This window comes from Staurois parvus, unplaced genomic scaffold (genome assembly GCF_062004578.1).
Source record: "Staurois parvus isolate SC_StPar_1 unplaced genomic scaffold, SC_StPar_1.0 ptg000085l, whole genome shotgun sequence".
NCBI classification, from domain to species: domain Eukaryota; kingdom Metazoa; phylum Chordata; class Amphibia; order Anura; family Ranidae; genus Staurois; species Staurois parvus.
In genome coordinates this window covers 1,665,114-1,737,202 of record NW_028317881.1, presented here as the reverse complement: position 1 = coordinate 1,737,202, position 72,089 = coordinate 1,665,114, and the positions used below count along the sequence as shown (strand labels likewise).

The 72,089-nt window shown below is 41.9% G+C and overlaps 1 protein-coding gene across 1 annotated transcript; it reads left to right on the top strand.

Moving 5' to 3' along the window:
• The first annotated feature begins 14,597 nt into the window (after positions 1 to 14,597).
• Positions 14,598 to 61,914, top strand: UBE2B (ubiquitin conjugating enzyme E2 B). The gene is made up of 6 exons (XM_089669950.1): positions 14,598 to 14,774; positions 43,652 to 43,732; positions 45,741 to 45,766; positions 51,762 to 51,851; positions 55,387 to 55,475; positions 60,843 to 61,914. The coding sequence occupies exons 1-6, from the start codon at positions 14,731 to 14,733 to the stop codon at positions 60,969 to 60,971; spliced, it is 459 nt and encodes a 152-aa protein (XP_089526076.1). The 5' UTR covers positions 14,598 to 14,730; the 3' UTR covers positions 60,972 to 61,914.
• The last annotated feature ends 10,175 nt before the right edge of the window (positions 61,915 to 72,089 follow it).

Genomic DNA, 72,089 nt, shown 5'->3' with positions numbered 1-72,089 from the left:
TATGGTCTTTCCTGTATCCTGTGTTCCTGAAGATTAGATTGCTTTGTTGCTGACCCTGCCTGACCTTTGATGTGCTAATTGTCTCCTGCTCTGAACCTTGGCTTGCCTGACCATTCTCCTGTCTTATCCCACATGTTTTGATCTTCTGTTACCGAACCCGGCTTGTGACCCATTTATCCTTCTGTCTACTGTTTTGTACCGTGCTGCCTTCACCGCTACCGACCCAGCCTGCCCGACTCTGCTCTTTCTACCTCCTCACATCAGGCTCTCACCTGCTATACAGCTCCGGCAAGCGCTTCTACCACAGCTGGGTGCACCCAGGGGCCGCGACCTGGTTCTGGCCTGCTCCAAGTCCATCCCCACCATCAGGGGTCCTGGTGAACAAGCAAGTCAGAGCTTAGACTCCGCGCCGTGGGGAATTCCGGTCTGTGGTATGCTAGAGGCTACCGCTGGCAGGTCCCTAACACCTCCTCCCTTGGTCACTTGATAAACTCCCATGGCTTTAAGTACCATCTCTAAGCTGATAACACACAATTTTATCTTTCTACTCCTCACCTCACTACTTTTGCATTACTAACCTAGTAAGTGACATATCAGCATGGTTGTCACTCCACTTCCTCAAACTAAATCTTTCTAAAACAGAGCTCATACTATTCCCTCCAGCCTATGCCCCTCCCCTGACTTCTCCATCAAGATCAATAATACAACCATCATTCCCTCTCCTCATGCCAGGGTGCTAGGTGTAATCCTAGACTCCCATCTGTCCTTTTAGCCCCAAATCCAATCACTATCCAAATATTGTAGACTTCACCTCCACAACATTTCCAAGATACGTCCGTTTTTAACCTCTGAAACTATTAAGCAACTTATTCACTTATTTGTTATCTCTCGCCTTGACTGTAACTCCCTCCTCATTGGCCTACCTCATCGCAGGCTATCCCCGCTTCAGTCTATCATAAATGCTGCTGCCAGACTCCACCTTATCAACCGTTCCATATCTGCCATCCCTCTCTGCAAATCCCTCCACTGGCTTCCCATTGCCCAACAAATAAAATTCAAAACATTAATAACAACATATAAAGCCATTTATAACTCTTCCCCAAATTACATCACCAATCTTGTCTCCAAATATCACCCAAGCCGTCCTCTCCGTTCCTCCCACGTCCTCCTGCTCTCTTGTCTCCTCCTCCCATGCTCATCTCCAGGACTTCTCCAGAGCCTCCCCCATCCTCTAGAAATCTCTTCCCCAATCTATCCGACTATCACCTTCTTTGCCCACTTTTAGGCGATCTCTGAAAACCTCTCTCTTCAGGGAAGCCTATCCTGCCTTCATCTGATAACCAAATCTTCTATTTGTCCTATCAGTTCATCCCCCACACTTATTACCTTTTGTACCACCAGCCCCTCCCTCTTAGTTTGTAAGCTCCAAGGAGCAGTGCCCTCCTAATCCAGTTGTATTGAACTGTATCCTTGCTGTATTGTCTCCCTATATATTGTAAAGCGCTGAGCAAACTGTTGGTGCTATATAAATCCTGTATAATAATAATGTAGCCCAGTGCTAGCTAACATACCTGTGTCATCGCAAGACATTCATATATAAGAACTATGTTGAGCTAGCGGTTCCTCTAGTGTTTAGCTGCGACAGTGAAATATTGTTCAGAGGCACAAAAAAAGCAGAGGATTGTTGGACATGTAGTTCAGAAGCCTGGATTTGCAGAGGGACCAATACTGTTGTGAACTACAAGTTCCAGCTGGCTGGAAGAGGAAGTGGAATGCTGGGAGAGGATATATAAATCAAACCCCGAAAGAAGTGCTTCCTTTTGGGACTATGAGCAGAAGCTGAGAGGAGAGACCTGGCTGCCTGTGAGAGTTAAGTAGGCCGCATGATCTGCATGAGGTGAAAGATCTTCAGTGGGAGAGTTACATACCTACAAGCAGATCACCTATCCCGGCTTCCTGTCAGCAGAGTGACTGTCCAGAGTTGGTTAGCAGCATCACTGCCACAGTTACAGTGGAGTTCCAGTGTCGCATGGGGCTAGTTCTGACGCCTCCTAAGCTGGTGCAGATTCTGCAGGAGCCATTCTAGGATATCCTGAATCCCTTGAGCTGCAGTGTCGTTAGGATTGGTGAATGGGCTGAAGGCCACATTGTGTACACTCTTCACTAGGGACACTGCATGCAGACACCTTAACCATATTTCTGATGGTAAATTTGTTACCTTTACCTGGAGTCATTTACCTACATTATCAGGGATTGCTGGTCGCCATTGCACAGCATTCTCTTTGTGCTCTATTGAGCTAGCCGGATATTCAGGATACTTGTTTCTTCAAGACTCTCTTTCACTGCTCTTCAATCCAAGGACTCTGTGCTTCACAACAATGCTTATATTAAATATATGAATTTTATTTAGAAACTGTTTATAACATATATTATACGTCTAGCTCTCCCAAAGAGTGTTGATATTTTCATACTTGTGGCATCAGGATTCTAAGGAGCAGTCTGACACTAAGAAAAGTATTTCTTCTCCCTTTCATACCTAAGGTCAAAGGCTCGCTTTGAGTATATTTGAACTTGTGTTCACTAATGCAGCTACCTTTGTGATCCACTTTGAGATTAGCAATCAGGTTACTGTCTTAAGAAGTATTTGCTTTAACTGTCTGCAACTAAAGAACCATTAGTAAATACTCAGTTGTTTACTGCAATTTGGTGTCTTTGAAATCATGACTTCTTGTGCATTATGTCTGAACTCGAGGTGTCAGAAGGCTTGCAAGGTCAGGACAACCTTTGGGGACCGTTGTCTTATAGTGGCCCTCACAAGGGTAGTGCTACATTTAAAAAAAAAAACCTTTAGAATTTCTTTAAACCTGTATCCTTTACAGCTGAGGAGAGTGCCATCTTAGCCTCTGTTTACATCTGTAGTTACCATGGAGCTGCATTTATGACAACAGCCATTTGAGACAGAAAAACTGGGTTGAGAGCAGATATACCACACTGACACCAGATTCATACCTTGAGGATTGATTGACACCTGAACAGAGGTGGATTGACCATTTGGAAACTCGGGCACTGCCCGAGGGCTTAGGGTCAGTAGGGGGCCCCATGAGATGCCCCTGGTACCTTTTTCATAGTCTTTTTTGAGTTTGGGCAAGGACATAGGGGCCCCATGATCCCCTATTGCCTGGGGGCCCCATGAGTTGTCAGTCCGCCCCTGCACCTGAATTGTACAGGAACGTGGTCTGCTTTGCACTAGATTGGACCAAAATTAGTGCGTGCACTACTTCTCAAAAACACACTGCATTGGATTGCATGGTATTGTGGTGCAGGCAATAGCACTGCATTTGTGATCTGCATTTGGGTGTTGTTAAGATTATATTGCCACCTGCAGCAGATTGCACACTAACTAGTAGGCAAGCAAGCTATTGCTAATTTTTGAGTTTTAAGTGCTTCCCATCTGCCCTATAGTAGAAGTACTGCTACAGGGTGGCAAGGGTGTGCAAAATCACACGCACGCACGCACACACACACACACGATTTTGCATTGGCCGGTGATTACTGAGCTGTTTGTAAACAAAACAGTTTTCTCCCCTGTCAGCTCCTGCACACTGCTTTGCATGGCTGTGCACCGTGAAGCACACAGACACAGCCCCTAGTAAAACAGCACACAGCACACTGTAAACCCTTTGATTTCCCCACATATTAACCCCTTCCTGCCCAGTGCCATTAGTACAGTGTCAGTTAGTTCCCCCCAGTGTCAGAATGCTTGCCGCAGTCCCGCTATAAGTCTCTGATCACCATCATTACTAGTAAAAATTAAGAATAAAAAAAAAAATCCCAGAATATATACCCCCATTTGTAAACGCTATAACTCTCATGTAAACCAATTAATTTACCCAATAAATTGGGATTATTTTTAGCAAAAACATGTAGCAGAATACATTTTGGCCTAAATTTATGATGAAATTTGATTTTTTATTAAAATTTTACTGGACATGTTTAATAGCAAAAAAAAAATATATATATATATTTTTTTTTATAGCACAAAAAATAAAAAAACACACAGGCGATCAAATACCACAGAAAGAAAGCTCTATTCATGGGGAAAAAAGGATGTAAATTTAATTTGGGTGCAGCGCTGCATGACTGCGCAATTGTCAGGTAAGTTAACGTAGCGCCGTAACGCAAAAAATGGCCTGGTCAGGAAGTGGAGTAAATCTTCTGGAGGGCAAGTGGTTAACCAACCGGCTCCCCTTTGTTTATCCCACCCACCTGTTGGCTGATTGGTTGACAGAGTTTTCTTAACTGCATTGAATGCTGGGACTTTTAGAGCACAGGAGAGTAGTCCTCCACAGGAGGCTGAATGATTAGTTAGTGATTATGCCTCTATTTAGTTAATGAGGAACTTCACTCTTATCATAAAAATATACTACAAAGGCACCTTTGAAATGCTTAGTAATGGCAATCTACAAGCAGATACTTATAGATAATTGCAGGCTTTTTATTCTTTGCATGCCTTTTTTTTCCTCCCCCTACATATTCTTCCCATGGTGGCAATTTTCCACTAAGGCCCCGTTCACACCTGAGCGATTTTCTGCTTGTAGCTTTAAAACGCTCAACAAGCAAAATCCCAATCATTTCAATGGCCCCTGTACTCATGAGTGTTCTGTCTCCTGAAGCAAAACGCCTCCAAAAATTACACGAGCTTCTTTTGGCAGATTACAAGCGTTTTTGGCCCTATTGACTTCAGTAAAAATGCCTGTGTGACTTGAGCGTTTCGGAGCATTTTGTCACGCATTTTCTGTTCAAACAGCAGCTGTCCATCTCTAATTTTCTCTCCCTCTCCTCCCCCTAGTGCTTTCTGTTGGCTAACCAAAAAAGCCTGAAGCTGTAAAACACTTGTAATACGCTTCTAAAATGCTAGTAATACACTGCTAAAAAAGCTGAAAAACTCTCAAATAAAAATGCCAGTAAATCGCTATGCTCAGATGTGAATGCAGCCTAAGAGAAGATAAATTCATCTTCCTTTACTTCCTGGAATTCTAGAACACTGGATCTACCTCCTGGAACATGTGACAGAAACTTCCCAGGATGCTTCTGTGAGGTTCTGCTTACCTCACTAATGCCCCTACTCAACCAGGAAGTGAAAACACAGTAATTGTGAGCAAAAAATGTTGATGATTTTTTTACCAACTTGCAGAGCAAAGGCCTTCTTTAATCACTTGGCGACCCGCCACAGTACATATACTGTGGTGTGGAGGCACGTGCAGGCAAAATCACGTACATGTACATCATTTTGCCTGCCCTGGTGCCTACTACACTGGACACAGCGAATTGCAGATCCTGGTGATCATGTGATCGCTATCAGCACACATCAGTGCAGCTTCATCAGTGTCCATCAGCGAGTTTCAGTGAAGCCTCATCAGCATCCATCAGTGCATCCTCATAAGTGCCCATCAATGTAGCCTCATCAGTGCCCTGATCATACACATTAGTGCAGTCACATCATGTCTAAAACATTCTTTACCAACAAGGAGGCATTTAAAATCCTCATTTTTGCCCTTTATTCCTGGAAAGCTATAACAGTGGAGGAATTCAAAATCTATTTGGGCCTCATACTCACCACATGGCAGTTAGAAAAAAAAAAAAAGAAGTACACACTTACTAGTCCACCCACCTCAGGATTATGCCAAGAATGCAATATGAAATGATTATGGGGTTCCTCCATTCCACTGATAACACACAGTGCCCTCCCTGAAATGACCTTGGGTATGATAAACATTATAAAGTTTGGACACTACTTAATTTTTTTCTCCAAGACATTTTCGAATTGTATATCCCGGACAAAAACATTTGTGTGCATGAGTCGCTTGTCCATTTCACTGGCAGGCTGGGCATCAAGCAGTTCATCCCCAGTAAAAGGGCCAGATATGGGGTGAAGCTGTACAAGCTGTGACAGAGCCACGAGGTACACTTATGCCTTTTGTGTGTATGAAGGAAAGGACGCCCAGCTGCATCCCATTGACTGCCCAGACTATATTGGAACCAGTAGAAAAGTCATTGGGGATCTTGAATTCCCAGTCTTCAATAAGGGGTACCATCTGTACTTTGATAACTACTACACTAGCCTGCCCCTTTTCCGCAAGCTTTATGAGAAGCAAACACTAGTATATGGCACAGTGTAAGTTAATAGGAAAGGCTGATGAATAAAAAACTACAAAGAGGAGAGTCTGTGAGATTGCAGAACGAAGAAGTGTTGGCTGTGAAGTGGAGGGACAATCAATACACTATATTACGTACATATATACAGTACATTGCCATAAGTATTGGGGAGCCTGCCTTTACATGCACATGAACTTTAATGGCATCCCTGTCTTAGTTCGTAGTGTTTAATATTGAGTTGGCCCAACCTTTGCAGTTATAACAGCTTCGACTCTTCTGGGAAGGCTGCCCACTAGATTTAGGAGTGTGTCTATGGAAATGTTTGACCATTCTTCCAGAATCTCATTTGAGAGGTCAGGCACTGATGTTGAACAAGAAGGCCTGGCTTGCAGTCTCCACTCTAATCCATCCCAAAGGTGTTCTATTGGGTTTAGGTCAGGACTCTGCAGGCCAGTCAAGTTCCTCCACCCCATGTCTTTATGCACCTTTGTGCACTGGTGTGCAGTCATGTTGAAACAAGAAGGGGCCTTCCCCAAACTGTATTGAATAAGTGAAAAAACAACACATATGGTGTTATAGTGGCACTAAATTAATAGTGTTAAGGTGATATAGTAAGTACAACACAATGAAATGTGAATAAATCAATTTCATTTATTCACATTTCATTGTGTTGTGCTCACTATATCACGTTATCACTATTAATTTAGCGCCACTGTAACACTATATGTGTTGTTTTTTCACTCATTCAATATGGTTTATTTAAAGTGGAAGCTGTTTATTTGTAGAATATATTGGACACACTAAGCGCAATTTAATAGGTGTTGATAAACATCCCCAAACTGTTCCCACAAAGTTGGGAGCATGAAATTGCCCAAAATGTCTTGGTATGCTGACGCCTTAAGAGTTCCCTTCACTGGAACTAAGGGGCCAAGCTCAACCCCTGAAAAACAAACACACACCATAACCCTCCACCAAACTTTAGACTTGGCATAATGCAGTCAGGCAAGTACTGTTCTGGCAACCGCCAAACCCAGACACGTCCATCGCATTGCCAGACAGAGAAGTGCGATTCTTCACTCCAGAGAACAGGTCTCCACTGCTCTAAAGTCCAGTGGTAGCGTGCTTTACATCACTGCATCTGACGTTTTGCATTGCACTTGGTAATGTAAGACATGGATGCAGCTGCGCAGCCATGGAAACCCATTCCATGAAGCTCTCTACACACTGTTGTGCTAATCTGAAGGCCACATGAAGTTTGGAGGTCTTTAGCTATTGATTCTGCACACAATTGACAACTTCTGTGCACTGTGCGCTTCAGCATGTGCTGACCCAACCTGTCATTTTACGTGGCCTACCACTTTGTGGCTGTGTTGCTGTTTCCAATTGCTTCCACTTTGTTATAGTACTACTAACAGTTGACCGTGGAATATTTAGTACCAAGGAAATTTGTGGATGGATTTATTGCACAGGTGGCAACCTATCACTGTAATACGCTTGAGCTCACTGAGCTCCTGAGAGCAACCCATTCTTTCACAAATGTTTGTAGAAGCAGTCCGCATGCCTAGGTGCTTGATTTTATACATGTGTGGCCATGCAGGTGATTGGAACACCTGAATCCAATGATTTGGAAGGGTGCCCCGATACTTTTGGCAATATGGTGTATGTTCTAACATGGGATATAACCGATAATAACAATCAGATGATATATCCCTATCAAGCAACCACCATCCACCACTGGTACAAGAAAGTCTCATTTTTGTCTTCAGTTTGGCAATTTATAATTCCATTGTTATCTACCATAAATCCACTGAAAGACTCAAAACCTTTCTCAGATATCTGGAGAAAATAAAATCCCTCCCAGATAAACAGGCCAAAAATGGAAACAAAATGTTGGGTATGCTCCAGAGGGGGAGTTAGACACGACACAATTAATTATTGTCCCCAATGGCCTTCCCAACCAGGCCTACACACTGGAGTCTGCTTCCGCCATTACCATACTTCACTACAATATTAGTGAAGTATGGTGGACATAATTCTGACTTTGCCATTTCCCAATATCTAATGTCCATCTAATATGCTGACCATTTGCCTTCACACTGACCATGCCTCTGCCTGTACTTGAACTGACATTGGCCTGTTAATCGACCACGCCTCTGCCTGCCGCCTAAACTGATCATACCTCTGCCTGCCACCTAAACTGACCCTGGCCTGTTTATCGATGATTCTTCTGCTTGCCCCCTACATTGTTTATCAACCATGTGTCTGCCTTCCACCTGAATGGACCTCGGCCTGTTTATCAACCATGTTTTTTGTTTGACGCTTGGACTAATCTTTTGCTCTACTACTGTAGTAGTAGGATTCAAGATAACATGGGGGTCTCACGTATGTGAGGGGCTCCAGAGTAGTTATTTCAAGTGGAGAAAACTATGTTTTTGGGTTTTGAAATTCCTGGATTAGGGTATGGAGATCGGAGGCTTTGAAGAGATTTAGGTGGGAAGAAGCCTCTACCCCTGTGTCCAGGTCTTACATGACCAAGGCCCTAAGCCTGATGTTCCTACCTGCTGCCTGGACCAATACTTTGGCTGTGCTGACCATATCTATGCCTGTAATGACCCAATATTTTTATGGACCATGTTCTTGCCTGGCGTGTGGACAATTGCTTTAGATGTTGCTGAGCACATCTCTGCCTGCTGCCTAGACCAATGCTTTACCTGTTTGTAGCCTGCCTCTGCCAGGCATCAGTACTGATCCATCTACATGTTCCACTCATCCTCTGCAAACAAATGCACTACTAAAACCACAGGTAATCTTCTTTACCCTTTGTTCAGCCTCCTGTACTTCCTGACCAGTGAATATAGCATTGTGCTATGGGGGCAGCCACGTACTTGAAGGTTAGGCCTGCTTGACTTTTAGGAACTGCCGTAAGTAAAGGTACACTGTGGGTACATAATCAGTCTGGACATTGAAACGGTCTTACACATGTGGTATCCCCATACTCGGGAGGAGTAGGAGAATGTATTTTTGGGTGTAACTCTAAGTATGTCCATGTATTGTGTTAGAAATATTTTATAGACCAACAACTTTGTGTTAAAAAAAAAATTTGATTTTTCACATTTTCAAAAAACTTGTGGCAAAAAAATTACATGTTCAAAACACTTATTATGCTTCATATAAAATACGCTGGGGTGTTTGCTTTCCACAATTTGGTCATTTTGTAGCTGTTTCCATTGTCCTAGTGCTCCAGGGCCTCCAAAATTGTAATAGGTATTCAGGAAATTAGATGTGTAATTTATGCCCCTAGAATGCCTGAAGGTGTTCCTTGGATGTTGAGCCTCTGTATATGGCTGGGCTGTGAAAAATTCTTACATATGTGGTATTGCCATACTCAGGAAGAGTAACAGAATGTATTTTGGGGTGTAATTGTTGGTATATTCATGTTGTGTGTTAGGAATATCTTATACATTAACAACTTTGTATACATAAAACAAATTGTATTTACTGTCTTCATTTTTCAAAGAATTGTGGGAAAAAAATTACAACTTCAAAAAAATTCACATTGCCTCTTACTAAACCCCTTGGGTTGTCTACTTTCCAAAAAAAGGATCATTTGGGGAGTATGTGTACTGTCCTGGCCTCAAGAAATCAGATAGGCAGTTGGTACATCAGGATTGATCAATTTTCAGTGATACGTACCATAGCATGTGGACTCTATAACTTTCACACAGACTAAAAAATATACATTGATTTGAAAAAATTACTTATTTGCAAAACAGAAAAATGCGGATTTTCAAAATGTTTGGACTTTCTCTGCTTATATCGCAAAAAATAAAAACCCAGTAGTGATTAAATACTACAAGAAAGCTCTATCTGTCTAAATAAATAACAATTTTGTTTGGGTGCAGTGTTGCATGACTGAGTAATTCACAAGTCCTGACAAGACTGAGTGAAGTAACAAGTAACAAGACTGAGTAAAGTAACAAGTCCCTTTAATTGTTCATAATACCTCACATAAAAACAGCCAAAGCATTTTTAGACCCTCCCTTCATCAGCCCTAATGTCCTGCAGAGGTTGCTAGGGGTTCCTTCAACAAGGAGCAATTTCTACTTCTCAGATAAGTAACCACTGGTGTAAAAAAATTCTGTTTAGCTATCTGTAAATAGAGATTCTTCCTGCTGATTACACATGTAAGGAGCACCCTTTCACAGACCATCTTGCTAATGTAGCAGGGGTTCCCTGAGACCCTAAAGTTATTTTAAGGATTCAATAGTGATTAAAATATGAGAAAAGCTAATTAGAAAATCGATAGAGAAGTTTGGGTTTAGCAAACGGCAGTACCGTTAGAGTGTTCATACACTTTGAGTTCACAACATGCCCTGCAATTCACATGCAGTTCTGTGTAGTGTGATTTCAGCCCATTCATTTGGAATGGCCTAAAATTGCACTGCAATTCGGCATGTGCAAACACACTGCATTTGCAACCTGTGTTTGGCGTGGCAGTAACTTACTACTGACACTCGCTGCAGATCGCATTTTGAATGTGGTTCGGGAAACGTACATGGAATATGGGTTTTCTGCACCGTGATCTGGTGTGAACCTGCCCTAAGAGCTCATTCACACTTGTGGATGGCAGCTGAGCTGTGATTTTAAACATCCCCCCCTCACTTAAAGTGGTTGTAAACCCTCACACATGCCCAGTGAAGTGACTTGCCTCAGGTGATACACAGAGATTAAACAAATCCTCCTACTTATCTATAGCCGTCTTTCCCATATGTCCATTCAAAGTGCAGAATATACACAGGATCTATCAAGTCTGAAAAGCAGAAGGTGGAGAGCTGAAGTTACATTAGTGAAAAGAGCTCTGAGAGCTGATTGGAGGGAAGGAACACCCCCCCCTAAACACAGCTCACAGGAACAGAGCTAAGGCTGTCAATCTGCTGGAGTTCCCTCCTGTCACCATTTTTTTTCTTGGTGTCAGGAAAATATCAGAAGTGTTTCATGCTGATAGCAGGGGAATAGGACATAAATGACACTTAGTGCTCTTAATTGAGAGAAATACACACCATAAAGGGATATGCTTTTTTTTCATATTAAATGTCTGAGGTTTTCAACCACTTTAACTCAACACAGTGACTGGAGGATACTGTACAAAAATTATACCCCAACGTGTCCAGCAGGCAGTAATGCCACTGAATGCAATCCATTGAAAGCAGAACTACACCTAAACAGGGAAGTCCCACTTTTATACTCCTCCCCCTCCTCTACCACTTTTGGAAATTTGTATTTTTTCCTGGGAGTAGGTACCTAGTTTTGACAGGTACCGACTTCCACTTTTGCTCTGACTGCCTAGGCAATCGGAGTGGAAGATCTACCCCCAACCATCTCCCTGCAAGAGACATGCTATGTGTCTTCTGCATTAAAGTTACGTACCTGCTTGTCCACCCCTGTACAGAACTGCACACATGCAACTCATTGTACAGATTTGCCAATACTGAGCTGACTGAACTCTCACGCAAGCGTGAGACTGACGTCATCTTGTCCCGTCCAACGAAAGTGGCTGGTGATCAATACTCAACTTTAAAGCAGAGTTCCAGCTGAAAAAAAAATAAAAGTCAGCAGCTACAAAAACTGTAGATGCTGACTTTTAAAATACAGCCACTTACCCACGACCCGTCTTCTCTCCCTGGAGCCGGCATCTTTAGTGTGGGCACCTGGCTTTGACAGCTTGCGGCTTCACAGTCGGGTGCCCACTGTGCATGCACGAGAAACACTGCTCTTTGTGAATGGCCCTGTAGTCTTCTGGGACCTGTCATGTGTCCCAGAAGACTACGGGGAGGGAGGACAACTTCCACTTCCGATCGCCTTGGCGATCGCAGCGGAAGTGAGAGCGGGTACCTGTCAAATTCGGGTATCCGCTCCCCAAAGGTGCCAATCCTTAATGGGAAGCGGGGGACAAAGCATTAAAGGGGAACTTACCCTTTTGGGTGGAGCTCCACTTTAAAGGCTTGTTTACACTTGCTTCAAAATGTGGTATTGGACACACTTTTTTAAAGCATTCTGAATGCCAATCAAAGCATCTGTCGCTAAATAAACTGGAAAGTTTACAGTCCTGTTTATACGTTGTGTTTGCTTTGCATTGAGAATTATACCCCATGTTGCTTTGTTGGTGCTGCAAAGAATCTCCAAAGCCCCCATAGAAGTCTATGACAAAGCTCATTAACAGCACCTGCAGCTTTGGAGAGGCTTTTGTTCAACTTTAGCTTTGCTTTGTTTTGTAGGTATTGCAGTTAAGAGATATCCCACTATACACTGGGAAATCAACAAGCAAACCTTCTGGAAGTGTCTGGTTCAGATGTCACATGGTGTGACTGAAAGGGTTAATACCTCCTGTCCTCCTTACCAGCTACCTCAGGATCCTGGGAATAATGCAATTGACACACAGGTATCCTTCAAACAATTATTCAGCCTTTACTACAGTGAGTTTGTTCTTTAATACACAAACATAGAAAAAGGGTGGATCATCAAAGTAACCAATCACTATCTAACACAAAACAAATTATTCATATGTAAATGAGGGGTTACTGTATCAGCAGCTGTACCATACAAAACATTTCCCTTTACACAGAAATAAGAGGTCATTCTTGGGAAAATAAAACTAGATGCTCAACTTACACAGAAAAGGAAAAATCTGAATTGTAACTATTACATTTATACATGAAATGGAGACAGTATAACAAAATGAATACAACGTATGTACATATTTTTTCCTTCAGTGATGGTTTCATGCTTGTGTGCAGGAAGGTGAACAGGGTCCAGACTGGAGAGGAACAACTAGCAGACGGCACATGATGTGCAATATGGGAAAACTATAGCGGAAGGTGAGCAGGGACTAGAGAGGCAGAGGATCAGCAAATCTGGGGGATCAGAGCAGGAGAAACTAGAAATGTCACATGTGGTGCACAGTGTGGGAGCAATATACCAGAAGGCGAATGGGAACTGGAGAGAGAGGAGGATCAGCAAACCAGAAGATCAGCAAAGCTGAGAGATACTACTGAGTGGGGGATCAGCAGAGCTGATGGTTACTGTTGAGTGGGGGGATCAGCAGAGCTGGGGGTTACTGTTGAGTGGGGGATCAGCAGAGCCACCTCATCCCTTTAAAACCAAACACATTAATTACACATGTTCTGTTGCTGATTAAGGTGGTAACTCACTTAGTGCCTTATCTGCAATAAATTAGCCTCAGAACCTGTGTCATCAATATGTATTTGGTTTTAAAGGGATGAGGTGGGAACCCTAACTGGAGTCTTGGCTATCCCGGGAATCCCTCTCCTCATTGGCTGAGACTGGCTCCCAATGCTGTCAATCAGCCAATGAGAAGAGAGAGGGGGAGGGACAAGCCACGGCTCTGTGTGTGAATGGACACATGGCACAGCAGGCTTGGAGTGCCCATGCGCCTGCATAGTATGCTGCTTGCTGTGGGGTCACCCAACAGGAGCGCCGGCAGGGAACCTGAGAAGAGGAAGATCAGGGCTGCTCTGTGCAAAACCATTGCACACAGCAGGTAAGTATAACATGTTTTTTTTTTTTAATGTAAGCCTTTTGAATTACTTCAAAGTTGAAGCAAGTGTAAATGAGCCCTAAGTGAATGGGGCTGCACTGCAGGCTTTTCAGGTTTAAAACAGGTGTTGAGGAGGCAACGTATCACCTAACAGCCACCTGTAAACTGCCCTCTGAAAAGTGATTCACTACTGATCACTAATCAGAAGGGCGGCAAAGCCTGCCGCTAGGCTAACCATCAACTGCACCTGTTTTGAAAATAAACACAGTTGAGCACACTAATTAAATCAGTATAAACACTATACTATTAAACCATGTGTGCCATCAACATAATATTAGAACACTGTGTTCACCACATACAAGCAGGAATTTGTATGGACATTTTTGTTCACACACAACCTCAGCCTGCATTTTGAAGAAGTCTGGGGCACTACTGGCCTTACTACTCAGTAGCTGGAATCCGATACAAAACCGAGGTTACGTTTCTGCTGCACTGACCGTTGTGAACAATGGAGATGTAAAGGATCACCAGGTTTACATTGCTGTCCATACTTCTATTATGCTCTGACACACACACCAAACACGCTCTGTACACAGACTGAAGATCACATGATCTGACGCAACCTTTCTCCAGGAACTTTTCGGTTGTCACTCTTGGAATATTCCATTTCTCAGGCAGGAGTGGACGTAGTTTGGATGTGACGCTCTTCTTGGGTTTCACTAGCGATATATGTTGTTACCATACATGCTTTTGCTCCAATAACAATGTACTGTCCCTATGGGAATGATTTGAGTGACGTGTGGTGTAAGTGTACGGTTGTGTCCACCCCTCTGTTCGGGGGCGGTTGGTTGGGTCCGGTGGAACGTTCTGTTCTGCCCTTTTTGGGGCGCTGTGAAACGTCATCGCAGCTTGTTTGTGCCAAGGCTGCAGAGCGAGAAGCGGCAGCCGGGCCTTGGCTCCCGACAGCTGCCTTAGCCCGCCGCCCTTGTCCCTTTCTCCGTCCGCCTTGAACCAGGGCCATGTCCACTCCGGCCAGGAGGAGGCTTATGAGGGACTTCAAGAGGTGAGTGACCTCCAGCCTGCCCCCCCCCTCCATAGGACAGCAGGAAACTTTCATGGTGAGGTCTCCCCAGATCCATCATGGGTGACTGTCGACTTCCAGTGCCGATTAGTATTCATGTCGGAGTTCACAGCACCATCTGTCCTCTGCCACCATCCCCACCACACTATAGAACCCACGTCTGCCTTATGGGGCTGCCCGCATGGGCTTACCAAGAGTGCTCTGCATTCCCATTATATAGGTCAGAGCAGTCCCAGTAGTTTGGCTTGTTGGTTGCAGCTGAGATCTCTTTCAGGCTACATGTATGAGACTAATGGAGTTCAATATACAGGCTCTGGGCTATAATAGAGTTTTTTTTTGTTCTTTCTGTAAAAACAGTGGGCCGCAACACGACAGAGGGTCAATAAAGCATTTGTCGTGCAGTTTTTTGCGTTACTTTCCCTTCAGAACAACCTTCATGAAAGCCTTAAGTCAGTTTCAAAAAGTTCAGGAGCCTATGTCAGAGATAGCCACTGTACTCATTAACGGATGTGATTTGAGCTGCCATGAGATGGCACAGATTACAGACACACAATGCCTGATGAAGGGGTCCTGCGAGACTCCGAAATGTTGCCTTGCTGTAACTATGTAAGCCTTTATTAACGCCTTTTCGGACCCACATTGGAGATCCTTGGTGTGCTGGTGACATTTCTCTCCGGTGATCATCACAGCTATCACAATGTACAGAGCCGCTTGGACTGGCTCTGTACATTGTGATAGCCGTGATGACCACCGGAGAGAAATGTCAGCGGCACACCAAATATCTCCAATGTGGGTCCGAAAAGGCTTTAATGAAGGTTTACATAGTTACAGCAAGGCAATGTTTTGGAGCCTTGCAGGACCCCTTCATACAGCCATTTCGTGCAGGAAAGTGCGTTGGGATTGTGCATGTTCATTTGTGATGATCAGTCGCAAATGTAAACATTGTATTGTTTACATCTGAAATCCCTCTCCTTCCTCATAGAACCAGAAGAAGAGGAAGTGAGTATTTATCAATAGAGGTTTGTGAATAAAAGAATCATCATCAGCAGTTAATTCATGGTGAGGCCTTGTAATTGATTGAGGGTTTTTTTTAATAACTATTTCATCCCCCTCTTGCTTTGAAAAATGCATCTCCATGCATTCTCTATGTGATCTGTATATTTACTACCTACCACTTGACCTCTGGAAGGTTTTACCCCCTTCATTATCAGGACATTTTTTTGCTATTCAGCACTGTGATTCTTTAACTGGCAATTGCTCAGTCATGCAACACTGTACCCAAATGAAATTTTTATATTGTTTTTTTCACACAGATAGAGCTTTCTTTTGGTGGTATGTGATCACCACTGGGTTTTTTAGTTTTTATGATATAAATGGAAAAAGACCAAAAAGTTTTTCGAAAAAAATACCCACATTTTCTGTTATAAAACGCATCCAGTAATAAATCAGTTCTCTACTTTAAATATAGGCCTAAATGTATTCTTCTACATGCAGGTATGTTCAATTCGTAACGCCCGATGCCCAGGACATGCGGTTCCGGGCGCCAGGCAGGTTTTTTTTTTTTTTCTATATGTTTAGCCCTGCTGCGGGCAAGCAGCAGGGCTCACCTGTCAGGTAGAAGTACTCAGGCGGCAGTGCTGCCACCCTATTGCTTCCACACTGCCCACTATGATGCAAGCCTCCACCTGCCCACTATGTCTCCCAGGCTCTGCTTGCCCATCTGGGGCCCAGGACCAGTTCAGTGGCTACCAGCATGTATAGGGGAGAGAGGATAGTGGACACATCCGCTCCTCTCCCCTGCTTGTTTTGATCGGGAAGTGATGTGATGTCACTTCTAAGTCCCTGTTGACAGATTCCCAGCCATCGAGGCCAGAAAAGAATGTAATGCGGTGCGATGTGCACTACATTACATTCAGTGGAGCACAGGGGAGACATTCAGGGTCTTTGGACCATGCATGTCTCAAAAAAGAGAACCTGTCACCAAAAATCATCACATAGGGGACACTTTGTCCCCTATGTGATTAAAAAAAAAAAAAAGTTACATATCACCGCACACGCCAGAATGTTAGAAATAATGCTAGCACCATTCCTCCTCCGTAACGCTAAACTGCTGACCTATAAGGGGCTTTAAAAGCAGAAAATATAGGGTTACTAAAGTTTGTTGTCATTTCACGAGTGTGTGCAAATTTAAGGTTTGACAAGTTGGCTATCTACTCGATGCAACCTTTGTGATAATGCGGTGAAAGGGGGTCCCCCTCCTGCCATGGACTTTACCAGGCTCTCCCATCCAATCAGGGAGCCCGGTAAGTATGCATCCAGCTCTGGGCATACAGTGAGAGGAACTAATGTTGTTCTTCCCACTGTGTGATGTAAGAAACAGTAAGCGATGAGGATTTTGTCACTTCCGGTTTTGGTTTGTTGTTTACTGGCCAGTTATCAGCCAGTGTAGCAGCCAATCGGAGTGATCTGTGTCTAATCAGATGCATTGGAGGCCATCAGAGACCTGTTATGGCCCATGCTATCACAAGGGCTGTTGTTCATCCCTAGTGATAGCAGTAAAGTTGATTAAAAAAAAATTAAAGGTACAATGTTTTAAAAAAATTAAAGGATTTTTAAAGCACCCCTGTGCTCACGCTCAAAAGTAAATGTGCACATTGGTCCTGTAGGCATAGATTGTAAGCTCCAAGAAGCAGGGCCCTCCTATTCCTCTTGTATTGAACTGTATTGTTGCTGTATTGACTTCCAATATATTGTAAAGCGATGAGCAAACTGTTGGCGCTATATAAATCCTGAATAATAATATCTTGTGGCATAAAAAATTGGAACTACCGCTATTTTATTCTCTAGGGTCTCTGATTTCATAAAATATATAATGTTTTGGAGTTTTCTGTAATCTTCAGGCCTTTAAAAGATTTTTTAAAAGTGTGAAAAAAAATGAAAAAACGGCTCTGGCAGCAAAAGGGGTAAAGGATGAGCCGGACACTCCCCTTTCCTGATGAGCACCCAGTCAGTGCTCATTACAATGCAAGGTCTCTCCCCTCCCTCCTAGTCCCCGAGTGTGGTGCTGGAGACAGGCAGGGAGGGGAGGAGGAGATATACAGTGCAATGTTAAAAATATTAAATGATTAAGTCATCATAAAGCCCCTTTTGTTTTTAAAAGCCCCAGACATTACTTAACCACTTGCCCTCCTGAGGATTTACCCCCCTTCCTCACCAGGCCATCTTTTGCATTACGGCGCTTCGTTACTTTGACTGACAATTACGTGGTCATGCAACTCTGCTCCCAAATGAAATTTATGTCCTTTTTTTTTTTTCCCACAAATTGAGCTTTCTTTCGATGGCATTTGATCGCCTGTGCATTTTTTTTTATTTTTTGCGCTATATAAAAAAAAAAAATAGACCAACAATTTTGAGAAAAAAAAACTATTTTTGACTTTGATATTAACTGCTTCCCACCCGCCCGCAATGTATTGCCGGACGGCAGCTACAGGCAAAGCGACATACTGGTATGTCTCTCTGGCTGTACTAACACAGCTCGAGTGGGTGCGCAGTGCTCCGCCTCGCGACTGCTGTAGTACAATGTTACTATGGTAACATTGTACTAGTCCGATAAAAGTATTAAAAAATAATTTAAAAAAAAACATATTGAGAATTTTAATGTTTTTTTTTTTTAACTTCTTGCCAACCGCTTACCTGCATTTTGCGGGCGAGCAGCAGCTCTTGGCAAAGCGACATAATCTTGCGTCACTGTTTTGGGGTGTGAACGCACCTGCGTCCCCCCCTGCCCCCACCCGTTGGTCTAGGGAGAGCAGGGCGAATAGGGCACCAAGTTAAAGCACCACTACATTTTACATACACGTTAGATTAGCACATTTAACCCTTTGATTGCTCCGTCACCCAGCCAGTGCCATTAGCACAGTATCCGTATATAGAATTTTTCACTGATCACTGTATTACTGCCATTAGCGACATCAGATAGCGTCAGGATCAGTTAGCGCCCCTCCCAGTCAGGGTCAGCTAGCGTTAGATTGCCCACACACATCGCCATTACTAGTATAGTGTTTGTACGGATTAAGATATTGATCACCTACAGAACTTTATTAGTGCCTCCTTTGTATAGCGTCCCCAAAAACGCAGCGTTAGCAGGATCGGCACCATTCGCTGCCAGCACTAGCGTTTAGCCCCTTTGCTGTTTTTCACAGATTTGTCACCACCCACCCAAATTCAGCTCTTGCCCGACTATTTGCATGGAAACCTATCATGGTTTCTGAATTTAAAACTCTTTTGGGCCAAACCTCGACATTGGCATTACAAGAAAGAATGAATTGCTGTCATATTGATCCACAGAGCCAATTTATCATATGCCCATGTTCTCTGCTGTTACATATATGCCCAACATGGACCAGCAATGTACTTTGAGTGATTATACCGGGATAATGCCTGCAGCTACAGACATCATTCTGGTACCGTTTTTTTCAGCTGGCGGTCGGTTTTCATGTAAAAGTAATCCTAGTGGCCAATTAGCTGATGAATTGTTTTTACGAGCAGTGGGAAGGGACATTCCACCCCTCCTGCTGCCTTCCACAGTTTTCTTGGGCTCTCCTGTCCCACAGGGGAATCCGAGAATGCAGCCGGCAGTTCCGCTGGCTGACCATAGAGCTGGTCAGAGACCAGAATGGGTCCAATCATCTCTATAGTCTAAGAAATCGGAAGCTACGAGCATTTAATCACTTCAGTTTCACAGGATATAAACAGCGCCATTTGTAAGTTGGGAGAGCTTCTGATCACACTGATCTTGGTGAGATTAGATAATGTAAGGGCAGAGGAGATATATAGAGTCTGATAGACCCCAGATTTCTCAAAAAAATAATCTATGCCAATGCCAATTGAAGTTATAGGTGAAATTTGCATTCCCTGTGATAGCATAAAAAAAAAAATGAAAGGGATAGTGTAAAAATAATTTAAAAAATCAAAATAACATAAAAAAAAAACCACCCTCAACCCCCACCTACGTGCGCAAGTGTTGACCCTGTGTTGGTATGTAAACAGTGGTTGCACCATGCATGTGAGGTATCGCCGCGAACGTCAGATCGCGGGCAGTAATTCTAGCACTAGACCCCCTGTGTAAATACAAATTGGTGACCTGTAAAGGCTTTTAAAACATCACCTATCGATAATAAAAATGTATTAACTTTGTTGCCATTGCACGGGAATGCGCAATTTTAAAGCATGTCATGTTTGGTATCTGTTTACTCAGCATAACATCATATTTTATAGTTTATCAAACTATTGGGCAATATATTGTTTTTGTGCATTAAAATTCTAAAAAGTGTATTTTCCCCAAAAGATTTGTGTTTCAAAAATCACTGCGCAAATACTGTGTGACATGAAACATTTCAACACCCACTGTTTTATTCTCTAGGGCCTCTGCTTTAAAAAAATATATAATATTTGGGGGTTCTAAGTAATTTTCTAGCAAAAAATCTGTTTTTTTCATGTGAACAAAAAGTGTAAGAAAAGGCTTGGTCTTCAAGAGTGGGTGATGTGTGGCATAATGTTGGCCCTGAAATGCCAGGATAGTAGAAGCAACCCCTCCAAATGACCCCTTTTTGGAAAGTAGAGACTCCAAGGTATTTGCTGAGGCATGGTGAATGTTTTGCAGATCTCAATTGTTGCCACGTTTTTGGAAAACAAAGAAAAAAAGTGTTTTTTTTTTTTTCTTTTCTTTTTGAAAACCCTGTGACAAATATGACATCTGTAAAATACTCACCATGCCTCTTATAAAATTCCTTGGGGTGTTTACTTTCCAAAAAGGGCTCATTTGGGGGGGGGGGGGGGGTGTTTGTACTATCCTGGCATTTTAGAGCCTCCGAAACTGTGATAGGTAGCAGGGAAGTGATATGAGGAAATATGCCCTTTGAAAGCCTGGAGGTGGTCATTTGATTTTGTGGCTTGTATGTAGCTAGGCTGCTGAAGAGTCTCACATGTCGTATCCCCATACTCAGGAGAAGTAGTAGAATGTGTTTTGGGGTGTTATTCCACAGATACCCATGGCATGCATGAGCAATATATCATTAAGTGACAACTTTGTGTAAAAAAAAATAAAAAAAATTGTCATATTCATAAAAATTTGTGGTAAAAAATAAAATGTTCCATGGACTCAACATTGCCTCTCTGCAAAATCCTTGGGGTGTCTACTTTTCCAAAAGGGGTCATTTGGGGGGGGTTTGTACTGCCCTGACATTTTAGCACCTCAAGAAATGTGATGGGCAGTCAGAAAGTAAAAGCTACGTAAATTCCAATATATATATATATATATATATATATATATATATATATATATATCTCTATATATATATCTATATCATAGTTTGTAGACGCTATAACTTTCACACAAATCAATTAATATACATGTATTGAGATTTTTTTTTTACCAAAGACATGTAGCAGAATACATTTTAGCCTAAATTTATGACTAACTTTGAGTTAATTGGATATTTTTTATAACCAAAAGTGAAAAATATTGGGTTTTTTTTTCAAAATTTTTGGTCTTTTTTTGTTTATAGCGCAAAAAATAAAAACCGTAGAGGTGATCAAATACCACCAAAAAGAAAGCTCTATTTGTGTGAAAAAAGGACATAAATTTTGGGTACAGCATTATACGACCGTGCAATTACCAGTTGAAATAGTGCAGTGCCAAACAGCAAAAGGTGGTCTGGTCAGGAAGGGGGGTAAATCCTCTGGAGGGCAAGTGGTTAAACATGTCCAGAAAATTTTTTAAAAAAATCTAATTTTGTCATAAATTTAGGCCAAAATATATTCTGCTACATATCTTTGCTAAAAAAAAAATCCCAATATGTGTAAATTAATTGGTTCACATGAAAGTTATAGCGGGTCTGCGGTGGACATTCTGACACTGTACTAATGGCACTGGGCAGGAAGGGGTTAACATGAGGGGCAATCAAAGGGTTAACTGTGTGTTGGGAGTGTTTTACTGGTGGGTGGTGTTGGTGCTTCACTGTAAGGACACTGCTCTGGGTGGCTGTGCTGTGCACAGCCATCTAGAGCAGTGTGACCGGGCCAACAGGGAGGAGGACTGTTGATAAACAAAGCAGCCCTCCTCCCTGTCGGAGATCCTCGGCAATCACCGGCCGGGACATGGTGATTGACAGTGGTGCTCGCGAATGGCCGCGCAGGTAGGGCATGTGCCCCCTACCCAGAAATGCAAAATCATATGTGATTTTGCGCACCCCTGCTGCCCTCTAGCAGTATATCTGCTATAGGGTGGCAGGGAAGCAGTTAAAGCAGATTTAAATACGGTTTTGGTTAAAGGTTTTTATTTTTTTGTGTCATGAGGGACAAGTAGATTGGGACACAGATTTTGTCCCTGGACAAGTAGCTTTTTAAAAAATTTCCACACCCCTGTACACATCTTTGGTAAATAAAAAATCCCATTAAGTGTAAATTGGTTTGTGCAAAAGTTATTGCGTTTACAAACTATGGTGTGTGTATATATACAGGAATGTATGCAGCTATGATGCTATACTGGTAATGGCAGTGATCAGCGTCTTATAGTGGGACTGTGATAGTGTGGTGGGCAGTCTAGCACTAGCTGATGCTGACTGGGAGGTACACTAACTGCCTGACACTGACATAAATAGTAACACTAATACAGTGATCAGTGCTAATACTGTCACTGTACTAATGACACTTGCTGGGAAAGGGTTAACTGTGTGCCTAACAATGTATAATATGTGTTACTTCTTTTCTATCTGGCTGTTTTGTTTGTTTTTTTTCCTCCCTGCTTTTCAGGGAGAAGAAACAGCTAGATCACTTTTCACAGTACAAAGAGTTCTTGGTTTTTGTAAACACAGAACTCCTCCCTGTGTGATTGGACACCGCTGATCAGCAGATTTCAGCCTAAATCAGTGGCTGAAATCAGCTGCCAAACTCGTGCTGTGTCCAATTGAGTTGACACGTGCATGCCCCAGACTTGAAAGAAGGCCGATTAGGTTCATGAATGTGTCGCTCCTGTATGTGCCACCCGCACAGAGTATATTTACTGTGAGTGGTTGGCAGGTGGTTAACCACTTCCCGCCCGGCCTATAGCCAGATCGCGGCCAGGCGAGCAGTTCGTTCCTCCAGGTGGACGCCATATGGCGTCCTTTCAGGCATGCGCAGCTTGCCTCCTCGCAGAGCCGCGCAGTGGCGCAACCTGTCACCAGCCGTGTACCTCGGACATGGCCAATGACAGATCTGTGTACTGGCCCCGTTGCCAATACCATGTGACCTGCTGTGACCAATCACAGCAGGTCACATGACAGTTGTATACAATGGATGGCTTCCTGTCATGCCATTCATTGTATACAAGTGTCTCTAGCTGTGAATGGTCACAATGATCATATGCACAAGCTGGGCCAATCACAGCCCAGCTGTGTCATTTGATTAGCTAAGGCCAAATCACAGTTAAGCACAAAAAAAAAGAAACCCTGGAATGAATCGATTTCATTCAGGTAAATGCTTGCTTATAGCAAAGTAATTCTTTGCTATAAGCAAATTGTGTAAAAATACTGATCACTTCCCCAAAGTAGTACAATGTTACTATGGTAACATTATACTACTTTGGTCATAGTGAAATATGAAAGAAATCTTAAAAAAATAGGAAAAAAATGTAATAAAAATTTATTAATTTTTTTTTTTTTTTTTTTGTACTGTCACCAGTCAGTGTCCCTGATCACCGCCATGCCAGTTATATGATGACGCTCTACTAGACTGGTGACAGTATGTAAAAAAAAAAATAAATGGTGAAAATCATTGTTTTTATTTCTTCATTTCTGAAAAATTATGACAAAAAAATTACAACTTCAAAAAACTCGCCATGCCTGTTATGAAATACATCGGACTGTCTACTTTGCAAAAAGGGGTCATTTAGGGCATATCTGTACTGTTCTGACATTCTTGGACCTCAAGAAATTAGATTGGCTATCAGTACTTCAGGATTGATCAATATTCAGATATGTACCATAGTTTGTGAACTCTATAACTTTCCTACAGACTAACTAATACATCCTAATTTGGGTTATTTTCACCAAAGACATGTAGTAGAATACATTTTGGCCTAAATTTATGAAGAACAATTATTTGCAAACTTTTATAACAGAAACAAAGAAAAACGTGTTTTTTTTTTTTTTTTTTGTTTTGGTTTTAATTTTTGGTCTTTTTTTTGTTTTGTTCATTTAGCAAAAAAAAAAACCCCAGTGGTGATTAAATACCACCAAAAGAAAGCTCTAGTTGTGTGAAGAAAATGATAAAATTTTAGTTTGGATACAGTGTTGTATGACCGTGCAATTGTCATTCAGTCAAGTCTTCAAAAGCCAAGTGTAATCTAAAGCAAATCACTCCTGAATCCAGTCAAAAAAACTCCACTGTGTCGTCAGTTGCACTACCGCAGATGATGTAGACTTACCAAATGTTAGGACTACAAGATCATAAGAGGTCTGAGAGTGCTTATGGATATGCAGAGGAACAAGACAAAAATTTTTTTTATATACCTGGTTTAACACAGGGGTGTGGAAAGTTTTGAAAAAACTACTTGTCCAGGGAATAAATCGGTGTCCTAATCTACTTGTCCCTCAGGACAATCTACTTGTCCAGATGGAAAAAAATTTTTTTTTTTTTTTTTTAACCAAAACCTTAATTAAATCGGAGGTGATATTAGGAATGTTTTAAAAACAAAAGGGGGAGTGTGCATGCGCAGCCGGCCGGACGGTATGGTACGACGTTAGCTCCGCACATCCCTGGAGCCAGTGACAGCCCGTGCACAGGCACCGATCCCCCGCTGCTTCCGGGATTTTCCCCGGACGTTACCCGGACCTCAGAGCCTCCGCTCGATGCAGGGGCGGACGTCGGGGAGGAGCCGCGGAGGCTGACAATCAATACTCCCTGCGGGGAGGAGGGGACCTAAGATGGCGCCCGGTTTGGCATCTGCAGCTCCTGCCACCTCCTCTACTGCTGCCTGCAGAGCTGCACCTCTCCCACAGAGGGGGACACAGGACCCTGCGTCTCCCTCCATCATAGGCCTGGGACCGGACCGCTGGTGTTGCGCAGGATGGCGTGAGTGATTCTTGACAGCCCCCGCAGTCACCTTCCAGCCCTGCGGTACCCGAGTACCAGGCTTTGGCCTGTTCACTGGGCCTTGATTCCCCTGCTTCCTCGCCACTGGGAAGCGAGATAGCGGCCATCTTTTCTAGCCAGAATAGTGGCCCAGTACCCGAGGACAGCAGCCCCGCTCACTCGCCAGCAATCCATCTAGATCCACCACAATACTCGAGTGATGCAACCCTAATCGCTCGGTTTGCTGATTTATTGCAACTCGAACTGGAAATTCTACTTCAAAATTGGCGGCCGACCTCAAACAGGATTTTCAGGATTTGGGCCAACGCCTGGACAGTATTGAGGCTAAAGTTGATACGACAGTTCATAAGAGTTTCCCAAAATTCTAATATGATTACTGACTTGCAAGATCGCTTGGAGGAGGCTTACTCTAAAATTGATGATTTGGAGAATCGGGCTAGGCATTATAATTTCCGCATTCGAGGTCCCCCTGAATCGGTTAAAGATCTCACTAGCTGTGCACAAACCCTCATGCGGTCTGAAATACCCGATATTGATGATCTCCATACTGAAATCGATCGTATCCACAGAGCGCTGATTTCCACTAGACAAAGGCGGGCCTCCTAGGGATATCATCGTAAAGCCTCATATTTTTTTTTTTTCCAGGTCAAGGAAGCGGTAATGAAATATAGCAGAGAAACTCCGGATCTGGAAATTGAGGGACATAAGATACACATTTTCACTGATGTCTCTCCAACTACCATCCAGAAACTGCGATCCTTTAAGCCTCTACTTTCCCATTTCGTGCAGAAGGGTATTCGGTATCGCTGGGCCTTCCCTTTTCGCCTACAATTCATTCTTAATGGAAAGTCTTCTGGGTTCTCCACATTCCAGGATGATGAGCAATTATTACTTAAACTGGGCATTTTATCTCAGAGTCCTACATCTCACTCCCCACGGAAATCACCCAGGGAGACTTCTTAAGTTTTTATAGCCTTTCGTAGGATTCCTTGGGTGGTTTTTTTTTTTTTTTTTTTTTTTGTTCTTCCACTGTTAGGTGGTGGCCTCTCAGAGGTTCCTCGGGAACATTGGCCACTGCTTTTCTGCTGTTGTGGGAGGTTTGGTGGGGGGAGGGGCCTTGGGGTTATCAGAGGGTTCGGTTACATTTTTAACTACTAATTGTTATGTTATTGGTGGGTTGTTGTTGGTTCCGGGGAGTGTCTATGCGCCCTCCCTGATTGGAAGACTCTTCCCTGAGTTGTTTTCTCCGGGTAGATCCATTCCTTTGCAGGGCTATTGCTCTGCTATTACGGGTGTGACGTTTGATTTGCTTATATTACATAAGTCTGTATATCTCCCTCGGTTGCTTGACATGAGGATTTTTCTATTCCAAATGTCTCTTCTTCCTTCTTTTTTCTTTCCTCTCCTCTCTTTATTGTCCTCCCCCTTTTTTTTTTTTTTTTCCCCAGGGTCAGCCGTCAGCGTATCTGGATTCTTCGGACCATTTTTATGCTCCAGGTGTGGAGGGTTCCCATTCTATATAGTTCTTTAATTGCCGATGATGGCTTCCATACGGTCTCATAGCGGAACGATCCGTCTACTTTCTCATAACGTTCAGGGGCTCAACTCCCCCTCCAAACGCATAAAGGCCTTTAATTGATACCGCTCTTTTGGGGCGGACATAGTTGCCCTACAGGAGACACATTTCCCACCTTCATTTATTTCATGATATGTACATAAAGATTATCCTGTCTGTTATTTTGCTAATGCCTCAGAGAAGAAACGGGGGGTGCCCTTTGCTTATCTCGCCGTCTTTCCTTTACCGAATCTAAAGTTATCCGGGACAAGAAGGGATGGTATCTTCTTGTGAAAGGTCACCTGGAGGGACACTTGATTAGTTTTTTTAATTTACTACACTCCAAATACCAACCAGGTGGAATTTTTTAATTCCCTATTGAACTCTATGGCTAGCGAATTTGAGGGCGATGTCATTTTGGCTGGTGACTCTAACTTCGCTTTAGATCAGATTTTGGATCGTTCTCGAATGGTCGTGCTTCAGCCTCTTTCTAGACAGAGCCGTAAATTGGCACAGCTATTGTATCGGTTTGACTTTGTTGATGCTAACCCAACCTCTCGAGACTATTCCCATTACCCTAGGCCCATAATTGTTATTCTTGCATTGACCATATATTTCTTCTTACACATTCATTCTCTAGACTCCTCACTGCTAAAATCCTCTCCCTTGGTCCGACCATGACCCGATTTCTATAATATTGTCATCTGGGCTGCTTGGTAGAACTGCTTATTGTTGGTGTCTTAATGAATCTATTTTGGGTAATTCCTCCTATTGTCAGTATATCTCCTCTCACTTACAAACATACTTTGAACTTAATAAAGCAGAGGATATGAACCCGGCCATTAACTGGGCAGCCCATAAGGCCTCGGTTAGGGGGTTTATTATTCAACTCTCTTCATGAATTAAAAAAGCCCGAAATGACCTTCTAGCCACCAAAACTCAAGCATATTCTGACTTGGTTGCCTAACATAAGCAAAATCCCAGTCCGGACTTGTTGCTTAAATTGGATCAAGCCCGGCTGGAACTAAATCTTTGTCTTACTACCACGGCTGACAAACGACTACGATGCTCTAACCATAAATTTTTTACTTTGAGGGATAGACCTGGTACCATATTGGTCTGCAAGTTGACTCCCAGACATTCTCAAACGGCCCTCCCTAAGCTCCGATTAGATGATGGTACTTTATCCCAAGATCCGGGTAAGATTCTTTGGAAATTTCACTCTTTTTACACTGAACTTTATAGTACGCCCCGGGGAGGTGCTTCTTCGTCTTTCGACTCCTTTTTGAGCTCTGTTCCTCTTCCCTGTCTTCAGGAGGCTCATAGGGAGTCGATTGAATGGCCTATTTCGTGTGAAGAGATTAGGGATGCTTTGAAATCTCTTGCCCCTTATAAACCCCCAGGACCGGATGGTCTTCCTCACAATTATTACAAAGTTTTCCCTGATATCCTGGTTCCCCATATGGTTCAATATTTTAATTATCTACGGGATGGGGGACTGGTGCCCCCCGACGAAAATAAGGCATTCATTAGTGTCATCGCCAAACCCCTCAAAGATGTTTCTATAGTTTCCAATTACCGGCCCATCTCATTAATTAATTGTGATCTAAAGATTCTCACTAAAATTTTGGCCTTACGCCTCCATAAATTCCTAGCACTGTATGTTCATGATGATCAATCAGGATTTATTAGCGATCGACAAACGACAGACCAAATTCGTCGGACTTTAGCTCTGCTGTCAGCTGTACATTCTAATTGGCACAAATCCTCACAGAGGGAAATTTTATTGTTATCGTTGGATATTCATAAAGCGTTTGACAGTCTATCGTGGGACTACCTATTTCAGATGTTAGATAGGTTTGGCCCTTCTTTTACGACCTTGCTACGGGCCCTTTATTCTAATCCTTCAGCTCAAGTTTCCATTCGTGGTTATAAATCAGCCTCCCTGTCGATAGGGCGTGGCACTAGACAGGGATGTCCTCTCTCTCCACTATTATTCGCTCTGGCAATGGAACCGCTTGCGATCACCATTCGTCTGATCCCACTATTTTGGGCATCCGCTGCGGTCAGCGGGATCATAAATGCGCTCTATTTGCTGCTGATGTCCTTATGTACATATCTGATCCTCGCACTTCTTTACCCGGTCTCCTTCACTTGTTTCATCGTTTCTCAGAGGCCTCCAGTCTTACTCTTAATTCCTCTAAAACAATTGCCCTAAAAATTTTGTTGCCTAACTCGGAGGTTCGTCACCTTCAGGACAATTTCCAGTGGGCCCCTCGTTCTCTCCCCTCTCTGGGGATCCACCTCACGAAATCTTTTTCATCCTTCTACAAGACCAATTATCTTCCGCTCTTCAAACGACTTAAATCTGATTTACTAGAATGGCAGGATCTCCCACTTTCCTGGTGTGGTAGAATGCACTCTATTAAAATGACTTTTTTACCGCGACTACTGTACTACTTTAGGACGTTACTGATCATGGTTCCCAAACGGGAACTGATACTATTACAAGCTGCAGTCTCTAGATTTATCTGGAGGGGAAAGCGTCCTAGTCTCAACAAGTCAACTCTTTTTCCCTAAAGAAGCATGGCGGTTTGGGACTTCCTAATCTCCTCGCTTATTTTCATGCGGCTCAGATAGCACAGTTAACTTGTACTACAGCCAGGGGTTATGTCCCCCAGTGGGTTGGCATTGAGGCCTTAGCCTGCCATCCTTACACTATTGGTGCTCTTATGTGGCTCCCCAGTCGATTATGTCCTATTTTGTGTCCTACGTTGTCTTATTTGTTGATGGTTTGGGACAGAAGGCGGGCTCGCAAACCTTTCTTCTCCCCACATACTTTAATTAGCTCCAGTTTTTTATAATCCTGAGTTTATTTCTGATGTGTCACCGTCAGTATTTCAATGGTGGATGAATAAGGGTTTGCTGCGTATTGAAGACTACCTGGATGGATTTCGTCCTCGTTCTCTCCAGTGTTTTTTGACACAGTACCAGATGCCTCCCGGAGAATTGTTTCGCTATGGACTTATCTAATTTATCTCTAGCAAACTTAAATTAATAGCGGAACCTTGTACACTCACTCCTTTAGAAGTCTCCTGTGGGGCAACTGGGATGATAAGGGGTCGTTTGTCCATTGTCTATGCTTCGCTTGTCGATCCTCTCACTAAATTATCCTATATGACTCAATGGGAAAGGGATTTGAATAGCTCATTAGATCTGGAAACTTGGCAGACTGCAGCCCATTCTTTATCAAAGATATCGATTTTCTTATCTGCTCTTAATGAATCCAATTATAAAACGCTGCTTCGTTGGTACTTGGTTCCTACGCGCCTCGCTAAAATATACCCTTCAGTATCCCCTACCTGCTTCCGACACTACAGACAAGAGGGAACTATGTTCCATATTTGGTGGAAATGTCCGGTGGTGAATAGATTTTGGATCCGAATGTTTAAATTTATCTACTCGGTTACGGGAATTTAATATTCTTAGAGCACCGGAAGTTTCCTTATTTCATCTGCTACCTGCTACCGTTCCCAAAAAATCGACTAAACTAATTCTTTACCTCTTATTGGCGGCACGCATTACCATAGCTAGAAGTTGGAGACCATAATTGATTCCGCTAGACGGGGTTAAACAAACACTTAATTGGATAATTGGTTAATGATAAGCTAACTAGCATTGTTAATAATGATGAGTCTAGATTTGAGGGGACGTGGGAACCATGGATCAGATATATCTCCATTGCTTAATAATGTTGCGGCTGACTCTTCTCATTTTCTTCCCCTTCCCCCTTTTTTTTTTTTTTTTCTTCTGAAATGTGTTTTTATATTGGTGATAAATTTCTCTGGCACTGCCCTTGTCCATTTTCTGTTGGAACGCTTGCTACCTGGTGCGAATGATGGTTCATATACATATGCTTATATGCTCTGACTTGTTTATGCTCACCATTTCACCATGTGGGTGGAAATGTTACTGTTCCTATGCATACCACTGTATACCAATTCTCAATAAAAATATTGAAGTATAAAAACAAAAGGGGTTTTATGGTGACTTAAACGTGTAATATTTTTAACATTGTGCTGTTTATCTCCTCTTCCGCTCCCTGCCTGTCTCCTCCGCACCCGGGGACTAGCAGGGAGCAGAGAGACACCTTGCAGTGCAATGAGTACTGATTGGGTGTTTGTCAGGAAAGGGGAGTGTTTGGCTTATCCTTTATACCTTTCGCTGCCAGCGCTGTTTTTGCGTTTTTTGCACAAGATCTAAAAAAATCATTTTAGGCCTGAAGATTACACAAAACCCTCAAACATAATATATTTTGTGAAATGAGAGACCCTAGAGAATAAAATAGTTCCAGTTTCTTATGTTGCATTATATTACTGCAAAATGTAAGTAAAAAATACAAGTTCGTTAATTTTAGGGCAGAAAAAAAGCAATAAACTACCTTATTTTTTTGTAAAATATAAAAGATGAGGTTGCAGCGAATAAATAGATATCCAACTTGTCAAACCTTAAATTTGCATGCACTTGTAAAATGGCGATGAATATCAGTACCCTATATTTTTTTTATAGGTGACCCTTTTAAAGCCCTTTCTAGTTCATCAATTTAGTGTTACGGAGGAGGTCTGGTGCTAGAATTATTTCTCTCATTCTGGCTTGCGCGGCGATATGTAACGTGTGCATCGCAAACGACGTTTTCATGCGTAGGTGCCCCAGTGTGTGCTTTTACATTTGTATGTGCGTATATGTGGGGGGGCTCAATTTTTTTGGGGGGGTGGGGGAGATGTTGTGTACTTGGGTGTAACTTAAATTTTTTACAATTTAAAAAAAAAAGGTTTTTTTTTTCACCACATAGGAGACCATGTCCCCTATGTGATGATTTTTTGGTTACAGGTTCTCTTTATTGAGACATCCAAGGTCTCTCAACGGGGACCCAGATGTGACATCATAACGTCACTTCCGAGTCAGGACAAGAAGTGGAGGGGCTTCACACGGGGTGGGGGGGCAGCACTGTGTGGAAACATTTGGGCGGCAGTGCTGCCGCCTGAATGCTTCCAACTGACACGCGAGCCCTGCTGCTTGGTCCCAGCAGGGCTGAAGGTGAAGAAAAACTACCTGCCCGGCGCCCGAACCTACATGTCCCGGGCGTTGGGCGATGGGAATTCAACATCCCAGATTACACTTGTGTCTAGGGGCAGTAAAACACTCGGATTACATGCACTTTTTTATCTCTCCCAACACCCCCCCCCCCCACCCTTTATGCTGCAGAGGCACTGACAGGCAGTGGAGGCCTATTGAATGCTCTCACTGCTTGTTGAATGTTCTCTGAAGAATGAACAAATGCAGTTCACTCTTCAGAGAGCTACGCTAGTGTAAACTAGTCCTCAATACTTAATCTAATTTTTTGCTACTTTTTTATTTATTTATTTATTTTTTCTACCTTGGGGTGTCTACTTTGCAAAAAGGGTTCATATTGGAGGTTTTGATACTGCTCTGACATTTTTCTTTGATATATTACTAGAAGTAAGGAAAACGTTTTTACAATTTAAAAAAAAAAAAAAACTAAAATCCCAGTGGTTCTTAACCATTTGCCGCCCGGCCTATAGCCGTTTGGCGGCCGCAAAAATGCATTAGCTTTCCGGGGTGTACGCCATTTGGCGTCCTCCTGCACATGCACAGTTCACGCGGTTGCAGAGCCGCGCAGCGGCGCGATCTGTCACCGGCCGTGTACCTCGGACACGGCCGATGACAGATCTGAGTACCAGCCCCTGTTGCCCGTACCATGTGACCTGCTGTGACCAATCACAGCAGGTCACATGACAGTTGTATACAATGGATGGCTTCATTCATGCCATCCATTGTATACTAGTGTCTAGCTGTGAATGGTCACAGCAGGTCACATGCACATGTCATGTGATTAGCTGTGGCCAAATCACAGCTAAGCACAAAAAAAAAAAAAACCTGAATGAATCGATGTCATTCAGGTAAATGCTTGCTTATAGCAAAGTAATTCTTTGCTATAAGCAAATTTTGTGTAAAAAAAAAAAAAAAAAAAAAAAAAAAAAAAATGCTGATCACTTCCCCAAAGTAGTACAATGTTACTATGGTAAAATTGTACTACTTTGGTCATAGTAAAATATGAAAAAAAAAATAAAAAAAATGTAATAAAAAATAATTAAATATATATATATATATATATATATATATATATATATATATATTTTTTTTTTTTTTTCATACTGTCACCAGTTAGTGTCCCTGTTCACCGCCATGCCAGTTATATGATGATGCTGTACTGCACTGGTGACAGTATGTAAAAAAATAGTAAAAATAATTTTAATTTTTTCATTTTCCGAAAAATTATGACAAAAAAAATACAACTTCAAAAAACTCGCGGTTCCTCTTATGAAGTACGTCGGACTGTCTACTTTACAAAAAGGGGTCATTTGGGGGATATCTGTACTGTTCTGACATTCTTGTACCTCAAGAAATTAGATTGGCTGTCAGTACTTCAGGATTGATCAATATTCAGATCTATACCATAGTTTGTGAACTCTATAACTTTCCTACAAACTAAATAATACATCCTAATTTGGGTTATTTTCACCAAAGACATGTAGCAGAATACATCTTGGCCTAAATTTATGAAGAACAATTATTTATTTGTAAACTTTTATAACAGAAACAAAGAAAAACGTGTTTTTTTTTTTTTTCAAAATTTTTGGTCTTTTTTTTGTTAATTTAGCAAAAAATAAAAACCCCGGTGGTGATTAAATACCACCAAAAGAAAGCTCTAGTTGTGTGAAGAAGATGATACAATTTTAGTTTGGGTACAATGTTGTATGACCGCGCAATTGTCATTCAAAGTGTGAGAGCGCTGAAACCTGAAAAATGGCCTGGGCAGGAAGGTGTAAAATTGCACGGTATTGAATTGGTTAACCACTTTAATACCGTGCTATAACCAAAAGACGGCTACAGCCCTGTTGTCTTGTTCTGTGAGGGTGTCTATAGATGTCCTCCCAGGACTTGCCTCCTGGGGTGTGCTTCGGGCATGCTCTGTGACCACTGTGTCCTTTGGACACAGCTGATCGCGGTAAAGGGCCAATCACATCGGCCCTTTACCATGTAATCAGCTGTGTCCAATCACAGCTAATCGTATGTAAACAGATTTACCGGTTATCGACAGTCCTTTCCTCACATGCTGTGTCGGTGTCAGGAAGAGACATCCGATAACCGGCAAGACTGTCCAGCACTTTGTTTACACTTGTCAGTGCAGCCCCATCAGTGCCTTCTCATTAGTGCCCATCATTGCAGCTTATCAGTGCAGTTTCATCAATGCAGCCTATTAGTGACCATCATTGCAGCCTCAACAGCGCACATCAGTGAAAAAGAAAAATTACTTATTTACAAAATTTTATAACAAATGAAGAAAAAGGTGGGTTTTTTTTGTTTGTGTCCTTTTTTGATTTTCAGTCTTTTTAAATTTAAGCAAAAATAACCCAGTGGTGATTAAAAAGCACCAAAAGAAAGCTCTATCTGTCTAAAAAAAAAATAAGGTACAAATTTCATATGGGTACAATGTTGCAAGACTGCGCAATTGAAAGCTGAAAATTGGCCTGGGCAGGAAGGGGGTGAACGTGCCTAGTACTGAAGTGGTTAAATACCACCAAAAGAAACTTTTGTCTGTCAGTAATTGTCAGTCAAATTATCACAGTACTGAAAAATGACTGGGTAATGAAAGGGCATTGGACTAGCTCTCAATTGGTTAAAGATCCTGCAAGTGTGGAAAAATTACCTGTTGATCTACTGGCACTTAGCTCTTAAAAGATAAGTTTACCTTTTGAACAAAAATAATAAATGCACATTTTTTGCAGGTAAAAAAATGTGCATTTATTATTTTTGTCCAAAGGAGCCAGGAAAGCATTGCACCAGCGATCAGTAGATCACTGATGCCATGCAGGTCTCCTGCAGACCTGTTAGAATATCTGCTTGCCGTACGGTCAAGCAGATATTCTGACAGGAAGCTTCAATTAACTACCACGGTGCTCCACGGCACCGAGGTAGTTCATTGAAAACTACAAGGTAGTTATATACATTTAGGTATAGCTAAAGTTGATCCAGGGAATATCCAATTGCCTCTTGGGGGATCAGGAAGCTGGATGCGGCTGCAGCTATGGGAACATGTTACATGTTCCACCCTAAAAACCGGGTGGAAAATGTAACCTGTTCCAAAGGTGACCTTATCCTTTTAAAGTGAATCTTTGTCCAGATCATACACACTAAAGTATTTACATATTTTGAACAAGCAGTAGATGCAATGTAATGGCTCATTCATGTGAATGCGAAGGCCCATACAGCATGTGTTCATGCCCCCAGCAATGACATGCTCTGTGCAGCTGCTGTCATCCTCCTGTTTTAATCAATGACTGGAACAGCTGGATTTTCATGCATATTTGAACATTTTCATCTGTACAGTAACGGATGGATAGGCCCTATACGCAGTGCATCTGTCACTGACTGCAGGTCCCTGAAACCATCTTCCTTGCAGTAATTCCATGTACCCCATATCTCACAAGAAGATATTCCTGCATTTTAGTAGGGTGTCTTTTTCTGAGATTGATATGCTCTGCATTCTCTTGGATTTCACCAAGAGAATAGTGACATCACCTCCTGATCTATGTAATTTTTTTTTTCCAACAGCAGCTATTCATGAATAAAGAGGGGTGCTTGTATAATAAATGGTCCTTCCATTTTACTGCAATGTCCACTTTAACCACCTTCCGCCCGCCGTATAGTACAATGACGGGCGCAAGGTGGTTCTCTAGTCCTGATAGGACGTCATATGACGTCCTTCCATTCTCACCGCGCATGCGCAGCTCAGGAAGCACGCAGCGCGGCGATCGCCAGTGCGCTGTGTCCCTCGGACACAGCGGATCACGGAAAGAGCCGAAGATGTCGGCTCGGTCATGTGATCAGCTGTGTCCAATCACAGCTGATCACATGTAAACACGGAAATGCCAGTTATCGGCATTTCTCTCCTCTCGAGCTGTCACGCTGACAGCTCGAGAGGAGAGCCGGTAATCGGCTTTCCGCGGAGCGGACATCTACACTGATCATCAGGGCACTGATGATCAGTGTGCCCTGATGATCAGTGTGGCCCCAGAAGTGCCACCTGTCAATGTTCATCAGTGCCAGCAGTCAGTGCTCATCAGTGCCACGTGCCAGTACCCATCAGTGCCACATATCAGTGCATACCAGTGCACATCAATGCCACATATCAGTGCCCATCTGAGCTGCCTTTCAATGTCACCCATCAGTGCCAGTCAGTGCCGCCTATCAATGCCAATCAGTGCTGCCAATTAGTGCCACCTATAAGTGCCAGTCAGTGTCGCCTATCAGTGCTGCCTATCAGTGCCATATATCAGTGTGATGTATCAGTGCTGCCTTTCAGTGCCCATCAGTGATGCCTGTCAATGCCCATCAGTGCAACCTACCAGTGCCACCTATCAGTGTCCAACAGTGCAGCCTATCAGTGCCCATCACTGCAGCCTCATTAGCGCACATCAGTGAAGGAGAAAAATCACTTATTTACAAAATTGTATAACAAAAACGAAGAAACTTTTTTTTACAAAATTTTCAGTGGTTTTTGGTTTAAGAAAAAATAAAAATCCCAGAGGTGATTAAATATCACCAAAAGAAAGCTCTAGCTGTCTCAAAAAAAAAATGATAAAATTTTCATATGGGTACAGTGTTGCATGACCGCGCAATTGTCATTCAAAGTGTGACAGCGCTGAAAGCTGGAAATTGGCCTGGGCAGGAAGGGGGTATAAGTGCCCTGTAGGCTAGTGGTTAAATCATAATTCCTATATATGGGATATATTTATATAATTCACTGGATGAATTACATAAGCATTTCCCTAGCTGTAATGAATTTTCTCCACATTTTGTTTGAGGTGATTGTAGCTGTGTTCTGCTTCCCCTTTTTTTTTTTTTTTTTTTTTTTTCTTTTCATCCCCTACATCTCTAACATTCTGCTAAAACTTTGTAATAATAGTACTGCTTGGACCTTGAAGAAGGAGACATACCCCGAAAGCTTGTACTCAAAATTGTATGTTAGTGCAAATAAAAAAAAGCATCACCTCAGTACTCAATGGTTTCTCCACATTTTGTGAAATTTTTCCAATGATCATCAGCTCTGTCTAGTTGCCGTAGTGCTGTATTTTCTTGAAATAACTCCGTCAGTGAAATACTACATTATGGTCACTAGAGAAGCTGACGATGATAGAAAATAAGCCAGTTAGACAAAATATGTGGAAAGATCGTCACGACTGGGCAAATTCTTGTGACATATGTCCAGGAAATTTTATATAAATAGATCCCTATGTATTTTTTCCTTTTGTAAAATGTGATTTATTGAAAAGCCAGCAATCCCCATTTGTAGGGATTACTGACTTTTCAATAAATCATTTTTACAAAAGGCTTTGGCCTGTTCTGCAGTGTAAAATATTGCATGCATCTAGTTACAGTATGTATTTTCAAACCTCTTTGAGTTAAAATGATAAGTTCAACTTTTAACCAAAAATAATAAATGCACATTTTTTGCAGGTAGAAAAATGTGCATTTATTATTTTTGGTTGCAGGAGCCTGTAAAGCATTGCACCAGCGATCAGCAGGTACCATGCAGGTCTCTTGCAGACCTGTTAGTATATCTGTTTGCCCTTACAGGATGTGCAGGCAAGCAGATAAAGAGACAGGAAGATTCAATGAACTACCACAGCGCTCCTCAGCACCGTGGTAGTTCATTGAGAACTACAAGCTGACAGCCGCCAAGGCTGTCGGGGCTTGTAGTTCATTCACAGAACTCTGTGAATGAATGACGCAGCCTTGTGGGTCAAGCCCCGCAGGTCCGTGCCCTTTTTAAAAAGTGACAGCTAGTACGGGGAACTTCTCCCCATATTTCTGTCACAGGGAGGGGGGCAGCAGGTGTAGCATTGGGAACATCTTACATGTTCTACCCTAAAAACAGATGGAACATGTAACATATTTCCAAAGGTGAGCTTATTATCCTTTAAGGGCTATTTCACATGGACGTTCCGATTAGGTCTGCCTGCCCATTTTTCAGGCGGACCCAATCGAAACCTCCATTCTCCTTTAGTGAAGCGGCGGGTGTAAATGAACATGTGTTCGTTTTACACCCGCCAACATCCGATCTGATCTGACAAAAAGGGACGGATGGGGATCTGATCAGGTCGGACGGAAACGGTCAGGTGGTCCGACTGCCCATTGAGGAGAGCGAGCAGCTCTGTGTCTGCTCTGCAGCAGCAGAGCAGACAGAGCTGTAATCCGCTTGTTCAGCGGAGAGAACCCCCACTGAGCAAGCGGATCCACTACACGGTGGAACAAAACCTAGTCATTGAAATCTAAAGATTAAATAATATATAGTGATTCTTCAAAGTTGGTTCTTGTTCAGGTAATTCTGTTATAAGGTGACAACTTTCTGCTATTTGTGCTTCTGCATTGTCACCCTGTCATACGTGCCCCTGATGGACTATGGCAGCAATGGGCAAACCTTTTAATCCGGCCCGCGGAGCTAGGCTCCCGCTAGGCTCCTCTCACAGTCCGCCCTGAAGACCGGTGTAGCACGAAAATCTGTCTCCTATGAGGATCTGTCCCCCTCGACGTATCTGCGCATGTGCCGGAGATCGCCGATCGGCTGCTAATGCCTGAAACTGGCACATACGCAGATACGTCGAGGGGGACAGATCCTCATAGGAGACAGATATTCATGCTACACCGGAACGGTGCGGGAACACGGCGAGAGGAACACGCGGAGCAAAGGTAAGTGAATTGACACAGGGGGGACTTGGGGGCTTAATATGGGGGATGAATTAATATGGGGGATGAATTACTATAGTGGGGATGAATTACTATATGGGGGATGAATTACTATATGGGGGATGAAATACTATATGGGGGATGAATTACTGTGCTTACTATGGGGGAATATTACTATACTTACTATGGATGACACATACACATCATTCATCTACTCTTGGTCCGGCCCTCGGGTCCAATATATGAACCCATTGCGGCCCTCAAGTCAAAAAGTTTGCCCACCCCTGGACTATGGGGATACACTAAGGCTCTTTTTATGTCTAGCAGCAGAGGGGAAGTCGCTTGTAGTGCTGCTACAACATGATGTCGCTAGTTGTATGTAGCTAATGCTATTACACTCTTTGAAAGCAATTCTAAAGGCCAGACCATTCTGTCAGGGAAATAATTTGTTTGTGCCAGCTTGGCCCAAACTAACTTTTGTGACTTGTGAAAGTAAATCTGGAATTCTTCTTTAAGTGTCATCCAATTGGGTTTTAGTTCTGCTTTAATGTACAAAAAGTTCTGGTCAAGTCAAACACACCTGCTCTGCAGCATACCATTGGTCAAACATGTACACAGTGTTTGGGTAAACACACATTTTGGGATTGATTGCCTAAAGGCAAATAGGCTGTTCATTTTGCAAGGAAATTTTCTTTTAGGCCTGGTTCACGCCTACGTGTGTCGCAAGCTGCTACAGGAAAAAAGTCCCTGACCCTATCCAAAATGCAGCAGCTGAAGACATAGATGTGAACATGTCCCATAGGAAACCAAATGGACTGTAGTGAGTTTCTGCAAAATGCAAAAAGCACTAAAAACATTCATAGGTGTGAACTAGGCCTTAGAGCTTATGTGGTGAAGCTTTGCTAACTTCCATCATTGAATCATGTGCAAGCAAAAATACTGTTGTGCTTTGTTTTGTTTTGTTTTTTCTTTTAAATGGGTTTTCTTTGCGCATAATTTGGTATACAACCCCCATTAGGTTTTTTTTTTTTTTTTTGTCTTAACCAGCAATAAATGTTTGCTTTGACAAACTGATCCACTGATTTGAACTGTACAGGACTTTCCAAAGCAAGCAAAGTGGAAGGCACATAAAAATTTGCAAGTGTATTTCTTTTTCAGGTGATGATATGGCTCATACCTATGGGCCTTATAAAACAGGCCCATAGGTATGAAGAACTCTCCTAGTTTCCTATGGCAACTAGATTCTCAATTTCATTCTCCCATTCTTTAGCAGAGATACTGCTTTGTAATTCTTTAAAAAAAAAAAAAGTATGTATATATATATGTATGTGTATGTGTGTGTGTGTGTGTGTGTGTGTGTGTGTGTGTATATATATATATATATATATATGTATACATACATACATACATACATACATACATACATACATACATACATACATACACACACATACAGTCATGTCCATAAATATTGGGACATCGACACAATTCTAACATTTTTGGCTCTATACACCACCACAATGGATTTGAAATGAAACGAACAAGATGTGCTTTAACTGCAGACTGTCAGCTTTAATTTGAGGGTATTTACATCCAAATCAGGTGAACGGTGTAGGAATTACAACAGTTTGCATATGTGCCTCCCACTTGTTAAGGGACCAAAAGTAATGGGACAATTGGCTTCTCAGCTGTCCCATGGCCAGGTGTGTGTTATTCCCTCATTATCCCAATTACAATGAGCAGATAAAAGGTCCAGAGTTAATTTCAAGTGTGCTATTTGCATTTGGAATCTGTTGCTGTCAGCTCTCAAGATGAGATCCAAAGAGCTGTCACTATCAGTGAAGCAAGCCATCATTAGGCTGAAAAAACAAAACAAACCCATCAGAGAGATAGCAAAAACATTAGGCGTGGCCAAAACAACTGTTTGGAACATCCTTAAAAAGAAGGAACACACCAGTGAGCTCAGAAACACCAAAAGACCCGGAAGACCGCGGAAAACAACTGTGGTGGATGACCGAAGAATTCTTTCCCTGGTGAAGAAAACACCCCTCACAACAGTTGGCCAGATCAAGAACACTCTCCAGGAGGTAGGTGTATGTGTGTCAAAGTCAACAATCAAGAGCAGCTAGACTTCACCAGAGTGAACACAGAGGGTTCACCACAAGATGTAAACCATTGGTGAGCCTCAAAAACGGGAAGGCCAGATTAGAGTTTGTCAAACGACATCTAAAAAAGCCTTCACAGTTCTGGAACAACATCCTATGGACAGATGAGACCAAGATCAACTTGTACCAGAGTGATGGGAAGAGAAGAGTATGGAGAAGGAAAGGAACTGCTCATGATCCTAAGCATACCACCTCATCAGTGAAGCATGGTGGTGGTAGTGTCATGGCGTGGGCATGTATGGCTGCCAATGGAACTGGTTCTCTTGTATTTATTGATGATGTGACTGCTGACAAAAGCAGCAGGATGAATTCTGAAGTGTTTCGGGCAATATTATCTGCTCATATTCAGCCAAATGCTTCAGAACTCATTGGACGCCTCTTCACAGTGCAGATGGACAATGACCCAAAGCATACTGCAAAAGCAACCAAAGAATTTTTTAAGGGAAAGAAGTGGAATGTTATGCAATGGCCAAGTCAATCACTTGACCTGAATCCGATTGAGCATGCATTTCACTTGCTGAAGGGAAAATGCCCCAAGAACAAGCAGGAACTGAAGACAGTTGCAGTAGAGGCCTGGCAGAGCATCACCAGGGATGAAACCCAGCGTCTGGTGATGTCTATGCGTTCCAGACTTCAGGCCCTTTGATGGCTGTAAAGGGACTTTTGGCAATGGGGATATTTGTTCCTGGACTCAAAAAAAAAAAAAAAAGGTTCACAAGTTCAGGATAGCATCCACCTGGCGGTAGATGTGTCCACTGTTGTGTCTAGATATGCTGGATGCATACCTAATTCTCCCGATCTGCTCAATTCCACAGTGTTTGCTGATTATTCACTGTACAGGGAAACCATATCAGTTTGTAGCCCTTTCCTCCGTCTTGAGTGTGTTTACAAAGGTATTTTCATGATGGCATACCTGGACAATTTACTGTGGAGGGAAAATGTATGCCTTTGTGGACAACCTTCAGATAACATTAGGGTTGATTTACTAAACCTGGAGAGTGCAAAATCTGATGCAACTCTACATACAAACCAGTCAGCTTCCAGGTTTTATTGTCAAAGCTTAATTGAACAAGCTGAAGTTAGGTGCTGATTGGCTACCATGCACGGCTGCACCAGATTTTGCACTCTCCAGTTTTAGTTAATCAACCCCATTGTGTACCCTAAAAGATATTGACTGAACAATTATCTTTGACCATCTCCTCACTCTGAATATCTTCGCATCATTTTGGACACTGGACTGACAAATGTTTTTTTACCACCTGAAAAACTGTAGAAGCTTCAGGATCGTGTTTAATATCTACAGAAGGATTCCTAGTCCTCCATTTGCTTTTGTATAGGAGTGTCGGGCTTCATAGTGACCAGATTTTGACGCAGTTACCATGCCACTCATGGTATTTGCAATGGGGAATGCTATGAAAGTGGAACAAGTCTGTTTTCTCTGATCAGGAAAAATCACCATGCAGATTTATCTCTGAAGTCTTATATCTCTTCTCTCGAAAGATACGATGACAGATGTGAGTAGCTATAGGGTGAAGTAATGGATTCCCTGGTGATTTAGAGTAGCTAGTCCAGGGAAGAAGCCTTGTTGCCAATAAACACTGACATGGCTTGCCATTAAACTGACTGTTTTTCACTGGACGTATCGTATGAGAGGTCATCTGATGAGAGCTCATTAGGACAATGCCAATGTGATAGTGCCTCCCTATTAGATTGATATGAGCTAAGAGCCTGGCAGTGTTGCTAGAAGTACAATATTCTACATTTGGGTGAAATGAGGCATTCAACGCTATTAGCAGTTTACATCACAGGTGGAAGAAAGTTGACAAGAGGAATATGTCCCAGGCATAGTTGGACTATTTCAGTGCCGAAGTCTAGACCTGGGGAAGCAGTCACTTTTACGCAGAGGTTTTTCAACTAATTTATGCCTGGTGCAGGATACGTATATCTGTTGCCTTAACATTTCCTGGAGTTTACAAGACCCATCTGACCTTTCATCTAAAGGACTTTCATCCTGCTTTAATGCCATGGCTTTTGAAACACCGGTTTTGAGATGAGGGGACTCTCAGAATTCATGATTCCAGCCTTAAGAAAGGCTTGCATGCCTATCTTACAGAATATTTACTAGTTTAAAAATGTATTTCAAGTTGTGCAACATTTTAGGCGTGCATGCCTTTTTACTGATATGACAACAGGAAAAAAAAAACTATGTAAAAACAAAAAAGCTATTTTAATATTTCAATTTCCCATCCTGCTCTGTATAGTCACAGTGCTCTTCTGTCCTTTGTACACAGCCTGTGTCTAGAAACTCTGTTTTAGCACACCAGTAAGGACATCTTGTGAGTGCCCTGTCAACTCAAAGTGCAGACATACTGCTGCCAAGGTAGTGGAGAACGAGGCTGGAAAGAAACTGACTGTGTTGATAGAAGTAAAATTGGGAAGGTAGAAGAGATCTTCAAGATAAATGACAGGGCATAAACTCTGCTGCCAGGGAAGAGTAGGAACAAGAGTTTAACTTACAAATATACAGGACGCTTGGTATAATGGTATATTGAACAAACCAAACAGGAATAAGTTAGAGAAGTTGCTTGTCAGGGTTTACATACGTTTTAAATCCCAACTCTGGGCTCTGTTTGCCATGTATACCTTCAATCTCTGTCAATCCATCCCTCACGGTACACATTACATGATGTTCTCAGTGTTAGGGGGCATCACCAATGCAGTCCTGCGTCGATATATAATGGTTTTGGGAATGGTGCTAATGTCATTACCTCAGTTCTGCTCTCTGCATTATTGGAACTGCATAGCCATGACATGAGGACCCATGCAGTTTGATACTCATGTGCTGATTTGAGAAAAGAGAGTGCGTGTGTGTTTTTTTTTATTTTTTTTTTTATTTTTTTTTTATTTTTTTAATACTCAGTTTGGGGGACCTTTTTAAGAGAGGGAGGAGTAAAGTGACAAGCATTACAATGGATGCATCCATGGTGCTTTAGGCAGTTTATTTACACTTTTTGCTTAGAATGCCTTTTTCCTCAACTGGTTGCCTCTCTTCTTCATTGCAAAAGCAGACAATTAAACTTTTCAGTGAGCCTTCTTTATATATATATATATATCTTCATAAAAAGTATGTAAAATTTGAATTTCCATAACCTTTTAAATGTTTGCCTTTTCAGATTACAGGAAGATCCTCCTGTTGGCGTCAGTGGTGCACCATCTGAAAATAATATTATGGTCTGGAATGCAGTCATTTTTGGGTATGTTTGTCCTTCAATTGACAACTTGGCTACTACACCTTAACCACTTCAATACTGGGCCAAATATTGACACTTCTCTCATACATGTAAATATCTGCATCCCCCAAACTATATATATATATATATATATATATATATATATATATATATATATATATATATTTTTTTTTTTATTTATTTTAAGCTGAGCCCCTGGAGAGTAAAATGGTTTGTCTTGCAATTTTTTTTGCGCCACACAGTATTTGCACTGCTGTTTTTCAAATGCAAATATACTTTAAAGAGTTTTAATGCAAAAAAAAAACACAATACCAATACCCAATTATTAGGTAAAATAGAAAAGCTGGCTTTACGCCAAGTAAATAGATGCCTAACATGACACACTTTAAAATTGTGTACGCCTGTGGAATGGCGACAAACAACAATACTTACAAACTTCCATAGGCAATGCTTTTAAAGTCTTTACAGGTTACCAGTTTAGTGTTACACAGAAGCTCTGGTGCTAGAACTATTGCTCTCGCTATAACGTTCACGGCAAAAGCTCACGTGTGCTGCTAAGACTGCTTACATATGTGTACAGGACCTACATATGCATTCACCTTTTTGTGCGTGCACAATGGGGTCAGTCACTTTAAGTTTTTATTTATTTTATTTTAAAACAATTTTCTGACACTGTCTCCTTTACATTTTTTTAATCACTTTTATCGCTATCATAAGGGATGAACATCATCCCTTGTGATAGTATGGGTACTGACGGGTTACAGAGATATCTGCAAAGCTTTGTGTTTTATTTATATTATTAATATACACATTATGTTAAATCTATGTACTGCAGCATATTGTGGCACGTTGCTGTGCTTTCAAATGTGTTGTGATAAAATAATGCCCAGACTGGGCTAACAAACCCTAACAGTTCTAAACAGCCTCAGATTAAAGATCTCAATAGCTCAAGCTAACATTTACACAAAAGTTAAAAAAAAAATGACTCATCTCCCTCTCCTGTGCTCTCTCTGTATGGCCGTGACTGACTTTATGCTGTTCTCTCTTTAAAAAAATTGTACCACAGTAGATGTAGTAAGTGCTTGATTGTAAAGCAAAGATTGTAGACATTAAAAGGGGTGTATAAATTGGGTGAAATTGTAATAAAATAAACACAAAATTGTTATACTTGTTAACCACTTCCAGACCAGCGAGGTACCCGTACATTGCTGGATTTTCTGTGGTTGTACTGGAGTGATGACTGCAGCTTCAGGCATCACCCTGGTACCGGTTTTTAGAGCTGGCGGTCGGCTCTCTTGCACAAGCAATCGGAGCAGCTACTAGCCACTCAATTGCTGTACAAGTAGCAGGCGCGTCCTCTGGCTGGCCGAACAAACCAGGAATCAGCTTTGATTGGCTCTCCTTTATTGTAAATCGGATGCGATGACCTGACATCACTTCCTGTTTACTCGGCACAATTTTTATAAATCTGAAAACATTCAAAAACACCGATCTTGGTGTTTTGACTGCTTTCAAGTGCAGAGGAGAGATTTGGGGTCTCTTAGACCCCAGATCCTTCCATAAAAATTGCTGTCACAGAGCATGTTTACATTCCTTGTGATGGCAATAAAAGTGATTAACAAAAAAATTAAGTTGATAGTGTAAAAATAATAATAATAAAAAAAAACTTATTCTCTAGGGCCTCTGCTTTAAAAATACACAATGTTTTTTAGGGTTCTAAGACATTTTCTAGCAAAAAAAATACTGATTTTGAAATGTAAACATAAGTGCCAGAAATGGCTTGGGGCTGAAGTGGTTAAAAAACTTAATTAGGAACTTAGTGAAAAATGTTTGCAGTTAGATTTTGCAAATTCTCCAGTAAAGTTTGTTTTTGCATGTATGGAATGAAATGGTCTTTTTTCCAAGAAACTGCACTGTGAATGGCCACAGAATGCAGTATTATCTTGTACTTTTACAAAATGGTGATGCTATACACTATTTAACTTCCACTGTATATTTCCTTTTTTTCCAGACCTGAAGGAACACCATTTGAGGATGGTAAGTTTCCTATAACTGTCGTGCTTAGGATGTGCACATCTGAGTGATGTTGACTGCAGTGTAACTTAAAAATGCATTTAAAGAAACCATCAAGGAGAAAAACCAAGGTTGCTTATGTTGACCTCCTAAAATGTTAGTTACCAGGTTTGTCTTTTGGCATTCCTGCCCCTGCCTTACCCTGGTAAACACATACAGTATACTACAAGACAGGTTAATGGTTAATGGATGGTGAAAGTTTTATATGCAGCTACAGTTGTGTTCAAAATAATAGCAGTGTGTTGAAAAAAGTGAATAACGCTTAAAATCCTTCTAATAGCTTTTATTTCCATACACACAAATGCATTGGGAACACTACACATTCTATTCCAAATCAAAACATGAAGATAAACCTATCAAATTTGTGTTGTTCCTATAAAAAAAATTGAAGAAAAGTGAATATTAGACTGTTCAAAAAAATAGCAGTGTTTGTATTCTTCTTTACAAACTCAAACATTCAGTATATAAACTGAAAAGTGTTTGAAGATTTTGCTTTCCTTTTGAATCACTTAATTTAATATTTAGTTGTATAAGCACTGTTTCTGAGAACTGCTGTACATCTGTGTTGCATGGAGTCAACAAACGTCTGGCACCTTTGAACAGGTATTCCAGCCCAGGATGATTGGACTACATTCCACAGTTCTTCTCTATTTCTTGGTTTTGCCTCAGAAACTGCATTTTTTTATGTTACCCCACAAGTTTTCTATTGGATTAAGATGCGGGGATTGGGCTGGCCACTCCATAACGTCAATCTTGTTGGTCTGGAACCAAGATGTTGCACGTTTACTGGTGTGTTTGGGGTCGTTGTCTTGTTGGAACACCCATTTCAAGGGCATTTCCTCTTCAGCATAAGGCAGCATGAGCTCTTCAAGTATTCTGATGTATTCAAACTGATCCATGATCCCTGGTATGCGATAAATAGTAGTATGAGAAACATCCCCATATCATGATGCTTGCGTAACCATGCTTCACTGTCTTCACAGTGTACTGTGGCTTGAATTCAGTGTTTGGGGCTCGTCTGACAAACTGTCTCCGGCCACTAGACCCAAAAAGAACAATCTTACTTTCACCAGTCCACGAAATGTTGCGCCATTTCTCTTTAGACCAGTCAATGTGCTCTTTGACAAATTGTAACCTCTTCAGCACGTCTTTTTTTCAACAGTGGGACTTTGCGGGAACTTCTTGCAGATAGCTTGGCTTCACATAGACGTCTTCTAATTGTAACAGTACTCACAGGTAACTTTAGACCTTTGATCTTCCTGGAGCTGATTGTTGGCTGAGTCCTTGCCATTTTGGCTATTCTTCTATCAATTCGAATGGTAGTTTTTCACTTTCTTCCACGTCTTTCAGGTTTTGGTTGCCATTTTAAAGCATTCGCGATCATTTTAGCTGAGCAGCCTATCATTTTCTGCACTTCTTTATATGTTTCCCCCTCTCCAATCAACTTTTTAATCAAGGTACGCTGTTCTTCTGAACAATGTCTGGAACGACCCATTTTCCTGAGAATTTCAGAGAGAAATGCACTGTAACCAGTATGTACAACATTAGCTGCATTCCTTCCTTTTAAGGGCAATAATTGCTACCTGTTTTTCAAAGAATGAATGACCTCCCTAATAGAACTCCACACTATTTTGAACATGCCCCTTTCAATTAGTGATTTAATTACACAGAATCAGCAGCATGCATGTCATGACTGCTGGGTCTGTTGGATTTCTATTACTCTACTACACCTGCTAGTAAATTATTTGCCATGTAGAAATATAATTTCTACCAAAAACAGTGATTGATCAGGTTAGTGATGTCTGACTGCTATTATTTTGAACACAACTGTATATAGCCTCTGTCCTCCCTAAGGATCATGCACTATAAATTGTGGGGCCGAAGAAGAGGGCTAATAGAATGGTATAACTTTGTTTATGTTGAAGGGATGCTCCATGAGACCCCCTCCAAGTGTTTCACAGAGCATGAGAAAGTGGGATATTTAGAACCCACGAAACACATCAAGACATAACTTGAAATCCCACCCTGCTACTATCATCTAGCATCTTAAAGTCATTTGATGTGACTACAACAAAGGATGTGTATATTCTCAGAGTAGGGTGGGAAAGCCATTGTTCTACGGTGAAACAACTGTGTTTTTTTTAATGTCAATGCATTGTGGATCTGTAAATCGAGCATGTGTGGCCCTAATACATTGTACTTTTAATATTTTGTGAATACATTTTGTATAATTTTAATAGTGGTGTATATTATTAAATGTAGAGTGTATTATGTACTTATACAGTCCCTTTTTGTAGTGTATTTTTTGTATAGAGGTACTTTTGTGACCAGGTTGCCTCGACCCTTTTACTTGAGCTTTTTGAGTCGCTGAGTTGGGGGATAATGTAAACTGACCAAACCTTCCTGATCTGCTTACTTGTTTGTGGCATTGTGACCAAAAAATGATTGAAGTCAGAGAGTCATCTTTGCAGTCAATTTACAATTCCAGGAATTTAGCAAAGGTCGGCAATTTGTGTGTCTCATTATAGGTTAACTTTATGCTACACAGCCATGTCACTAGGGACTGGTACACACTACAATTTTTTCTTTTTTTTTTGTTCAATCCAGTGGGCTGAACGAAAAAATAAAAAAGCTGACCGTAGAGGAGGAGCCGCTGTACTATCTGTAACTATCCGATGTTCGTACAGCAATCTCCCCTGTTGTGCTATTGTGTTTTGACGGGGGGGGGGGGGAATTGCCCCTCACCAGAACATTTGTCAGTGCTCTCAGCCAATGGCTGAGAGTACTGATCGGGAGTCGATCGACATACCTTTTTCGGACATGCCCGATATTCGGCCCTTGTGTACTAGACTTTAGACCTGTTGAGTTATAATAGAGAATACAGATTGTGATAGTTGATATTGCTTCAGTTTGTAAACTTTACTTTTTCCTGGGGCAGAATCATTGAACCTGGAAGATATATTGCTTAATCGGCAATTACGTTGTCTCCTATCTGGCTTTGCAGTGTGAAAAGAGTTTGCATTTATCTGTGTATTTACCAGTTTGTCTGGGTTTTTCTTTAATATCATAAATTTATGTGAATTGTCTGCTTGCTGTTCCATATATTCCTGTGTTTAAAACTAGACTTGACTTTTCTGAAAGAATGTAAACCGTTTTATTTCTTACATTGCTGTCAAAACATTTCTGTTTGTGTGTATATAATAAGCCCCAAAGCCTGGGGTTCACAGTGACTGCTTTCATGCTTGCCTCCATTAAGCCCTACAAATTAAAAAAACAAAACAAAAAAATACTGTTTGGTCCCTCTTTAACATCCTATTTATATGTTATCACTCCTATGCTTATTGGAGAGAAATTGACTTCAAATACATTGCAAATAAGAACTGAAGAAGTGAAAAAAGGAGTTACATTTACTTGTGAAGTGAAGTGGCACGATTTCAAAGTCGGGTGAGATGCTGATTGCAGGTGCGATTTTTCAAGACATCTGACACAGATGTCTATGCAAATTTCACCAAAAGTAGTACGTGTACTACTTTAGAAATCGGTGCGGCTCCGACCAAGTCGGAACTGCACTGATTTGACCACTGTAGGGTGCAATTTGGCATATGATTTGCAATTCGCATGGCATGCAAATCTCATGCCAAATCACACCCGATGTGACCGGGGTGTTATGCGTTGACCTCTTATACGCAAAATAGGAAGAAATTGGCCATACAAGTATCATGAAAGAAAACATTCACCATAGTCCACAACCCTTCACATCATGGCACAAATCATCCCCTTGGAGAGGCCTTGCTATCAATGTACGGCAACTTCACATATTATAGTAATATCAAATTGGAGGCATGTGCATCAAACCTTCACCTTGTATAACAACCCATTCAGTTTAAAATAAAAATGAAAGGCCAAACATTTGTGTATAGATAAGAAAAAAAAATTTGAAATCCTTTTTTTCCCTTTTTTATAAGTGATCACATTAACTCTATTCTCAGCTGCTTAAGAGCTGAAAGGAGAAACAGCAGTACACTGAACTTTCCAGTGAAAGGTTGTGTGGGGGGGCATGTCAGGTTAAGTCTGACCATTGGAGGAGAGCCGCCTCCATTGCCAGCATAGCTAGAGAACTGACCACGGTGTGTTATCCTGCCTAGTGTGGTCGTTTAGTAGAAAGAGGGGGAAGACTGTCAGGAACACCAGGGATATCACACAAAGGAAGCAACACAAAGAAAACAAGATACCTTTTCATATAAGTACATGGTACAGCAGGAACATATCAGGAATTTGAAATGTTGGGTGTACATACGCTTTAATGTTTGTACTAAAGTCTCTTGTTTAACAATCCAAAAGGAGGAATATCCCTAAGGCGTTATAAGAACTTTTGCACACTGGCCCTCACTGCAAGCTTGGTCAGCATGCTGCTACTGTGGCATACAGCATCTGATTTGTCCAGTTAGGTGAAGGGCGGTTGAATAGGGAAAAAGTTGACCTCCGTGATAACTCGTATGGCCTGAATTATGAGTATTCACAGACATAGAAAGACGGGGGGATGTTGTTTGGTCTTATTTGAGAGAAAAAAAAAAAATCTGTCAATGTGCTTCACTTTAGCAGATGTGCGGGGTTGCCAACAATTCTTAATGGCACCCCCACTCATCAGCACCTATGGTATATTTTCGCACATGCCAAACCACATGGTGTTGTTGCAAATGCGCATGCACAGATCTGAACCAAGCCTCATATCAAAACACACACACTTCACCCCCGCTTTCTCTCCTGCCTTACACAGTCAGGGCTGAGAGTAGAAGGCATAGCAGGTCTGGACAGAAAGAAATAAGCAAATAAGCTGGTCATTGATTGTTAGGGCTGCTCTGCATCCAAGCAACCTTATGTTTGTTGTCTCTGGCTACCCCTGCCCTCCTGTCTGAGAATGACTGTGGTGATGGCTGCTGGGCAGAACGTCTCCCAAATAGTGGTACTGTGGTGGCCCGGATGGGACATTCACACGGTCCAGATTCTAATTGTGGTCTGCCATTTAGTGGTGCCTGGCATACATTGTGCATTCACTAGAAGGCCCTATGTCAGTGGTGGGCAACCTTTTTTTTCAACTGAGCCAAATCTCACCAAAACCACGATGAAATTTATTTTGAGAGCCACATTTTTAAAACTGAAAATACATCCCCCATATAGTAATTCATCCCCCATATTGTGTCAATTCACTTACCTTTGCTCCGCGCGTTCCTCTCGCCGTGTTCCCGCGCCATTCCGGTCTTCAGGGCGGACTGTGAGAGGAGAGGAGTTCGTCACGCTGCCCCGCCTACATCCTGACAGCCAATGTTTGCCACACTCCGCGGGCCGGATTAAAAGGTCCGCTGGGCCGTAGTTTGCCCATTGCTGGGCTAGCTGCAGAGTCCTGACTTTTGGGGCGGCCGCCCGAGAGGAGGGAGGGGAGCGGGCGCCCGGCACACAGAAGAGCCGCATTAAAGTGTGCAAAGAGCCGCATGTGGCTCGCGAGTCACGGCTTGCCGACCACTGCCCTATGTAAATTAAAACACTGCAGATAACATTGACATGCTTGATTACGTTTAATAACATTTTATTGAACATATCTAACTTGAGCTTTCTTTTGGGAAACCATTAAATCGGTGGGTTTGGTTCCCCTTGGGTGCAATATAAACACCTTTTCCAATTTTTACTTCTAAACTGCTTCTTACTTCATTGTCTATTACACTGCTGTAATTTTACAGGGGAATAATTTTACTTTAGTTTTCTATGGTTTTAATTGAATGAATTATTTTTTTATATAGTGACTAGTTTTCCTAAGATTCTTGGTAATGTAACGCTATGACAATGGCAATTGTTTTTGTTTTTTTTTTTTTGTTAATGAATGGATTGAGCAGATTTTATTCATCAAAATCTAGATCCACTGATTTGCCATTAGATTCAATTTCTTTTTTCTCTCTTCCTCCAGGAACATTTAAACTTATTATAGAATTTTCGGAAGAATATCCAAATAAACCTCCAACTGTTAGATTTGTGTCAAAAATGTTTCATCCAAATGGTAAGTGCTTGTTGGAAACAAGTAATAAAATTGGTTGTTTTTAAACTGCTTCCTATTTATACATTGAACAGTTCTAATCCTAAAGTTACACTGCAATCAAAATTAGACAAGCTGCCTGTGCTTTACTTTTAGTTTTTTACATAGGCATAAATGTAGTGAATTGGCCCACCTCACTGGTGTTCTGAAAACTCCTGCTTGTGAAGTAATAGTGCTATTCTCAAACATAACTATTGCCGGATTTTGATGACTCTCATAATAAGCCTGATGGAAGTCTGTTCTAGAATGTTTAAATGTTGTGTTTGTAAATGTTTAAATGGAAGTGGGGATACAGGCAACTGAGGGAGAGAGATTGAATGAACTGTAGAACACTGTTTTACTATGTGATCATTTTGGTGACAGGAGGATACACCGAACTCGAATGTGAGTAAGATGGGGAAAAAAGTAAGTAAGTAGGTGGGGGGGGAAGTAAGTAACTTTCTTTTGGGTGCAGCGTTGCATGACTGCGCAATTGTCAGGTAAAGTAATGCAGCGCCGTAATGCAAAAGATGGCCTAGTCAGGAAGGGGGGTAAATCCTCTGGAGGTCAAGTGGTTAAAGCTTAATTGAACAAGCTGAAGTTAGATGGTGATTGGTTACCATGCACAGCTGCACCAGTTTTAGTAAATCTCCCCCAGTATGTCTATTATATTTAAATTTTACTTCCACACTCCGCTGCAGTTAATCAAGCACAGACTGTACTTGAACAGCTGCTTCCCAGACTACAGGAGCTGAGAAATGAATGAACTGAAAGCAAGAGAGCCCAGAAACCACTGTAGGCGGTACTGAAAAGTGATCAGGTGGCTCTAGCTCTGCTCCAGGATCACTTTTACTGAGAAAAAAAAGCTTACAGCTGTAGCCGCTAGCTTGTTTTGACCACTTGAAGCCCCTGCTGGTTTTTTTTTTTTTTATAAAATGCCATACAGATAAGTGTTTAACCTGAAGCTGCAAGTGGCTATGGCCACCTTGGGACTGGCTTCTTTTGGTTTTTGTAACTTTGTGCCAACTTTTGGTGGCAGGGTAATTCACTTTTATCACGAAATAAAGATACGTGTCCCTAAATAATGGAGAAGGGCTAGTTTCATGGCTGCCCTTCAATTTTTCAAGTTGCTGATTTGAAACAAGAATTCAGATTAGAAAATATGACTTGACTTGATTTTGACTTTTATGGTTTTGAGTTGATCTGAATTCTTGTTTTGGGTCAGTATTTACAGAAGGCAATGCTATGTGAGACAACCAGGCAGCTAACATTTTCAAAGAGGTCAGCAATGGCATCCTCGGTTATTTCTCACATTACAGATTTCTGAACTGTTGTCTTCCTCTAGAAAAAAAAACATTTACCGCATTTTCCGGCGTATAAGACGACCCCCTACTTTTCCTGTTAAAATATAGGGTTTGCGCTATACTTGCCGTATAAGACTACCCCTTTTCCAACGCATACCAAATAAAAATTAAAAAACATCAGATTTGATTTCAATATGGTATGGTATTCCAATGATGGGGCACGATTCCTCCCACTGACACCAATGATGGGGCACGATTCCTCCCACTGACACCAATGATGGGGCACGATTCCTCCCACTGACACCAATGATGGGGCACGATTCCTCCCACTGACACCAATGATGGGGCACGATTCCTCCCACTGACACCAATGATGGGGCACGATTCCTCCCACTGACACCAATGATGGGGCACGATTCCTCCCACTGACACCAATGATGGGGCACGATTCCTCCCACTGACACCAATGATGGGGCACGATTCCTCCCACTGACACCAATGATGGGGCACGATTCCTCCCACTGACACCAATGATGGGGCACGATTCCTCCCACTGACACCAATGATGGGGCACGATTCCTCCCACTGACACCAATGATGAGGCACTATGGTGCCCCATCATTAGTGTCAGTGTGTGAAGAATAGTGTCCCATCAGTGTCAGTGGAAGGAATAGTGCCCCATCATTGGTTTCAGAGCAAAGAATCCTGCCCCATCATTGGTGTCAGTGGGAGGAATAGCGCCCCATCATTGGTGTCAGTGGGAGGAATCGTGCCCCATCATTGGTGTCAGAGCAACGAATCGTGCCCCATCATTGGTGTCAGTGGGAGGAATCGCACCCCATCATTGGTGTCAGTGGGAAGAATCGTGCCCCATGATTGGTGTCAGTGGGAGGAATAACGCCCCATGATTGGTGTCAGTGGGAGGAATAACGCCCCATGATTGGTGTCAGTGGGAGGAATAACGCCCCATGATTGGTGTCAGTGGGAGGAATAGCGCCCCATGATTGGTGTCAGTGGGAGGAATAGCGCCCCATGATTGGTGTCAGTGGGAGGAATAGCGCCCCATGATTGGTGTCAGTGGGAGGAATAGCGCCCCATGATTGGTGTCAGTGGGAGGAATAGCGCCCCATGATTGGTGTCAGTGGGAGGAATAGCGCCCCATGATTGGTGTCAGTGGGAGGAATAGCGCCCCATGATTGGTGTCAGTGGGAGGAATAGCGCCCCATGATTGGTGTCAGTGGGAGGAATAGCGCCCCATGATTGGTGTCAGTGGGAGGAATAGTACCCAGTCAGTGGGGGGAGGAATAGTGCCCCATCGTTGGTGTCAGTGGAAGGAATAGTGCCCCATCGTTGGTGTCAGTGGAAGGAATAGTGCCCTATCATTAGTATCAGTGACACCAATGATGGGGCACTATTCCTCCCACTCCGCCTCCTCGCCTGTGATTGGCCGCCTGTGTGCCTTTCCTGAGCTACAGTTCTGGCGGCCAATCACCGGTGAGGAGGCGGAGCCGAGCGGCAGGCGTGAGGGAGTGACTGAAGGAGCAGCGCTTCCTGGACTGGATCGTCGTGGGACCGGAGCCAGGTAAGAGACAGCATCCCTCTGCCCACCCCTGTACTTAGTGTCCCTTCCGTCGGAAGGGGGGGGGCGGCGGCGGCACCGCGCCGCCCCCCTAAAAAGTGCCGCCCTGACTTATACCGGTGTATAAGACGACCCCTGACTTTTTTGAGAAGATTTTCAAGGGTCAAAAAGTCGTCTTATACGCCGAAAAATACGGTAATTTCTTTATGGTTTTTAATTTCTCTTCAAGCTTTAAGGATGCAGAGTGGTAATACAAGCACTGCTCTTGGGGAGGGACTCAGGAAAATATGCACCAAACACTCAGTCATACATAGTTTGTAAATTGAATGTTGCTGTTGGTGGGAAAAGGGGAACGGTGTTCTCACTCATTGGTTTCCACACACAGTCACAGACATTCCGCTGCTGCCCTGCATAGGCTATCTATAGGGGGAATCACAAATCATTTCAAATACAAAGGCCTGCAAGGTAATACATTTCAAAAATTGAGAATCAGAAATATAAAAATATAACTTTACTGTGGCTGCAGACTTTTTGTCATGTTCAGCTGGCTAATTGTAGATGTTTATTAAAACTGTAAACTTGTTATATATTTGTGGCTTAAATTAAAACAAGACTCTTGCTAATGTGTTTCTTGTAGTTTATGCTGATGGAAGCATATGTTTAGATATCCTTCAGAACCGCTGGAGCCCAACTTATGATGTTTCATCTATTTTGACGTCCATTCAGGTAAACAATTATATTTTTTAGCTAAAAGAGGATGACATACTTAAACCCAGGAATAGTCTTAAAGGTACATTGCGAGGTATCATCATTGATTGTGTATGTGGGAACACACACACACTCACACACTCTCTCTCTCTTTATTTTTAAAGAGGACCTGAACTGTAAAGCGGAGCACAAAGAAATAGCTGCCAGTATTGCCTTTTAGGCACCATGCAACTGATATTTTTCCCATAATTTATTTAAATTTCCTCTTTTGCACTGTCTTGGTGTGGGCATGGCAATCTTGGAAGATGGCTTTGCTTCCTCATATCAGAGTTGCACCTCTGATGACTGGTGATCTGATTACTAGTCAAGAAATATTCAAGAAGCAGCACAAGAGGTACAGGAAACACACTGTTGATGAAGTAGAAACTGGGAGATGGTTACATTCTTATATGCTTTGTCTCTAGCAAGAACCGTGAATAGCATTGTAAGGACATCACTAAATCTTGTGAGAACAGCAGTTGCAGGGAACAGTGTATAGATATACAGCTATGAGGCTCTCCAGCCTTGGCCAAATTTTTGAGACTGACACAAATTTTAATTTTCACAAAGTCTGCTGCCTCAGTTTTTATGATGGCAATTTGCATATACTCCAGAATGTTATGAAGAGTGATCAGATGAATTGCAAAGTCCCTCTTTGCCATGAAAATGAACTTAACCCAAAAACACATTTCCACTTCATTTCAGCCCTGCCACAAAAAGAGCAACTGCCATCATGTTAGTGATTCTCTCGTTAACACAGGTGTCAGTGTTGATGAGGACAAGGCTGGAGATCACTCTGTCATGCTGACCGAGTTAGAATAACAGACTGGAAGCTTTAAAAGGAGGGTGGTGCTCGAAATCCTTGTTATTCCTCTGTTAACCATGGTTACCTGCAAGGAAACACATGTAGTCATCATTGCTTTGCACAAAAAGGGATTCGCAGACAAGGATATTGCTGCTACTAAGATTACACCTAAATCAACCATTTTTCGGATCATCAAGAACTTCAAGGAGAGAGGTTCAGTTGTGAAGAAGGCTTCAGGACGCCCAAAAAAGTCCAGCAAGTGCCAGGACTGTCTCCTAAAGTTGATTAAGTTGCGGGATCAGGGCACCACCAGTGCAGAGTTTGCTCAGGAATAGCAGCAGGCAGATGTGAGTACATCTGCACTCACAGTGAGGCGAAGAATTTTGGAGGATGGCCTGGTGTTAAGAAGGGCAGCAAACAAGCCTCTCCTCTCCAAGGAAAAACATCAGGGACAGACTGATATTCTGCAAAAGGTACAGGGATTGGACTGCTCTGGACTGGGCTAGAGTAATTTTCTCTGATGAATCCACTTTCCGATTGTTTGGGGTATCTGGAAAAAACCTTGTGTGGAGAAGAAAAGGTGAGCGCTACCATCAGTCCTGTGTCATGCCAACAGTAAAGCATCCTTAGACCATTCATGTTTGGGGTTGCTTCTCAACTAAGGGAGTGGGCTCACTCACAATTTTGCCATGAATAAAGAATGGTACAAAAACATCCTCCGAGAGCAACTTCTCCCAACCATCCAAGAACAGTTTGACAAACAATGCCTTTTCCAGCATGATGAAGCACCTTGCCATAAGGTAAAAGTGATAACTAAGTGGCTTAAGGGAACAAAACATCGAAATTTTGGGTCAATGGCCAGGAAACTCCCCAGACCTTAGTACCCTTGAGAACTTGTGATCAATCCTCAAGAGGTGGATGAACAAAAAACCCCACAAATTCTGACAAACTCCAAGCATTGATGATGCATGAATGAGCTGCCATAAGTCAGGATGTGGCCCAGAAGTTGATTGACAGCATGCCAGGGTGAATTGCAGAGGTCGTGAAAAAGAAGGGTCAACCTTGCAAATATTGACTCTTTGCAAAAACTTAATGTAGTTGTCAATTTAAACCTTTGACACATATGAAATGCTTGTAATTATACTTCAGTATACCATAGTAACCTCTGATCTAAATACACTTAAGCAGCAGACTTTGTGAAAATTTAGAAAGTTGTGTAATTCTCAAAACTTTTGGATGTAGGCACAGGAGTGTCAAACACCAGCACTGCTATTTTTAGGGAAGATATATTATTTTTATTTATTTATTTAGGCACAAGTAACACTTGTAGATATTACCTATAAGATGGCAGACCTTCATTTTTGAGTTTGTCAGTTTTAAAGCAAGCCTTGCAGCTAGAACTAATTAGCTCCATCTGTATTCTCCATGCAAAATCACTCCAGAGTCCCAATAAAAAAAGAAAAGGTACTAGCAATAAAAAGTTCCCTTTAGACTCTGGTTTTAAAGTGGTTTTAAACCTTTGGGTTTTTGTTTTTTAACCACTTCAGCTCTGGAAGAATTAACACCCTTTAAGACCAGGCCATTTTTTGCTATTCAACACTGCACTACTTTAATTGGCAATTGCGTGGCCATGCAGCGCTGTATACAAATTAAATTTTATATAATTTTTTTCACACAGATGGGGCCTTCTTTTGGAGGTGTTTTATCACCACTGGTTTTTTATAAACAAAAAAGATAGAAAATATATTTTTCAAAATTTTCAGTTATAAAACATATCCAATAAATAAAATAAATCTATTGTCTTTATAAATTTAGGCCAAAATGTTTTCTGCTACATGTCTTTTGGTAAAAAAAAAAAAAAAAATCTCAAGAGTATACTATTTTGTCTGTAGAAAAGCATAGCATATAGCATCCACAAACTATGGAATATATATTTGATAATTGATCAATTCTGATTTACTGATGGATGATCTCATTTCTTGAGGCCCTTAAAATGTTAGGAAATTGTAAATAGCCCCAAATGACCCCTTTTTGGGAAAATAGACGGTTTGAGGTATTTAGTAAGAGATATGGCAAGTTTTGACGTTTGTAATTTTGTTTTTCACAATTTTTTTGAAAATGAAGAAATTACAGCACAGCGTCATGATATATGATTGGTGTGGCGGTGATCAGGGACACTGATTGGTGACAGTTCAGTAACATTGTACTACTCTGAAAGGGGGTGATCATGGATTTTTTTTTTTTACACTTTGCTGGTACAATGAAGATCATTGTACCAGCAATGCTTTTAACTGTCCATAACAGCTGTGAATACTAGTGATCTGTGATTCGCTACAGCTAACCACATGGCACAGGGTGCTAGGATTGGTCCAGTTGCGATGTGATAGCTGTGAGCCAATAACAGCTCACTAGTAAAGGAAGCCAAGCTATTATGAGTCATACATAACCTCTTTGTTGACATTATGATCGTGTGATCACATAACTACCACATAATCACTGGGATCCACATTCCGTACAGCGCTTCCCTGTGTCTGTACAGGCAAAATGACGTACAGCTACGTTGCTTTGCCTGTACATGACATCCACCCACAGTAAATGTAATGTGGGCGGTTGGCAAGTGGTTAATTAAAATAATAAGGAGGTTGCACAGAGCAGCGCTGATCCTCCTCTTCTAGTTCTGGGGTCCCCCGCCAGTGCTCCAGGCTTCTCTTGTTCTCCATGTGCCACCATAGGTATTTGCTTCCTATGGTGGCACACATGCAGGCATGCTCACGAGCCCTGCTCTGTGTCCATTGACACATACAGCATGGTATGGCTGCACCCCCTGCTCACAGGATTTGTTTGACAGTAGCATGAGCCAATGGCTCCCGCGGCTGTCTCTCTGACCTGTTTGAGAGAAGATAGCCGCTGCAGAGGAGCATAGTGCTAGAGTGAAGGGGCAATACAAACGCTGGGGTATTTTTTACCTTAATGCAAAGAATGCTTTATAGTAAGAAATGTTTTCCCTTTAGAACCACTTTAAGGTAAACTCAGCTAGCAGCTTGCTAACATCATATGGCCTTTCCACAACTTCCTGGAGAACTTGAGGATTCCATATCTCTTGAGAATGTGCTGGTCCCTAGATTTGGTTGTGGGACATCACTGATGCCTTTGGTGAGTGGGCAGGAAGATGGAGTCTAAGGCAAGCAACTTTTAGTTATTTAGGGTGATGTGGGTTTTTTGCTTTTGTTAGAACAGTGTTTCTCAACCTTTTTTACCTTCAAGGAACCCCTGGCAAAAAGTTTGAGATCTCGGGGAACCACTGAAATAACATTTAGCTCTACAGCTCACGGAGCATTGGTGTGATCAGCAAGCTGTGCTATAAAAACAATTATTTTAAGAAATGGCATTAAATAATAGAAAAAAATATTAAAACTTACCTGTTTTAAGTTAGCAGCAGGATAAAGCACAGGAGGACACAATACAGGGGGGAAACCAGGGCACATTACATGGGGGGCACATTATGGGGAGCATTACATGGGGGGGGGGCAGCAGGGCACACAGGAGAACATGGTGCGCATCATAAGGCACACAGCAGGGCACAGGGCAGAATATGGGGCACACAGCAGAACATGGAGCCCATCATGGACCTCACGGCAAAACATGGGGAAGACAGCAGAACATGGGGTGCCTCACAGGGCACACAGCAGAACATGGGGCACGCAGAATAACATGGGGTGCAGGACACACAGAAGGGTATAGGGCACAAAGCAAGTGTAGTATGGGATGCAGCTGTAATAAAATCTCATAGCGTGATTCTTTCCGCCGGCCCCTCTTCTCCATCCCAGTTGATGTCACATACAAGCACCTGGGGTGGACTGGATGAAAGGAGGGGTAGGCAGGAAGGGTCGCACTATAAGAGAGGTCTTATTACAGCTGCTACCTGCACTACTCTGCATGTGTTTGCTGAGATTCTATCTACACGTCAGCTGTCTTTGTTTGACGGGTAGATTGCTGTGGAACCCTAGGGTTCACCCGAACTCCAATTGAGAAACACTGGTTTAGAACTACTGATTTTTGCATGGGGAAGCTAACGGGTTTTAGTTTGGTTTTGGCTGCAAGGTCTGCGTTAATGGAAATTTTTAATGAAAAGTTATAGGAGTTGTTCTTGCTGTTGTCTTTACTTTCAGAAAATACTAGCTGCTTTGTCATAATTCTGCCACTTTGAGTTCAATAGTTTTGAGTCTATAGCCTAAAACAAGTATTAAGCGGATTTGGATTTTTTTTCCTGCCTTTATTTTGCTACATGCTTTATTTTCAGAAGGTTAGCACTGGCACCCTCCATATTTCTTTCATGATATGTATATTTTTATACAGCTTCCACATTGTTTTTGCTATTATGGTAATAGAGATTTGTAGGTTGGCCACTAGAGGGAAATCTGTATTTCAATCAGAAGATAGAATTACCAGCTCCTGTTCAGTTCTGCAAATGTGTACATAAAATTTATATAATCTGCTTGTCTACTGATATAAGATTTTTTTTCTTTTTTTTTCCTCCCCAGTCTCTTCTTGATGAACCAAATCCTAATAGCCCTGCGAACAGTCAAGCTGCACAACTTTATCAGGAAAACAAACGCGAATATGAAAAAAGAGTGTCTGCTATTGTTGAGCAAAGCTGGAACGATTCCTAATATTCTGTGTACCACCTTTTTTGTGTACAATTTAACTTCATAAGAGACAGAAATGGAGGTACTACAAATACCACAAGATTAAAAGTTTTAAATACGTTGATGGCAGACACAGAATTCTCCAAGTTTCCTCCATTGTGCTCATGTTTGGAAACTGTAAAAGCTTGTGTATCTCTAGTGTATTTTTTACTGCATGTTGTGCATGGTTTAAAAATAAGTTATTGCTACATTTGTAATATATCCGGTTTGTATTTTTTCTTCTCCTTGATGTATAACATTGGCATGGAATTTCCATGAAAATACACATTTTTGTAAATCTTTTTCTTTTTCTCCAAAAAATTGGATGCTTCAGTTTTGTGACTTTTATTTCCTTTTTTTTTTTTTAATAGCAGGTGAGCACTTAATTTTTATTATATATATTTTTTTTTTTAGTTTTTTTTTAGTTTTTATTTTAAAATGAGCTGTTTAAATTAACTTACAATAGAGTTGAGATTTTTATATATATATAAAATTTTTTTTTTTTTTTCTCTCTGATTAGTTGTGTTAAAAAAGAACTTTAGCTGAAATAATGCTAGCAGGAAGGCATTTATTGCAAAGACTTAGTTTATTTCTTTTGCAATGAAAGCTTCCTGTTACCAAGTCTCTTGAAAGTTTGTACACTGAGCTCAGTGTCCAGTCACAGAATGCCTTGGTGCCAGGATGAATTAACACCTGTGCGCATGCACGGAAGTTGCATCATCCCTGAACAGCCAATCAAGATTCCTGAAAATGCCAAACTCTCAAGACAACTGGGCGAAGATGTCAGCGGTGTCAAGGGAGCTTGCAGATGTTGCTTCTCTGGAGGGGAGGCATGTGGACTTTGTTCTGCTTTAAGGCCGTACAAGTTTTAAATGATGTATGCCCTTTAAGTGTAACTTCATCTTTAATTATATTTTTTGACAAATTTTGTCAATGTGTTTTTCACTCTTCCCCCTTTTAGTGCTGAGTGACAGTTTCTCCTATCTCACCACCTCCCTTCCACCCACCTCCCAATGAGCAAGGTATAGTCACCCATCCATACTCTCTCATTGCTTCTCCCACTGTAACCTCGCTGTCTAAACTTGCCCGGGTGCATGAAACTCTTGCCCACACATGACAGTATTTGGTCCAGGTGATTTGGCCTTTCAGGCTTGTGCACTGCCATGTGTGAGGTCACTTACCACCCCCCCCCCCCCCCCATATACCTGGATATTGAGTTTACCTTACTTCTTATAATATATATTAGTAGGCACTATCACCTAGTCTCTTATGCTCATTAGGGTATTAATGTGTCTGTAATAGAAATTCAATACTTATCCTCTTCCTGAAAAGTCTAATTGAGTATCTATAATGCTGAATGTAGGTGACAGTGTGCGGAGACATGTTGGACCTAATTCTGAGAGGTATCTTTAAGCAGAAGAAGTATCAGTTTTGTTTTTTCATGTTTGGTGTTGATTATCTTTTGCAGAGATCAACAATCTCGACAAGGATTTAATTTCCCTTCCAGTTGCCAGTAGACCAACACTGTTTTTCAGTTATCCAGTGCCAGCTTTAATTGCCAGGACAAAGGTGCTAGCTGTGAAATGCACATACCTCAGGCTTTATACCATTGTCATTATATTTGCTGTGGTGTTAATTATGCCAGCCATAGATGAATTGAAAGCTGTCTGCTTCAGAAGGGACTGGTTGAGATTCAATCCATGTAGGAGCGGGTTCTTTGTACTTGTTGGATTGTTTACATATGATTACAGCTAGCGGCTATAGCCGCTAGCCGTAATTGTGTTTTACTGTCCAGAAAGGCTTCCTATACCACCCAACCCCTGCCTCCCCCCCCCAACAGAACACAATAGCATTTCTACTTGTGGTGGAAGAAAAGAAAATGAAATCATCTATGGGTCACAAAAGACAAAATTCCATCTACGTGAAACAAATTGAATTCACAATTCTCACACAGATTAGCCTCTTGGCCATCATGCAAATCTATCTTGGTCCAGCTGCCTCTTTCTGGATAGCTGTCAGTGTAAAAATGCAATACTGCCTAGGGACCCTGCTAACTTCGTCTGTGACCAGAAAGTATAATGGCTCCTTCCATGCATAGTGGAAGGGCTTCCTGCAAAGGCTGGTACAAAAACTACAAAGAGGAGAGTCTGTGAGATATCAGAATGAAGAAGTGTTGACTGCAGTAGAGGGACAATTAATACACTATATTACATACATATATACACTACATTGCCAAAAGTATTGGGACGCCTGCCTTTACACGCACATGAACCTAATGGTATTCCCGTCTTATACCGTAGGGTTCAATATTGAGTTGGCCCACCCTTTGCAGCTATAACAGCTTTGACTTCTGGGAAGGCTGTCCACTAGGTTTAGGAGTGTGTCTATGGGAATGTTTGACCATTCTTCAGAGGCATATTTGTGAGGTCATTTACTGATGTTGGATGAGAAGGTCTGGGTCGCAGTCTCCGGTCTAATGCATCCCAAAAGTTGAGATCAGGACTCTGTGCAGGCCGGTCAAGTTCCTCCACCCCAAACTCACTCATCCATGTCTTTATAGACCTTGTTTTGTGCAGTGGTGCACAGTCATGTTGAAACAGGAATGGGCCATCCCCAAACTGTTCCTTAAAGTTGGGAACATGAAATTGTCCAAAAATGTCTTGGTGTGCTGACACCTTAAGCGGTCCTGTCACTGGAACTAAGGGGCCAAGTCCAACCCCTGAAAAACAACCCCACACCATAATCCCCCTCCACCAAACTTTACACTTGGGACAATGCAGTCAGGCAAGTACTGTTCTGGCAACCGCCAAACCCAGACATGTCTATCGCATTGCAAGAGAGAGAAGCGTGATTCGTCGCTCCAGAGAACATGTCTCCACTGAATCTGGTGGTGGTGTGCTCTATACCAGTGTATTGCACTGGGTGATGTAAGGCTTGGATGCAGCTGCTCGGCCATGGAAACCCATTCCATAAAGCTCTCTATGGACTTTTGTACTAATCTGAAGGCCGCATGAAGTTTGGAGGTCTTTAGCTATCGACTCTGCAGACAATTGGCGAGTTCTCTGCACCATGCGCTTCAGCATGTGCTGACCCTACTCTTGTCATTTTATGTGGCCTACCACTTCGTGGCTAAGTTGCTGTTGTCCTCAGTTGCTTCCACTTTGTTATAATACCAGTAACCGTTGATCGTGGAATATTTAGTAGCTAGGAAATTTCATGGGTGGACATAATGCACAAGTGGCAACCTATCACAGTACCACGCTTGAATTCACTGAACTCCTGAGAGCGACTGATTGTTTCATAAATGTTTGTAGAAGCAGTTTGCATGCCTAGGTGCTTGATTTTATACACCTGTTCTAATCGTGGTGATTGGAACACCTGAATCTAATGATTTGGAGGCGTATCCCAATACTTTTGCCAATTGTATGCAGCAAAATGCATTACAAGTAGACATTCCACTGTTTCCTACATGGCAGTTTCACATGTGTGTGCTGCAGTTTAATGTTTTGAAAGTGGAAACTATAGCCCTGTTCACATCCACGTGGGCTACTGTGAATTCAACCTTACCCTCTTGCTGCCTCTCAGCCTGAGTAAATATGCACCGACTGCCCCCCCTCATGCTTCTTACCATGTAAATTGCCAGAAAATCATCTTGAACAAAACGATTTCAGGAGGTGGGCCAATTGGCGGGAAGACTGAAGTAATCCTTTCTTCTGTCTGCATTAGACTGTTGACCTCATTATCAAAAACATTTCCCTCAGATGATTTTCCTGGTGCCAATCTACAGTATACAGTATACTACTTCTGCCCACAGGATGAGTGCAAAGCTATAAGGTGTTAACGCCCACATGACAGTCTATTCTCTTTTTTTTGTCTTCATGAAAATCAAAACCAGTGTGAAGAGAAGAAATCCTTATACCTTTTTGGGATTTATTCGCTCTGGCTCAGCCTCTCCTGTAGCAAAGTCCATGACCTTGGGTCGAAGTAGTCCCACATAAAGCGAAAGCTGTCTTCCTTGGAAGTGCTTTACTTTTTTAGATTTTTCCCTGCCTGCCTCTCAAAAGGCGAGTGGATCCATGGAGCTGTAGCACTGCATTTACAAGACAAGTATACAGTCAGGTCCATAAAAATTAGGACATCGACACAATTCTAACATTTTTGGCTCTATACACCACCACAATGGATTTGAAATGAAACAAACAAGATGTGCTTTAACTGCAGACTGTCAGCTTTAATTTGATGGTATTTACATCCAAATCAGAGGAACGGTGTAGGAATTACAACAGTTTGCATATGTGCCTCCCACTTGTTAAGGGACCAAAAGTAATGGGACAATTGGCTTCTCAGCTGTTCCATGGCCAGGTGTGTGTTATTCCCTCATTATCCCAATTACAATGAGCAGATAAAAGGTCCAGAGTTCATTTCAAGTGTGCTATTTGCATTTGGAATCTTGCTGTCAGCTCACAAGATGAGATCCAAAGAGCTGTCACTATCAGTGAAGAAAGCCATCATTAGGCTGAAAAAACAAAACAAACCCATCAGAGAGATAGCAAAAACATTAGGCGTGGCCAATACAACTGTTTGGAACATTCTTAGAAGGAATGCATCGGTGAGCTCAGCAAGACCAAAAGACCCGGAAGACCACGGAAAACAACTATGGTGAATGACCGAAGAATTCTTTCCCTGGTGAAGAAAACACCCTTCACAACAGTTGGCCGGATCAAGAACACTCTCCAGGAGGTAGGTGTATGTGTGTCAAAGTCAACAATCAAGAGAAGACTTCACCAGAGTGAATACAGAGGGTTCACCACAAGATGTAAACCATTGGTGAGCCTCAAAAACAGGAAGACCAGATTAGAGTTTGCCAAACGACATCTAAAAAAGCCTTCACAGTTCTGGAACAACATCCTATGGACAGTTGAGACCAAGATCAACTTGTACCAGAGTGATGAGAAGAGTATGGAGAAGGAAAGAAACTACTCATGATCCTAAGCATACCACCTCATCAGTGAAGCATGGTAGTGGTAGTGCCATTGCGTGGGCATGTATGGCTGCCAATGGAACTGGTTCTCTTGTATTTTTATTGATGATGTGACTGCTGACAAAAGCAGTAGGATGAATTCTGAAGTGTTTCGGGCAATATTATCTGCTCATATTCAGCCAAATGCTTCAGAACGCATTGGACGCCGCTTCACAGTGCAGATGGACAATGACCCAAAGCATACTGCAAAAGCAACCAATGAGTTTTTTAAGGGAAAGAAGTAGAATGTTATGCAATGGCCAAGTCAATCACTTGACCTGAATCCGATTGAGCATGCATTTCACTTGCTGAAGACAAAACTGAAGGGAAAATGCCCCAAGAACAAGCTGGAACTGAAGACAGTTGCAGTAGAGGCCTGGCAGAGCCTCACCAGGGATGAAACCCAGCATCTGGTGATGTCTATGCGTTCCAGACTTCAGGCTGTAATTGACTTCAAAGGATTTGCAACCAAGTATTAAAAAGTGAAAGTTTGATTTATGATTATTATTCTGTCCCATTACTTTTGGTCTCTTAACAAGTGGGAGGCACATATGCAAACTGTTGTAATTCCTATACCGTTCACATGATTTGAATGTAAATACCCTCAAATTAAAGCTGACAGTCTGCAGTTAAAGCACATATTGTTCGTTTCATTTCAAATCCATTGTGGTGGTGTATAGAGCCAAAAATGTTAGAATTGTGTCGATGTCCCAATATTTATGGACCTGACTGTATTTTGCCATTGTTTGGCATTGTTTGGTAATGATGTTTTGTGTTGCATCGGCTCTCTGATGGGCCACAATCTGTCTGTATTTTGCCATTGTTTGGTAATGATGTTTTGTGTTGCATCGGCTCTCTGATGGGCCACAATCACACGACTTTCCAATGACCATTGTAGAAGGAAAAACGAAAGTGTCCACATTTCAGGGAATGATGCATGATTCTAAGCATGTGAGTGAATACATTACAAACAGTGTCCATCTTGAATTTGGGCAAACTCTGCCCCGTGGCCATCTTAGGTTTGGGTAAACGCTGCAGGGAGCTTTCTTGGAAATGGGAGAAGTAAGCAGATTGCTAAGAGATGGGGCAGGCAGGAGAGTGGAGGAACTGGTGACATCAAAGGAAATACAATACAAAGGAAAGCGGTAAACTGCCAGAGGTGCAAAAGAAAAGTTTAGGTGAACAAAAACTTAAAAATAATGTACATTTCCGAGTTATACAAAAAGGCCTTTTTCAGGGAAGAAGTTAGGGTCCTTTCACACGAAGAACCTGTTTGGACTCTGAATTCACCCCTATGGACTGCTGGGTGTAAATGGACTTTTTTCAGTTTACGCAAACGAATAAAGTAATTGGCGCTGAGAGGGAATTATCCTAAATAAAAGCTGAATATAACATAGGCCACAATAACGCAACTATGAGAATATAGCAGGATCTTTAAGTAATGAAATAATTACATAAAGTCCATAATGTCCATGAATCCTTATAAAAGACACTGATGAAGGCAGCTCCCCATAGAGCAAGGCAATACTCTGTAGAAGATATAAAAGAACACAAGGGGGCACCAATCTAAGTGCAGAGAGTTAAAATCATTTATTAAAAAACAATAGCTTGTAGCTACTCACAAAGGAAGGAGTATATTAGGCATGTAAAACGATCCTCGGGTTGGCCAGTGGGGGGGCGGCGGTGTCATTCAGGGTCCTGGTCCCTCAGGATGGACGGGGATGGAGGCCGTCGGATGTCAGCGGTGAGGGACGCTGTAACCAGCATGGAACACAAGGAAGTCTGGACCCGGTGGCCGTCCAATGGGAAGGCTCGTTTCGAAGCGACTGCTTCTTCAGACCTGATTGGATGTGGGGGACGTCAATCTCTTAAAGGAGGAGGGATGGACTTTCCTAGAAGATTGACGGCAATGTACTGGAGGTGAGTTGAGCGGCGTGGATCGGCGGACAAGAGTGGAGCAGATTAATAAAACAAGAACTATCGCTGTTTCAAATTACAACAATAAATGTAGGATAGTAAATGTAGGACATAAATGTAGGAGCATAAGGCAATACAATGCAACAAATATGTATGTGAGGGTAATAGCAGATGTGTTTTAAGCTGTTTAGCAATAAACCACAGGGATATAAGATGTCATGTGTAGTACTATGTTTGGCTGTGAGGGGAAACTGAATAAATAAGAAATTTGATGTTCTTATACAGATATGGATAACATGAAATAACATTGAGAATACTGATGAACCAAAGAAGGTAAACGATCATAAAATGGTGTGGACCTCAATTTCTTCATTTAAACCCCCAGGAGCTAATGTATTTAGGGTATATATCCAGAAGGTTTCTTGTTTACATAACCGTTGCAAGCGTTCAGCTGTGGTGTATGTGTCAGGTATGGAGTCGATGATCCATTCCTGAAGATCATGAATAGATTTGTGGTGAAATTCAGAGAAGTGTCGTGGGACACTATGTTTTGGATTGCCGTCCTATACTAAGCGTCTATATTCTCCAAACCTTTTTCTGAGGGTTCTAATTGTGTGGCCAAGATAGAGCAAGCCGCAGGGACAGGAGAGGCAGTAAACTACATAAGTGACGGAACAATTGTAAAATGCTGTAAAGTGATAGGTTTTACCATGGGGAAAATGAGCACAAGTGAGATTGCAACGGAACATCCCTGTGATTGGGATGAGGGTGAGCCGTCTGATGATGATATTGTTGGTAGCAGTGGGAATTTTTCTGGGTGCAATCTTATTTTTAACACTAGGTGCTTTTCTGTAAGCAAATTTGGGGAGGGATGGAATGGATGGTGCAAGATGTGGGTCTTGGGACAGAATAGACCAATGTCTTTTGAAGATACTTTCCATTTTCTTGTGAATTGATTGGTATTGGGTAACAAACCTAATGGTAGATTCCGGATTTCCTTTTTGAGGGGCTGGTGTTTCTGTCAGGTAAGAGAAGTAGCCTTCCTCGATTTAAGCTCGGGTGGGTATCCTTTTTCAAGGAATTTGTTCTTTAGGGCCGTGCTTTGTGTTTGGTAGTTTACCAACCTAGTACAATTTTTTCTGAGGCGATGGAATTGACTTTTTGGAACATTGCGGATCCATCTGGGGTGGTGACAGCTAGAAAAATAGAGAAAAGAATTGCCTGCTTTGGGCTTCTGGTAGTTTTTGGCAATGATGGTGGAATTGGAATGTGTGAGTTCAAGGTCCAGAAAACACATGGGTAAAGGTGAGACCAAAAATGTTAGAATTGCAGAAGTTGACGAATTCTTGTATGAGAGGGTGGGGACCGTCCCAGATGATTATAATATCGTCGATATATCGACCGTAAATAACCGATGCTGGCTAAAGGGATTGTTCTTCCAGTTATATTGGTTTTCCCACAGACCCAGCATTAGAATAGCATAACTCGGAGCAAAATTGGCTACCATGGCTGTGCCTTGTGTCTGCAGATAAAATTCACCATCAAAAACAAAATAATTGTGCTCCAGACAAAATTTTGTGGCTATGAGAAGAAAGTTAATTTGTTTGGTAATGAGCTACGGGTCTTCCATTCAAAAATGTGACAGCTTGTAAACCTACTTCGTGGGGAATTGATATATAAAGGGAACTGCCGTCTAATGAGGCCCATATGTAAGTCAGCTCCCAGGAATAGGGTTTCAGAATTTCCAGCAGGTGGGTACCATCTTGAATGTATGAAGGGAGTGCTTGTGCTAAAGGCTGAAGAAAATGATCAATATACAAAGTGTAGCTGGTGGTAATACTTTCCATCGCAGCCACAATTGGATGTCCCTGGGGGTTTTTGGGATCCTTATGGATCTTGGGCAAATGATAAAAATACGGGACCTTAAAAAATTATTTTTTGAAAAAAGAGGCCTTTTTATAAGGGTGCCAGCTGTGAGGGCCTTGCTGATGATACATTGGGATTCTTCGATAAATCCAGGTAATGGGTCTGTTTTAACACGGGTATAAGTAAGGCTGTCTGATAGGAGTCTGTGGGCTTCTGCAAAATAATCAGTTTTGTTCTGTATGACCACCTCCTTTATCTGCTGATTTGATAATAATGTCAGAATTCTGACTGAGAGTGTTAAGGGCTGTTTTTTTCTGAACTGGACAAGTTGGATGTAAAGTGTTTGTTTTTGAACGTCTCTTTTTTTACACATATCAGTAAGTTTGCTAAAAACTACTTTGTAAAAATATGTCTACATATGGTCCTTTTGATTGGGTAGGATGGAAAACCAATTTGGGTCTAAAATGAGTGTGTTTTGTAGGAGGAGATCTATTAGGATGTTGTGACCAGAGGATGAGATTATCCTTTTCACTAGTGTTCCACAGGTCACATACAGTTGTGTTCAAAATAATAGCAATGTGTTGAAAAAAGTGAAAAAACCTCAAAATCCTTCTAATAGCTTTTATTTCCATACACACAAATGCATTGGGAACACTACACATTCTATTCCAAATCAAAACATGAAGAAAAATGTTTCAAATTTGTTATTACTTTACAGAAAGTGAAGAAAAAGGAATATTAGGCTGTTCAAAAAAATAGCAGTATCTGCATTTTTCTTTACAAACTCAACCCCTAACTGTATAAACTGAAAAAGGCTTGAAAATTTAGCTTTTCTGTGAATTACTTTACTAATATTTATTTGTTTACCCACTGTTTCAGAGAACTGCTTCACATCTGTGTTGCATGGAGTTAACCAACTTCTGGCACTTGTATTCCAGCCCAGGACAATTGCACTACATTCCACAATTCCTCTGTATTTCTTGGTTTTACCTCAGAAACAGCATTTTTTAAGTCACCCCACAAGTTTTCTATCGGATTAAGGTCCAAGGTGGGGTTGGTCACTCCATAACGTTAATCTTGTTGGTCTGGAAACAAGATGCTCCTTCCTTACTGGTGTGTTTAGGGTCGTTGTCTTGTTCAAACACCTAATTCAAGGGCATTTCATCTTCAGTATAAGGCAACATGACCTCTTCAAGTATTTTGATGTATTCAAACTGATCCATGATCCCTGGTTTGTGATAAATAGGCCCAACATTATAGTATGAGAAACATTGCCATATCATGATGCTTGCTCCACCATGCTTCACTGTCTTCACAGTGCACTGTGGCTTAAATTCGTTTTGGGGTTGTCTGACAAACTGTTTGAGACCCCCTAGACCCAAAAATAACAATTTTGCTTTCATCAGTCCACAAAATATTACGCCATTTCATTTTAGGCCACTCAATGTGTTCTTTGGCAAATTGTAACGTCTTCAGCACGTCGTTTATTTCAACAATGGAACTTTGCGGGGGCTTCTTGCCGATAAGCTTGGCTTCACATAGGTGTCTTATAATTATTACAGTACTCACAGGTAACCTTAGACCAGCAATGGGCAAACTACAGCTCGCGGGCCGCATACGGCCCGGCGGACCTTTTAATCCGACCCGCGGAGCGTGATACTGTCAGGATGGCTGTCAGGACGTGTGTAGGCGGGGCAGCGTGATGAACGTGAGGGGAGCTAGGCTCCTCTCACAGTCCGCCCTGAAGACCGGAACGGCGCGGGAACACGGCGAGAGGAACGCGCGGAGCAAAGGTAAGTAAATTGACACGGGGGGACTTAATATGGGGGATGAATTAATATGGGGGATGAATTAATATGGGGAATGAATTACTATGGGGGATGAATTACTATATGGGGGATGAATTACTATGGGGGATTAATTACTATATGGGGGATGAATTACTATATGGGGGATTAATTACTATGGGGGAATATTACTATACTTACTATGGATGACACATACACATCATTCATCTACTCTTGGTCCGGCCCCCGGGTCCAATATATGAACCCATTGCGGCCCTTAAGTCAAAAAGTTTGCCCACCCCTGCCTTAGACCTTCTTTGATCACCCCGGAGCTGATCATTGGCTCTGTCTTTGCCATTTTGGCTATTCTTCAATCCATTTGAATGGTAGTTTTCCGTTTTCTTCCACGTCTTTCTGGTTTTGGTTGCCATGTTAAAGAATTTGAGATCATTTTAGCTGAGCAGCCTATCAGTTTCTGTACTTCTTTACATGTTTTTCCCTCTCCGATCAACT

Excerpts from the sequence above, each read along its gene's own strand:
- UBE2B (XM_089669950.1), top strand. The coding sequence starts at position 14,731 with ATGTCCACTCCGGCCAGGAGGAGGCTTATGAGGGACTTCAAGAG. Across the intron at positions 45,767-51,761 it reads AGGAACACCATTTGAGGATG|GAACATTTAAACTTATTATA; the intron begins GTAAGTTTCCTA and ends CTCTTCCTCCAG. Across the intron at positions 51,852-55,386 it reads AAAAATGTTTCATCCAAATG|TTTATGCTGATGGAAGCATA; the intron begins GTAAGTGCTTGT and ends TGTTTCTTGTAG.